At 44.1% G+C, this 61336-nt stretch overlaps 1 protein-coding gene and 1 long non-coding RNA gene across 4 annotated transcripts; both read left to right on the forward strand.

The window, feature by feature from the left end:
- Positions 1–8385: 8385 nt before the first annotated feature.
- On the forward strand, positions 8386–10162 carry LOC141421736 (uncharacterized). The gene is made up of 3 exons (XR_012446430.1): positions 8386–8505; positions 8729–8875; positions 9212–10162. It is a non-coding gene; the product is annotated as an uncharacterized lncRNA (long non-coding RNA).
- A 701-nt stretch (positions 10163–10863) lies between these two features.
- On the forward strand, positions 10864–15877 carry Myc (MYC proto-oncogene, bHLH transcription factor). Of its 3 annotated transcripts, none has more exons than XM_020184876.2 (3): positions 10864–11445; positions 12979–13747; positions 14840–15877. In XM_020184876.2, exons 2-3 carry the CDS (start codon positions 12991–12993, stop codon positions 15400–15402), a joined length of 1320 nt encoding a protein of 439 aa, XP_020040465.1. In that variant the 5' UTR covers positions 10864–11445; positions 12979–12990; the 3' UTR covers positions 15403–15877. The 3 variants fall into 3 exon arrangements, with proteins under 3 accessions (XP_020040465.1, XP_020040464.1, XP_073925313.1); XM_020184875.2 differs by having other exon boundaries at positions 10866–11445; positions 12976–13747; XM_074069212.1 differs by lacking the exon at positions 10864–11445 and adding an exon at positions 12554–12787.
- Positions 15878–61336: the final 45459 nt, after the last annotated feature.

Raw genomic sequence — 61336 nt, forward strand, 5'->3', positions numbered from 1 at the left:
TTAGTAGGATACCTCCATTTTAATACTTTTTTTGTTTATTTGGTTTTTGAGACTGGATCTTGCCACATAGGCTTGCCTGGACTTGAACTCTTGATCCTACTGCATCTGCCTGGGATCCCAGACATACACCACCCCACCCAGCATATTTATAATTTAGTGTATGCCCTAAACATCCCCAGTCTTCCCTGCCACCCCTCTTCACCCCAACCCTCCCTGACACACTCTACACTCAGCTTTGCTCATCACCACCTCCATCAGAATTTATCCAAACTACAAAGAGGGACAGACTTCACACGTAAATAAAGATCCCAACACATTCTTGAATATGCCAAATGTAAGGATGGGGGGTGGGGGAAGGGATGGGGCATACAGTTTGGGGTTCCTAATCTAATTAGGAAATGCTGTAACAGATTCTTTGTTCAAGATCCAAACTTCATTTACAATTTTATATCTCCAGTGAAGCCAGTTTTTATTAATTTCAAGCACAACACTCAGATATACTGGCCAGAACGGCAATATGTTGTTAGTTAGAGTTTAATCCTCTAATGCATTCCAATTAATTCAGTTTTATGGCAAACTATCTTGGGCTAACATCCAAACTGGGTATTCTATGCGCCCCACCCACCCAGACTCTCAGCTCCTCGGTGTCAATATAATTACTTAAGAAGTAGAATGGGAAAGGCCTCACCAGAGAAGCTGATGGCATTCCTTGCATAAACTATTACTTATCCATGGAATTCCCCTCTGCCTATTACCAAATCAACCCTTTTAAAAAATTCTTTGTTGGGCCCGAAGTCCCCTGGCCAGTTTCCAACCTCTCCTCCCTCCCCCACATCCCACCCTGCAGAGCTACAACGAGGGTGAGAATTCCAAGGTGGCCTGCAGACAGCAGGCAAGGGTTTCCAAAGGCACTGCAGTTCCAAGTACATTTGGACAAGGGACACAGAGAGGTGTCCACTTTATTTTGCAGACTGGAGGCAATCAACATGTGATTACACATGCAGAAAAGTGATGGATGATACCCAGTCTCAGCTGCACCCTTAATAAGACCTTCCACAAGAAAATGTCACCAGGATGCCCACCCAGCCTCACTATTCCCACATTCTCTCTTGGACTTCTAAAATGAAGAAACCAGAAGCTCACAATACAATGGTTCACCCCTGTGATCCTAGCTACTCGGGAGGCAGAGATCAGGAGAATCTCAGTTCAAAGCCAGCCCCAGGGTCAATAATTGGAGAGACCCTATCTTGAAAATGCCCAACACACACACTAAAAAAAAAAAAACAGTAGGGGGAGCCAGTGGGGTGGTTCAAGCACGTGAGAGCCTGCCTAGCAAGCGTGTAGACCCCAAGTTCAAACTCCAGACTTCCACCAAAAAAACAAAAAGAAACCAGAAGGCTGGGGAACAAAGAAAACTGCCGAGATCGTAGGGACACATAGATTTCATTTTCGAGGACATGAATTCTCATTCACTCTTGGAGACAACTGAGAGACAGCAAGGATGGCTGCCATTTTCTACAAGTGGGAAAACTGAGGCTCGATTCAGTGAAGCAAATTCTCTAAATCCCCACACCCAGTCAAGGGCAGTGACAGAATTTGAATCCTAGGCCTACAGGGACTCGCAGGACTGCCAAGGCTTATTGGATTGCTAGCCTGTGTTCTTTGCCCTGTGTACCACCATTGTCTCATTCTCTGCCCTCAACTTCTCAGCAAAACAAAAGTTTACTTCACACACACAAATAGTGCTAACTGCCTTATGAAATATTCAAGAGTCGGTGGGGATGTGTGCTATAGCAAACCTTCTGGGAGACAAAGACCTGCCCATGTGTGTGATCCATTGTCTTGACACACATGAAGGCTTTGACCTGTTAATATTGTGCACCAGGAAAGGGATAGGAGGGAGAGGTAAAGGCCTCTCTTTTGACTTCCTCAGTGCTTCCTAGAGAAATCTTGCCTGATTAGCAACAGGGTCTGTGCAAGGCTTTCCTGGGCTCGCTTACAATGGGTCAAAGGAATTTGGGTGCTGAAAGCCATGTCTGTTGCTCTTGTATGAGTCTGAGCAAGTTCCTGCAACACCTCAGTTTCCCCCATCTGGAAAATGGAACAGAAACCTATACCTCCAGGATACCTGGAGATTTAAGGAGATAAGGCCTGGGGGCTTTCAAACATTTTCACCCCACAGTTAGAGGTACATTTCACACCATGAACATGGTGTTCACACAGGGAGACAAACAGAGACAGAGGAGTCATAAAAAACAAAAATAAGGGCTGGCACCTAGCATATGTGAGGCCCCAAGTTCAAACCCCAGGACTGCAAAAAAAAAAAGAAGCTAAAAATGAATAAATAAATAAGTAGCATACAATATGCTTTGGTATTTTTGGTATTTTCTATGTTAGTCCATTGTGTGAAAGTTCTGATAACTTACTAAGTTGATTTCATGATCAACTTAGACAGGCCATCACTTTGTCTTTGAAAACTCTGACCATGTGATCAGTTCCTTGGGCCAGTTCTTTCTACCATATTCCCATTTCTCCCTCCCTTGTTGGCTCCAGTAGGATTTTCCCCTGCATGGGATTCTAAAGCTTTGGGGAAAGCTACCTGCAGGGGGCACCATTTCAAGCAGTTGTTGAGTGTGGGTTTTTAAATTTTCATCGCATTTGCTTTTAGGTGAATGAGTCCAATTCTATCCATCTGTACCTGCTCCCACCTTCATCTCCTTCATATCAACTACCTGGGGTCTAGCTTGTCATGAACAAGACCCCACCTGTTTACAGGACAGAAGCAAGTTGTTCTCAAAGCTTCCCTCTTTGTTTATTGAAACTGGGCCAGTGAGGCTGCCTTGGGCATATAGAAGCCCCATCTCACATCACTTATCCACTGAGCACTCATTTCCTGAGAGCCTGCATGAGTTAGGCACTGTACCGGGTTCTAGACACCAGACACTCTGTAAATGGCACCCTGGAGCTGAGTGACATGGAGCCGCTCTTAGGAGACAAGAATGTGAAGGAGACTTAAGTGATCCCAACCCCAGAAGCCTCTGGTCAAGGGGTCAGACACCAAAACCCACACAGGCAACGAACTCTTGTATTGCCCAACACAGAAGAATTAGGGAATGGTTAAGACCCTGCAGGGAAGGAGAGAGTAATGGGCAGAACAAAGGAATGTACCCAAGCTGGATAACTAAGACTTAAAAGCCAGCGCTCAGGCCAGGAGCCCGAGGGCTTCATCTGTCCTCCAGGCACATTTTGCTTCTTCATATGATTTTTTAAAAATTAGCTGCCAACATTTTAAAACCTTGTTTTCACTTTCCCTGAAAAACCCCAAGTGATGCCACCAATGGGCCCATATTTCAGCCTGCGGCTGAGCAGCAGTTACCGGCTGTGTAGGGCAAATGTTCTGTAGTGTGTCCCAGTCCCACAGTGTCCCTCACTTATGGTCCCTGGCAAGCTTCTGTAAGCATCTGAGTTTGTGACTCTTGATCTACAATGAGTTGGGAAGCATGGTGGATTAGAAGCCAGAGACAGTTTCTAAACTTGAGTGCTGATATAGGCTTTGAAGGAAAAGAGTTTTTCCAACGTGCAGATCAGTTCACCAGGGCAGGAAAGCAGACAGAAGAGAAGCCTTGCCTGCCAGGAATCCAGGAGCTGCCCTATGCTGTAGCTCCCATGATCACATCCTTGAGACCAGCCAGTTCAGCAGGAAATCCTACCTAGTGTCTTGGTTTGTATTAAATAGGAACAATGCTTAATTCTGCCTCCCAGAGCTTCCAGAATGTCACTGTTTCTGAATTAAGTGGTCTATAAAATGGAATAGTAGGTCCTGCAGCAGGTGGAGACAGAAGGAGGACTCATTAGATATGAGTCACCAAGCATTACATAATCTGTGATTCTCTGCCTCAGTTTCTCATCTGTCTGATGCAGGCTTGGATTAGTCCACAATTTTTCATGCTTGATGAAGTGACAAAGGACATAAATTTCATGCAGCTCACTGTGGAACACCATGAAATGTGAATGCATTAAACTTAAAATAGCTCACTACATATTCTGCTAAATCTGGGACCCGTATTAACGACTACTCACATTAATGAGTGCAGGGAAGATGCCAGGCACTGGGTTAAATGCATTATCTCATTGAATTCATACATTACCCTCAGTAAGATTGGAGCTGTATTTATACTATTCCCATTTTATAGGTGAAAAAAGTAAGATTCAAAGAGGTTATGGGACTTACTATACTTAGTGTGTAGTCAAGGCAGGACAGGCTCGCAGTCAAGCTGTTTTAGCAAGCTCTACTCAGATGATTCTCATAAGACCAAAAAGTAATTGAGAAAGTGCACTAGTCTACTTAATTCTCCCAGTGGAGTGTGAGCACAAATTTCTCCTCTCCCAGAGGGTTAACTGAGTATGTACTGTGGGCCAGACTTGATTTCTGGCCTTGTGACACATAGTCTCATGGAAAAGGTGAAAGGGGACCCTTTCTCTGATAGCTAGCAAAGGCCAGTTAGTCCCTTTTAGCCAACAATCTCCTCCATCCTATCCTGAGAACAAACGTTCATGTTTCACAATGGTCTAATTAGATGCCTTCCAAAACTTCTCCAGACTCCATACCTTTGTGATTCTGTAGGATGGCCACAGGGTAGACAATAAGGGAAGGCTCCACAGAGAAAAGATGACTTTAGCTGTGTCTAGTACTTAGATAAATCAGGAGGAGGCAATTGGGCTGCCTGAACAAAAGTGCTGAGGTGGGAACTTGTGTGTAGCATCGCCCAGAGTGACTGTAAATAGACCTGTTTCTCTGAAGTGCAGAGTTAGTGGGAATTAGGGTAAGATAAGCTGAAGACCAGATGCACAAGGGTTTGAATTCCAAGCTCATGAGGTAGAGCCTCTTTTGGGCCATGGGGGCCACTGAAGAATTTTTAAGGAAAGTTGCTCAGTGTGCAAGGGTAAATGGAGTGGGGGAGCCTGGGAGCTAGGAGGAATCTACTGCTAGAAGACTCTAGAAGCTACACAGAGTGCCTAGAGGAAGGCTAGCCAGTAAAGGAAGCAAGAGAGCAAGTTGAGTGCCCACAATAACATCAAGAGGTTGTGGGCTCACCCGGGGCTTCTCAACCCCAGCACTGGTGACATTTTGGACCCAAGAGTTCTCTGTTGTGGGGACTGTCCTGTGCATTGTAGGATATTGGCAGCATCTCTGACCTCTACCCACTAAATTCCAGCAGTAAACCCCAGCCCCCAGACCTTGTCCCCACCCCAGATAGCCCCAGACATTGCCAAGTTTCCCCTGGGAACAAAACTGCCTATGGCGTAGAATCACTGATTGATGGAATCAAATCATAGTCACTTCCAGAAAAGTCAAAACAGAAAACCAGGAATGAGGCCATTGGCTCCTGTGATTGGCAGTCACTAGATCCCTTCAAGAAGTCTCCTTCCATACCCAAGTCCACGATAAGAGGTCAAGGAGGAAACAGACAAATTAAAAATGAGAGCCAGCAAAGTTGAGCTACTCTGAAAAGTCTGCCCTTGACAGTGAAGTCAAAAGCCATGGTCTGGGGTCTCTGCTGACCCATAAAAGACATAGTCTCCCTAGTCCACTGACTTCCTTTTCTTTTGGTATGGGAGTTTAAACTCAGGACTTCATATTTGCTAGGTAGACGCTCTACCACTTGAGCCACTTTGCCAGCCCTCCATTGGTTTCCAAATGAAGGTCAAAGATTCCAAAGCAGAAATGTACACCATGGGTCTCCTTTGCAATCACCTTTACCTCCAACCTACCAAGGGTCCTTCAGGGGACATATGCTACCCAAAAGGACCATAACAGACAGGCCAGTGAACAAAGGTGTGGAAACTTCTGATATTAGCTTAGGTTTGGCACTTATGGAACAATAAACTAAGCCTTTGAAGCAAGGGTAAACAAAGGAACCATTTGTCTATCCTAGTTGCTGCAAAGTAACACAGAATTACAGCGAAGGACTAAGAATTAAAGGAGAATGCCACACTGAGATGCGACTAGGGGTTCCTGGGCCCAGTCTGGGACCCTCTGCCAGGATCTGAGTTCCAGAAGCTAGAAGCTAGTGAGTAAGAAAACAGTCAAAAGTACTTAATGCAACATAGGAAACATAGGCTCTTGGGTATTACGTTAAAAATATCTACTATTTTTTTTTTCCTTCTGAGCTCCCTGAATTTATGCAATATGCGAGAAGCAAGTAGAGAAAGGGATAATCACACACACACACACAAAACACATTATTTTAAATGCACAGATTTTTCTTCATGGTCTTTTCTGTCATCATTCTTCTGAATTAATGATGCTGAGTTTTACTTGTGTTATTTTCTTATCCAGAGGGAAGCTTGCTTGTGCTCCCCTCTCTAGTGGCATGGTTGACATTAACATGCTTGTGAGACCCTCTCTTTCTTTAATATTCTCTGGCTAGCTTGGTTTTTAATCTAGCAGCCCTTCTTTCAAAATGATCTTTCTGCTGGAGACATATATTTATCATTCCCTTCCCTCTCCTCATTCCTTGACAGCATTCCTGAGGGACTTTCTACCTCACCCCCAAGTTGTAGCTAGCTTTTTGATCATTCAGGTGCAGTTTCTTTCCATACTAGTGACTGTTCTTATCTGTGGAAGATCAACTCAGTAGGCAACTTTTGGGGGGTAAAGTAGAGAAATTCAAAAAGAAGCAAAACTGTTATTTTATAAAAGCCACACTTTTGAATCTCCCCTTTTGTATCTCTAGAAAGTAAGAAAAGAGCCCAATTTTGATTGAGCTGTAGAGCATGTGTAAAGCCCTTGGTTCAATCTCCAACGCCAAAAGAAAAAAAACATTGCTTATTCTTTCTGCATCTGCTTTTTTCCTAAGTAGAAAAAAACGGAATGACAAATATTGTGAGGCTATGTGACTGTGAGAATTATGATTCCTAGTTATACCATCCTGAAGGAAAGAACACCCTTCTCTCAACACAGTACTCTCTTCCATAGACCATCCTGTGGGACTGCCCACCTGGATTCCTATCTCTGTGTAGAAGAAGAGAAAGTCTTCTGGAGACCACCCTTTTCTTAGAAACTCAGCCACTCCCAGCAGGATCCTCACAATACTCCAGAGCAACAAACTAGGAAGATGACTTCCACTGTCTTCCAAAAGGAAAATTTAGAGCAGAAAGATCAAGGGCTCCCCTTAAAAGTCTCCTTACAAAGCTGAGCGTGATGGTGTAAGCCTATGGGAGACCCGAGGATGGAATTGTTCAAGACCAGTCGGGGCTATTGTGAGACCTTGGGCTCAAAACAATAGACTCCAACAACTACCCCCAGATGGTCAGGATTAGAAATTTGTAATTTTCTCATCCCTTTCTTTGTCCACTTTACAGTTCATTTAGTTATCGCAAATTATATCATTAGCTGGAATCCCCTCAGTCAATTTTCAACCCAGTAAATGCTATCCATCTGGGGTCAAATGTGGCTTAAAATTTTTTAAGAGAAGCCAGGCACTGGTGGATCACACCTGTAATCCTAGCAACTCACAAGACAGAGATCAGGAGGATCCAGTTTTGAAGCTGGCCCCAAGAAATAGTTCACAAGACCTCAAAAAACCTATCTCAAAAAAACCCTTCTTCACACACACACACACACACACACACGCGCGCGCGCGCGCGCGCGCGCGCGCGCGCAAAGGGCTGGTGGACTGGCTCAAGGTATTGGCCTTGAGTTCAAAGTCCAGTACCACAAAAATTTTTTTTCTTTTTTATAGACAGCTATATTCCTTAGCCCATTGAGGTCAGTTTCCTCATATGTAAAATGGGGGTGGATCCTACCTTGGAGGAACAAAACTCCAAATGGTGACTTGAAAGTAACAAGCCAGGTTGATGTCACAGCCTGGGCAGAACAAGGATGAGTCCACAATCCACAGGCCATACCTTTGTCTAGACTCACACACCTACAACCAGCCTGGCATAATTTGGGAGTCAGACCTTAAAATATGGTGTATCCGCCATCTTCAGTAAATTTCAAAGTCTACCCTCTGACATCAGGTTAGTTTGTGCTGTTGTTTTTTATCTGTTGGTGGTGCAGAGGGAGAGTAATACCAAAGTGCCAGATTCCTAGGAAATCGCCCTAAGAAGACTTTTCTAGTAAGCACCCTCCACAGTCAAACTTTCAGATGATCAGACACCCTCAAGCTTCTTTAGCACCAGAAAAATGCACTTGAAATATTCACACCCATCTCCCTTGCTATGTAAATTCCCTTCACATTTACTTCCACCTTTTATGGTTTAATACTAACTTTTTATAAAATGAACCTTTACACTCCTTTTCTTGCAGTTGCATTTCAAACGTTCCTCCTCACCAGCAAAACATTTAGCTATTATTAAACAGCCCTTTTTTTTTTTTAATTAAAAATAAGCAAAACCACCTACCCCTCACCTTCCTGGCTGCCTGCCCTTGCCCAAAAAACTCAAGAGTCCTGCTTTCCAAACTGGTGGCTAGAAGATGACAGGTTCCTAAGCCGTGAGGTGTAAAGCTTGTTTTTCTGCTTTAGGGTTTTGTTGGAAAGTTTTTGTTTTTCAAGTGCGCGTCTCTGAATTATTTCACGTTTCTCTTAAATAGTATCCGTTCTCCCTCGTGTGACGTTCATTGTCAATGATGGGTTAATTTTTACCACCTCTCATCGGTTGAATAGCCACTTCTGAACCACTTTTTCCTCTACTAATTTCTCTTCTTCTGGACTCTCTGCAGACGGCCAGAAAGAATCTTAAGAAGGTGGCTGGAAACTTGTCTTAAGTAGCCCCGCGTTCTACCCCCGCGTGGAAACCCCAGGTTCCGGACTCCCCGCTCCCACCCGACCTCCGCCCTGCTTGGCATCGGGACGCGGCGATCTCTGAGGCCAGTAGAGGGCACGCTTACTTTACTTTCGCAAACCCTAAAGCGAGTGCAGCTCGGGGAGTGGGGCGGGAAAGACGCTTTGCAGCAAAACCGAGCCTACGGATTGGTGGCTCCTCGCGTTTGCGGCAAAGGCCTTTTTAAAGGCTGTAGTAATTTGCAATGCTTAAAGCTGAATTGTGCTTGAGCTTGATTTGCCAGGAAGCTACTACTCATTTTACAACTGAACGCCGAGCTTGCAAACTCAATGGGTGATAACCTCTCTCGAGCAGTGTGCACGCTATACGTTCGCCTCTCCCTCCAAGATATTTATGTATTTTTTTTTTCTTTTTTTTCAAGGGTGGCAGTGAGAAAAGTTTACTTCAAATGCCTTTGGGTGAAGGACCAGGGATGAGAAGATTGCCTTTGTTTTTAATGATGTCTTGGAATAATGCAAATTAGCCAATCCCGAGCGAATATGCTTTATACATTAAATATAGATCCATTCAGGGAGCGAACAAATGTTTCAGATTGGTCAATAAACTGGGCCGACATACATGAGTTGTGTATACATGGGTACGGTTATGCATAATGCATTTTTCATTATGGTATTTAAAAAATTTAAGTCGGTAAACTAGGAAATTAATGCCTAAATTACAATTTTTAATTAGCTCAAGACGACCCCCCCCCAAAAAAAAAGAAGAGCATGGAAATTAATACTCTTTCCTTTAATCGGATCGCTGCATTTTTTATGCATGATTACGATTCCAATTATAAAGGGGAAAGAGGACTCCGAAAGAAATTAAACGTCTGATCTGTCCGGGAAGGAAAGAGTTAACGGTTTTCTTTACCAGGGTCTCCTTCGACTCCCCAGGCCCAGTTCGCAAGCTCTTCTCTCTGCTTCTGGAAAGTCAGGTCCCGTGGTTCGGGTACCCCGTAGTCCCTCCCAGATTCTCCCGTCTAGCGCTTTTGATTTTCCCCAAACCCAGAAACCCGGGAATGGTGCAAACCGGCGCCACAGGGGCCACAAGGATTTGTCTCTTCTGAAAGCCGGCTGCTGAACTGGGAACTCCGTGTGAAAGGCGCGGAGGTGGAATTGGGGTGCAGACTGGCAGACACCCGGCGGGGAAGGACCCCCCGCGGCGCGCGCCCGCAACCGCGCTTCCTCTCTACTCCAGCTCGGGAACGAGCATAAAGATCTGAGGGATTAGCGCGTCTACGGCAACAGCCGCCTCCCACAAAGGGCCCTATGGAAGTCCGAGCGGGAGGGGCGGCGGGGGCGGGAGGAGCGGTATCTGCAGCTTTGGCAGCAAATTGGGGGATTCATTCTGGGTTGAAGGTGCCCGAAGCAGATAGCTGTGCACATATAATGCAGAATGTACCACACCCCCGCCCCAAGAAATGTAGTGGGTGTTTATTCATAACGCGCCGTCCAAGTATACGTGGCAATGCGTTGTTGAGTTACTTTAATAATTCTGGGCATCATTTTCCTCCCTACACTTCCTCTGTCACTTATCTCTATCCACACTCTGAGCCCGCGCTCATAAATACTTCTTTTCTCCTCTCTTCCCGGGACTTATTTTCCTAACGCTGCTCTTCGCCCGGCCTTAGGGAGAGGACTGACCGCCCGGGACGTGCGTGGCGTGGCCAAGGATACACAGTGTATCCAGTGTGACCAGGGCAGCTGTTCCACCTGCGATGATTGAAGCTCGCAGGGCAAGAATGCAGTTTGTCAGAGCGCTGCGCCAGAGAGGGAGCCCAGAAAGGGAAAGGGTTTGAGCGCGAGCAGAAGAAAATGGTAGAGGCGCGCAGTTAATTCAAGCTGCGCTCTTACTCTGTTTACATCCGATAGCTGGAGTGCCGGGCTGCAGGCTCAGTCTCCTCCCCCTTCCCCAGCTCTCCACCAGCGCCCCTCCCGAGATCCCGAAGCAGAGGGCGGAGGTGAAAGAAAAGAGATTCTCTCGCCAATCCCCGCCCACCAGCCCTTTATAATACAAGGGTCTGCGCGGCCGAGGACCCCCGAGCTGCGCTTCTCGCAGTGGCCGCCACTGCTGCGCCTTGGCCGCCGCCCGGCACCCCCTCGTGCTTCCAGAAGGGCTGGGCTTCTCTGAGGCTTGGCGGGAAAACGAACCAAGGGGAGGGATCGTGCGTAGCAGTATAAAAGCGGCTTTTCGGGGCTTTATCTGACTCGCTGTAGTAATTCCAGCGAGAGGCAGAGGGAGCGAGCGGGCGGGTGCTCCTGGGTGGAAGAGCCTAGCTAGGAGAGCCGCGCTCCGGGCGTCCTGAGAAGGCAGATCCCGAGTGAAAGGGGCTTCGCCTCCGGCCCCGCCGCCCCCACCCCAACCCTCCCGCAGACCTCCCACCAACAGCCCGCAACCCCTCGCCGAATCCTCGAAACTTTGCCCATTGAAGCGGGAGGACGCTTTGCACTGGAACTTACAACCCCCGAGCGAGGACACGACTCTCCGGACGCGGAGAGGGTATCCTGCCTATCTGGGGACCCTTTTCCCCGCCTTTGCCCAGGACTCGCTCCTCTGAAAGGCGATCCTCTCTCTGGCTGAAGGCTGGATTTCCTTCGGATAGTGGAAAACCCGGTAAGCAGCCGGATCTATTTGTCTTTTAATGTATTTTCTCTCCGGCTTTAATGCTGCGGTGAGTTAAAATGCCCAAGTCGGAGTGGTCTGTCTCCTATTCCTGTGCTATTTGACACTTTTCTCAGAGTAGTTAGGGGAGCTCTGGGTGGGGTGTGAGTAGGTCTGGATCGATGTAGAGTGGCTTGTCAAGACGAGAGAGGAAAGGGAAAACCGAGGTGCGTTTTGAAACTGGGTTTTAGAGATCTTTCTACTATGTGCGTGGACGCTGACCGCGGCCGGTTGGACATTCCTGCTTTATTGCATTAATTGCTGTTGAGTTCCTTTTGGGGAGCGGGAGATCTGCTTCGCTGGCCAGAAAGCCTTTTGCATCCTGAGCTCTTTGGAGTATGGGTCACATACTGCGTGTGTGAGCGAGACTGACTTTTCTCAGTCTCCGGGAGGACATTTAAATTTCGGCTTACTGCATTTCTGACAGCCCGAGACAGACACTGCGGCGCGTCCCGCCCGCGGATCCCTGCGGCGATTCCTTATAAGAAGTTGGCATTCGTCTTTTAAAAAATAGTAAAATTAAAAACACGATTACCAGAGGTGTTTAGGACTTGGCGTTAGGGAATCATAGAGGAGGGTAAGGAGAGGCTGGGGCAGGGATGGGTCTTATTCGTTGACTTGGGAGAAGCCAGAGCGAATCCCCGCAGTCAGCTTCGACTCCCGTCGCCACAATCCGCGGGTGTCCCTGCGCCCCCGAGATGCGAGGGGACGGCAAGGAGCCAGGCTCTGGGCCTGGGGAACAGCTGCTACCCTCGACGGGGAGGGGGAAGACGCGGAATCGCTGCGGAGTCTCTGGCGCAGTCGCGTCGCCGTACTGAGTGATAAAGGGAGGTGCCCCTGTTATTATTTAACACCCCCCTTTAATTTGCCGGCTGTGGGAGGGGGTGTTAGACCCCAAGGCTGAGCTCACCCCTCCAGCCGCCAAGGGAAAAGGAAAGCCGGCAGAGGAAGGAAGGAGGGTGTGCTGGGGGTGGGGATGGAGGAGGCGCAGAGGGGCGGCGGCGCCGGCGGGGGTAGGAGCGCGGCGAGGGCGCGAGTGGGGACGGGTGCGGCGGCTTGGAGCCGGCGCGGGAGGGGGCAGCGCGCCGCGGCGCCTCTCGCCTTTCTCCTTCAGGTGGCGCAAAACTTTGCGCCTTGGCTTTTGGCAGATTGTATTCCCCACCGCCGCCTCCCTTAAGGGGGGAGCCAAGGCCGTTGTCGATTGCTGCGAGGCTGCAGGGTTGAGTCCCGGGCTTCGCCCCCTGGTCTCTGATGAGGCAGGGACTCTGCGGCCTCTACGCTGCTGGCTTGCCAAGTGCGTGCCGAGCTAGTAGGGGGTCATCTGAAGGGAGGGAAAGGGTGTCTTCCCCCCCCACACCCGACGCCTGAGAGGGATAGTGCTCTGGAACGGGAGTGGTTCGGGACTGTGCGCGCCGCGCCTAGTTTTGGCACCAACTGGACCCCCTTAACTCAAGTCTGACCCCCTTTGTGTGCCCCCTAAAGCAGGCTGCCGCGACAATGCCCCTCAACGTCAGCTTCGCCAACAGGAACTATGACCTCGACTACGACTCTGTGCAGCCGTATTTCTACTGCGATGAGGAGGAGAACTTCTACCAGCAGCAGCAGCAGAGCGAGCTGCAGCCGCCGGCGCCCAGCGAGGATATCTGGAAGAAATTCGAGCTGCTGCCCACCCCGCCCCTGTCCCCAAGCCGCCGCACCGGGCTTTGCTCGCCCTCCTACGTGGCCTTCGCGTCCTTCTCCCCAAGGGGAGACGATGACGGTGGCGGCGGCAGCTTCTCCACGGCCGACCAGCTGGAGATGGTGACCGAGTTGCTGGGAGGAGATATGGTGAACCAGAGCTTCATCTGCGACCCGGACGACGAGACCTTCATCAAGAACATCATCATCCAAGACTGTATGTGGAGCGGCTTCTCGGCCGCCGCCAAGCTGGTCTCCGAGAAGCTGGCCTCCTACCAGGCTGCGCGCAAAGACAGCGGCAGCCCGAGCCCCGCCCGCGGCCACAGCGGCTGCTCCACCTCCAGCCTCTACCTGCAGGACCTGAGCGCCGCCGCGTCAGAGTGCATCGACCCCTCGGTGGTCTTCCCCTACCCGCTCAATGACAGCAGCTCCCCCAAGCCCTGCGCCTCGCCCGACTCCACCGCCTTCTCTCCGTCCTCGGACTCTCTGCTGTCCTCCACCGAGTCCTCCCCTCGGGCCAGCCCGGAGCCCCTGGTGCTGCACGAGGAGACACCGCCCACCACCAGCAGCGACTCTGGTAAGTTGCATCCCCAGGACCCCCCCCCTCCCAAGTGTGGGCCAAGGTTGGCAAGGATGGCTGGGCATGGTTTCCTTTTCGCTCATTGGCGCTTAATTCAACTGGCCACTTGGTCCATCTTGCTTTCCTCTTGTTTTTGGAAGGAGAAATGGCTGTTCTGGGAACTTGTCTTCTTTGGACCCTGGAGCTTTAGCGTTCCCTTCCACCCCTTCCATCCCTTCCTCTAGACCGCCCTGGTTGCCAGCCCCCTTCCCGCCCCTCAGGAATTTCATTTGGGTTTTTAAATCTTCTGTCTTATCTTACAACTCAATCCACTCCCTCTTACCTCTCTTAAGCATTTTAATTGCCCCGAGGGGGGTGTGAATGAGGATAAGAGAGTTGATCTCTAGGAGGGTGAATGAATTACCTCCCTCTTCCCCTAACTTCCGAAATATGGTTGGAATTTAGTGGGTCAGGCATCTGCCACACTCAAAGAGGCCCTGACAGCGCCAGGAGCTAGTGAAAGTGCCTTTAGAGCAAAGTGCTAAGAAACTGGCCTCTTTTCAGCCTGTTTTGAACACTTCAAAGCAAATCCTGGCCAAATTCACTTCTTTTTTTTCCTTCTCCCATCCCCCAGGACTTTTGGCAAAGGCTCTGGATTTTTTTTTCTTTCTTTTTACACTTCCAGTAAAATAGGGAGTTGCTAAAGTCATACCAGAAGATTTGCAGCTATCACTCACAACACCTGAAGGGTTCTTGGTAAAGTCCCTTAAAAATAGGCGGTGCTTGGGAACGTACATTTCTTTGGGTGTGTCAAAAGCCTCATTAAGTCTTAGGTAAGAATTGGCATGGATGCCCTATCCTGGTGAATGCCAATTTTCTTGCCTGTGCCATAACGCCAACTGCTATGGTCCTGCCTTGCTGCAAGTCTGCCTTTCTGAGGATAGTTGGCTAGATTTGGATCTTTCTGAAGATAATTTTGCATACAAAGTTTCTTTCTAACAGTCTAACATTCTAATACGTTGGTGGTTTCCTAGTGTTAATTTAAGCTTGTCATTAATTGGTGTAAAGGAACATTGCTAACCAAGCGGTATTCCGTTTCCTTCCTTAAAGACGAAGAACAAGAGGATGACGAAGAAATCGACGTTGTCTCTGTGGAAAAGAGGCAGCCCCCTGCCAAAAGGTCGGAGTCAGGGTCATCCCCTACTGGAGGCCACAACAAACCTCCTCACAGCCCGCTGGTCCTGAAGAGGTGTCACGTCTCCACCCATCAGCACAATTACGCAGCACCCCCCTCCACTAGGAAGGACTATCCAGCTGCCAAGAGGGCTAAGTTGGACAGTGGCAGAGTCCTAAAACAGATCAGCAACAACCGAAAATGTGCCAGCCCTAGGTCTTCAGACACGGAGGAGAATGACAAGAGGAGGACACACAATGTCTTGGAACGCCAGAGGAGAAACGAGCTGAAACGGAGCTTTTTTGCCCTACGTGACCAGATCCCAGAGTTGGAAAACAATGAAAAAGCCCCCAAGGTAGTTATCCTTAAAAAAGCCACAGCGTACATCCTGTCCATCCAAGCAGAGGAACAGAAGCTCATTTCAGAGAAAGACTTGTTGAGGAAGAGACGAGAACAGTTGAAACACAGACTCGAACAGCTTCGGAACTCTTGTGCATAAGTTGACCTGTTGGAAGGAGGACCTGGAATCTCCTGAGTTCTCACTCCTTACTAAAGGAAAGAACCGACAGAACTTCCACTCATTACATAAAAACTATTTCAAGTGCATGTTAAAAATGCAACCTCACAACCTTGGCTGGGTCTTGACTGTAAGAGTCAGCCATATTGTCAACTGCCTCAGATGGGACGTTGGGCATAAAAGAACTTATTTTATGCTTACCATCTTTTTTTTTTTCTCACTTTTAAGATTTGTATTTAAGAATTGTTTTTAAAAAAAAATCTTAAAAGTTTTCCTGTATAAATATGACCATCCAATGCAAATAACTTTAATAAAAGGTTTATAACCGTTATACAAAATTTCAAACCATGTATTATAAACCATAATTTTTTTATTTAAGTACATTTTCCTTTTTAAAGTTGATTTTTTTTCTATTGTTTTTAGAAAAAAATAAAATAACTGGCAAATATATAATTGAGCCAAATCTTAAGTTGTGTTTTCTTTCTTTTCGTCCAACACCCCCTCCCCATTATCTTTTCATCAATTACAAATTAACAGAATTTGACCCTTAAGAGAACAGGCTTCCAAAGACAGGAAAAGTTATTCTAAGAAAGGCTAGGGATTTTCTTTGTTAAAATGGGTCTTAGGGGTTTCCAGAGTCTTTAGATCTCAGGGTTCTAAGATGCTTCCTGGAGATGGTGATAAGAGCCAGAGTTGATAGTTTGGGAAAGGGCAAAAGGCTGGTGAGAAGGTTAGAGGTAGAGAAAGGAGAAGGAGGTTAAAGATAACAGTTAAGTATACAGAGGGATAAGGACTGGAGGCTGGGAAGCCACTAAAGAAACCCTTCAGTTAACTCAAGCCATTCCCCTGCTCACTTCAAACTCAGAGGCTGCCCAGTGAAAGCCTTGGTGGGGGAAGGGAAGGAACCACCTTTTGCTCTTTGCCTATAGCTCCCAGGTGGCAGCTCTCTCACCCTGTTATCTCCAAAGAGAGGAGCCCGAGAGGAATGTGACTATTAACCAAACAAGGAAATGTAAAACCCTCTCAGAGGGTTATGTAATTTATCTGAGGCCACACAGAGTAAAATGCAGAATCCAGGTCCTCTGACCAAAACAGCCATCATGCCTCTGCTCAGCTTGAGTCTGAAGTTCTCAGCTCAGGAATGTTGCGGGTGGAATACATGGTTCAAGCCTGTAATCCTAGCTACTCAGAGGGAGAGGTCAGGAGAATCAAGGTTCAAAGCCAGCCCTGGCGAATAGCCAGTGCTATTTTGAGATCCTCTCTCAAAAATACCCAACACAATAAAGAGCTGGCAGAGGAGTTCAAGTCATAGAGCCCTTGCCGAATAAGCATGAGGCCCTGAGTTCAAATCCCAGTGCCATCCAAGGAAAAAAAGAAACCTGTTGGTTTAGGGTCTGAATGACTCAGGTAAGATAGGACTAAATTCTATGCATACTACAGGTACACTTAGAAGTTTTTACTTAAAATCTACAGCAACTTCATTGAGGAGGTACTGTTGATTTCCCTATATTTCAAAAGGAGAAACTGAGGCACAGAGAGACTCACCTATGTACCAAAGGGACTCAAACCCAGGCTGTCTGCACTTAACTATCTGGTAGGAATAACCAGGCCATTCATGAGAACAGGAGTCACAGCCCAGTGAATTATGTAATTAAAATTTTAATATTCAGACCTCATCAGACATCAGTTCCTCTTTTTTGGTTATTGGTGATTTTGCTTATTTTGCCATTATTTAATTTTTCCTGTCACTTTAAGAAGCCCACAACTCATTCATTCCCACCTTCGCCCTTAGTTACATTAGATTCCCTGCTTTGCTACTGGGAAGAAGCCAGTTTGGAAACGCTACTGTTCAGTTCATAAAATAAAGCATACTTAGCCTTTGTCATGTGAGTCACTATTTTAGAAACTGCAAACTCTCCTTCCTCCTAACCACTTTCACACACTCATGACACATGCTCATCTTTAGTCTATGAGAAAGCATTTTTGAATAGATGTTTTATTAATTATAAGCCTTTGAAAACCAATGGCCAAACCAAAAACTGAAACATTGCAAAGGTGAGTGGAAGTTACCTTTGCGATTGCTACCTCATTGTCTCCATCTCAGAGAAAGATCTTGGGCTCCCTGGACTATCTTTGGGAGTTTAATCCACTATCACTCATAAACCAAAAATAATAATTACAGTCTTTGACCCCTAGAATAATCTATTCAACCCCTTAATGTCTCCTTGATCTTTCTTTTTGGTCCTTTGTCCCACCCTCAGCTTCAAACTGGCATGCCCTATATCCTAAATTCAAAGGAAAACGAAATTCCCAGACGTTGGGGAGTTCAAAGGGTTACAAAAGCGGGGGCGCTCTTAAACTGTTCTCTCTTTGCCCCTTTGTGGCCCAGGGCTGGAGTGCAGCCCTGGAGTGACTCACTTGAGAACTGGGAAGGTGTTAGTTTGAATCACTACGTCCAGGCAAGCCCAAGGAAGAGGAGAGAGTGTTCCTTGCTAGGAAAACAACTCCCCTTTCCAAATGATCAGGAACAACTTTGAGGATGTGGGGTGTTTGGCTGTGGGAATAGAAGGGAACTGTTCCAACCACCTATTAGGCTACCCCTCAGCTTTACCCAGCCAGAGAACAGTGTAAAAACAGGACAGATGCCAACATCCTTCCAGAAAATCAGGCTGATCCTGATCACAAAGTACATTGTCCCTGACAGCCAATGCAGAGTCCCAGGGGTCTGTGCCATTGTGCAATCTGATTTGTAGATAATAATCAAGATTTGGGGTGGAGGGCAGGAGCTTGCCACTTGGTGGGGAATATACAAGAAGGAAGAAGCTAATACCATCTCTGTCATTTACCCATGACACTGGAATTAAGGACTGCCCCAGGGGATTCCTGGAATGGTTTTATTCAGGGTGGAATGTATACAGAGGAAGGAAGTGTTATTTATGCTGCCACTTGGAAGCAACAAAGGAGATCAATGTTATAAAAGTAATCAATCAAGCTTGAAAATGAACAAAGTTTTCACAATCCCCAGCTAATACTCAAAGCTTGTACATAGAAGTAGAGCACTCCACCGGTCTTCATGACAAACTCTGGCACAGAGCTTGGGAAAAGAGACAAAATATATATATCGAATGAGGGGGTTTTCTGTGGTTTGTTTATAATAACCTATGATTAGCTCAGTCAATAATTATTTTTTGGCATACACGCTAAAGGACCCTGAAAATTTCTTCCCAACAATAAACAATTCTTATATTAGAAAATGCTGAAGGATATCCCTCAAGCCTATGTACAAATATGCCATTAGATACCTTTACAAAAAACTCCTCATTTAAGATTCTAGCCATTCTAGGCCTATTTCAAAGGCGAAAGGGTAGAAACAAAGTTAACAAGGAAGAACAGAGTTACATTAAAAAAAATTTAAAAGGGCTGGAGGTGTGGTTCAGTGATCGAACCCTTGCCTAGCATGTGTGAGGCTCTGGGCTTGATCCCCAGCACCACAATAAAATAGAAATTTAAAAAAGCACTCACCACCAAAACGTTAGCATCATTTCCTTTTTTGTTCTGGCTCCTTTGAAGGAATTTAGACAAACTGGAAATTTCGAGGAAACACCCAATAATGAGGGCTGTGCCAAATTGGTGTGAGGTATTCTAAATGACCCTGAGGTGGATTTCGTATTGTAGTTTTATTTCACTCAGTATTAGTCTATACTAAGCTCTTTAGGAAGACACAGTTGAAAGCAAGAAGTGTTAAAAGGATGAAGATCTTCTGAGGCTGAAAGGAATGTCCTTTGTCTTGAAACAATGCTTAGGAGCTCACCACAATCCCCAACACTTTCTTCCCATTGTCACCTCCTCATCCCATGAAGGGATAAACCCTCCAGTGTAGTCAGAGGTCTACAGGGGTGGGGAAGGGGCGTGTCTGGGGAAAAGAGTTAAATCTTGGGGACACACCCACTCTGCCAGACCCTCCCTGCCCTGGACCCCCAGGACAGCCCAGCTGAAGAACAATTGTTGAATGTGACAATACTGAAGTTAAAGTCCTAAAAGTACCAATGGTTAATGTTTACCATAGCAAACACTTTACGGCAGTTATTTTATCCCCAAAGCAATTCTTAGTAGGCAAACTTTATTTTACAAATGAGGAGATGGAAACTTTGAGAGATTAATTTGCCTGTGTTTATTAAGTTGGCAAATGGTGAAAGCAGGAATGATTCATTCATTCGTAATTATTTATTGAGCACCTACTGTATACTCACACTGTGCTGGGGCTGGGAAGAGATATTGAAATAAACAAGACAGATTCTACCAGGAGCTGCTTGTGGACCGGTAGCAAACAAAGAAAACGAGCAGTTAGACTCTTAACTTATTTTGCTGTTTTAAAATGTTGTTTTTTTTCTTTGTGAGGCTTCATGCATGCTGCCACTGAAATACTTGCCCAGCCCAAGAGCTATATGTGCAACATGAGACTTCAAGTTATTTTACTGACACTGTCTGAGTAGCAGGTGGGCACAGTTTCCTCTACAGCAGGTGGGAGTTGGAGGACGGGGAGTTGCTTCTCCCTTATTCCCAACAAGGAATCAAAGAATGAAGTCCTGAAAGTATTGAAAGAGGACCCAATAGAGGGCAGGAGGAATGGCTCAAGTGGTAAGAGGAAGCCCTGAGTTCAAACCCTAGTACAGGCACAAAATAAAAAGGAGGAGCCAAAGGACAAGGTATCAACAGAAGATGGATGGAAGCAAGGCGTGCAGGGAGGGGCCGATGGAGGAAGCCTATCTAATTATTAGAAGTGTGCTAAAGACAGCAAGAAGAGCAGCAAGATGGTTCCACTGGACTTTACAGTGGGGAGGCTCTTCTAGGTCACACCTCCTTCCTTCCCCACCCACCCAGGATGCGCCCTCTCTTTCGCACTGTCGTTTGAGCTATCACCTGAGGAAGCTACCTAGATTCTCCAAGCAGACTACCTTCATGCAATACCCTTTCCGTTCTTTTCCCTTCCCCTTCCCTTTCCACTTCTTTTCCTTTTCTTTCTCCCGTTCTCCTTTCTTGACAACGTCTCCCTATGTAGTCCAGGCATGCCTCAAACGAGATCCTTCCGCTGTTTTTGTGTCTTGAGTGCTGGAATCACAGACATGTACCACTACCCTGGCTTTCCTTCAATACTTTCTCCAGGAGTTCCCCAAGTGTGACTCTGGGGCCAGCAACATCGATGTCACCTGGGAATTTGACACAGATGCAAACATGGGCTGGCTGTGTGGTAGAGTGTCTGCACGGTCAGCTCAAGGTCTTGAGTTCAAATCCATGTACTACCAAAAAAAAAAAAACAACAAAGAACAAAAAAGAAAAGTAGACACATAATCTGGACTAGAATCTCAACAGATGCAAACTGAGTTTTAACAAGCCCTGGAAAGTTTGAAGAAGTTTTAGAGCCTCTGCTTCCTCTATCATTATAACCCCAACCTTCTTTCCAGGTCACAGATAGGATTAACGCCCTTCCCCTATTTAAATCCAATCAGAGACTCCCTACTACCTTCTGGATTGAATCCAAAGCCATCCTCCAGTCACCTGAGGTCAAAAGTCTGTTCACCCACCACCTACCCATCCACCAACCTTGCAGCCCACCAGCCTGGCACACTCTTGTTCAGCCTTCATGACTCAATTTCCACTGTTCTCTGACAGCCAAAGTTGCAAGAGGTCATCACTGCTCATGCTTGCACTCCTCCATCTTCATCACTTGTCCTGCATTAGATCAACTCCTTGAGGGATGGAACCTCATGGGACTTGCTCAACAGTGGCTCCTCAGCGCCCAGTATCTAAGAGAGATTCAATAATTCTCTGAATGGCTGAGTAAAGAGCCATTCTGGTGATATAATGGCACTGGATGGGTAGCAGGGGAAGTGGAGGCAAAGCTTGCAACCTTTTCAATCAGCCTAGCTGGGAAGGTAAGGAAAGAGATGGATGGGTGCATGGAGTGGAGGCAAGGATTTTGATTTGGTTTGATTTGCTGGATTAGATTTTGATTTGGTAAGTCAGAAGAGATCATTAGTTTTCATGCTGATGGGACAGAACTGAGAGAGGGGGAAAGGAAGTGAAGCCGCCAGCTGTAGACATGGAGAGCAGCTTGTGTTGTCAGTTCAGTGCCTGGAGCTCTCAGCTGTGTGAAGAATGTGAATGACCAAGGTGAGAAGGAACAAATTCCTCCCTTCCAGGTAAGGATTCTTCCAGGTGGTGACTTCACAGCCAGGCTGGTCTCCTCCCCTAGGCTCCTCCCTAAGCTCTCTAACTTGATCACCTGACATGTCCATCAATGCAGAAATAACCTGTTTAATTCTCTTACTTGCTAGAGTCCTTAGGACAAGAATGTGTCTATCTAGTTCATCCTGAAGACCAGGCACAATGTCCAATATATACAATTTTATTGGATAAATGAGTGAGTGTATAATCAAATGAATGAATGAGCATTTCTTCGATGTATTTTAAGATTTCGCTTCCTGAGGTTGTCAAACTTTTTTTTACCTCACTCAGTCCTTTGCTCTGTATTTAGTTCATGCCAAATCTTTTGCCCCTCTGGCATCCACCTAATTCATTCCAGACAGCAGCAGCTTTCTCTGAGTCTTAGTCAGGGTGACAGAAACTCTGCTCAAACTGGAAAAAGAAAGAAAGGGAAAAAGGGAGGGACGGAGGAGAGAGAGAGAGAGAGAGAGAGAGAGAGAGAGAGAGAGAGAAAAGAAAAGGGAGGGAAGGAAGGAAGGAAAGAAAATGAATATTAAATTGTGTAACTGCAAAAGCAATCTCCAGGTTTAAACCAGAACTTCAGGCTTCTCTCTCTACAGCTTCATCTCAGGTAGGGTTTTCCCACCTTGGACAAAGGTAGCTGCCAGCAGCTATAAGCTGACAATTGCTCTTCAAGAATGAAAGTCCCTCCCTCCCCCAAAGCCAAAAGCCTCAGAAAGGATTCTGACTGCCTACCTTGAGGTCAGCTGTTCTGCTTGGTTCATAGCCTCCCTCTGATAGAATTATAATTGACAGCAGATAGGGCAGGAAAAGAGCAGATGTGCCCTAGTTAGATTCTGGGTAATTGTGGTGCTTGTTCCTAAGAGCTATATGGAAGAGCCCAGACATTTTAAAAATCTGTTTCTGGGGGGTGGTATTGCATACCTGTAATCCATCACTTGGGAGGCTGAGGATCAAGAGTTCAAAGCCAGCCCGGGCAACATCACAAGTTTGTGGACAATCTGGGCGACAGAGCAAGACCCTATCTAAAAACAACAGTAACAACAAAAACTCTGATTCTTCACAATCACGTTGGACATTTTTGTAAAATAGAGATTCTCAGAATCCAGTCCAGAGCTACTAAAATCAGAATTTCCAAAGGGTGAGGCTTAGGATCCTGTATTTTTCTGAAGTTTCATAACTGAGTAGAGAACAATTGGGTTTAGGACATAATGTCATAGGTACATGGGTTGGTCATAAGTCTCAACCTGGCTATGCCCCCAACTAGTTTATGACCTAGGATGAACTCTGCTGCGAGTCAACCTGACTTAATTGATTTGCAGGAGGAAAGAAACACAAGGGATGGTTAGAAAAACGCAGGAGCCATGCCTCTCTGCCAGGGCTTTTGAGAAAATTTAAAGAAGAAAGACATGAAAATTCATTGAACAGTTATTAAAAGGGCAAAAAGAAGTATAGGAGTGAATAGAGTAATCTTAAACCGGCTGAGGCCACTATGGAAAGGGGACCAGGAAGTTGTGAGAGGGTCTGGCAGAGATGAACCAGTTTGAGTTGTACACACATGTGCATGGAAACAACACAAGGAGTCTCCCTGTATAACTATCTTTACCTCAAACTAGCAAAAGTGCCATGTTTTTCTTACTATCTTTTATGTTTTTCCTTCTACAAAATCAGAAAACAAGAGGGCAGAACCTGGTGGGGGGGTGGGAGGGCAGGTGGCCCAAATAATGTATACACGTGTAAGTAAATGCAAAAAAGATTAAAAATAAAATAAAATAAGAAGAATGTTTTTTATTCCAAATTCCATTTGGATTATGAAAAAGAGATTATTAATGGGATATGAATATATATAGGGACTATCTGAGGATATCATGGGGGGGGAGCAAGAAAAGAGAAGATACTGAGTGATATAATGGAGGGGATGAACTTTTTCAAGGTACACGATACACATGTAGGGAATAACAAAATAAAAATTTTTTTAAATTAAAGAAAAAAAAAAGGTGAAAAGAAGTTGGGCACCGTGGCTCACACCCGTAATCAGCTACTTGAGAGGCTGAGATTAGAAGGATTAAGGTTCAAAGCCAGCCCAGGCAAATAGTTCGTGAGACCCAGACCCCCATCTTGAAAAAATATTCATAGCCAAATGGACTGGAGGTGTGGCTAAACAGGTAGAGTGCCTGCTTTGCAAGTTTGAAGCCTTGATTCAAATTCTGGTTCCACCAAAAAAAAAAAAAAGTGAAAAGAAAGATGAGAACCTTTCCAGTTACACTAGAAAGGTTCAGCTCATGGGAATTTCGTTCCCTCTTCCCTCATTTCTGCATTTTTAGTGTGCTACCAAGTCCTGTAGATCCTGCTACAACCTTACTGAAGCAATTTCTAATTTCTCTGACATGCCAGGCACCCTGGGCTCTCTGCCCTCACTCTTCCCTCTGCCTAATGATGCTCTCTCCTCATCTCATTTTGAGTATCATTTCTTCACAGAAGCACTCCCTGATGCCTGCTTGCCTGGTTCCCCCTTTCCACTTGCATCTTGTTCACAGTAACTGGACAACTCTTACTCCTGTGGCACCCTTACTCAATGTTTTACAGGTAAGAAAAGACTCCGAGGACTGGGAGTGGAGACTTAACGGCTATAATCCTGGCTATACAGGAGACAGATTGGAAGCATAGAGGTTTGAGACCAGACTGGGCAAAAAATTTCTTGTGATCCATCCTAACCAATAAAAGCTGATGTGCTGGCTTCTGCCTGTCATTCCAGCTACACAGGGAAAGCTTAAATAGGAGGACCGAAGTACAAGTCTCAAGACACCATTTGAGAAAGAGCTGCAGGCATAGCTCAGGTAGTAGAGCGCCTGCCCACCAAGTGCTAGATCCCGAGTTCAAATACCAACACTGCTAAGAAGAAGAAGGAGGAGGAGGAGGAGGAGAAGGAGAAAGGAAAGAGGGAGGGGGAGCAGAAAGAGGAGGGAGGGAGGAAGGAGGGAAAGAGAGGGAAAAAAATGAAAGAAAGAAAGAGAGGAAGGGAGGGAGGGAAAGAAGGGAAGAAGAGAGGGAGGGATGGAGGGGGAGAGAGAGAGAGAGAGAGAAAGAGAGAGAGAGAAAGAACTCAGAGTAATAAAGTACATTGCCAAAGGTCTCCCAGCAAAGAAAGAAAAAGCTGGAATTCAGGTCCAGGTCAGCTTATCCCCAGCCTGCCCCCAAACCTGCCATCTCACCCTGCTGAGACACTTGAGAAAGTTTCACAGCCTGAAAAGTCATGGTGGCATGGACCAGCCTATCATTTAGAAGACTGAATCAGCCACTTCAAACTTCACAGAACGTCCTGTGTGACACTGGAAGACTACCAGGGTGGCCCTGCAGAAGGCTTCTGTGAGATGTGGACCCCAAGAAGGCTGGATGGCACCCTGTGTGAGGCACACAGAGCTGGACATAAACTACATCTTTGGGCCTCACCCCTTGAACCACCACCAGAGTTATACTGGCCACACAGGGAGCCTGAGGTGGTTTTTCCAGGAGCCTGGCAGGCCACTTTCACTACTCTTAACAAACCAGGCTGTCATTTTCCTCACCTCACAAATCTCTGTCCCAAGCACTGGGACTGCTAGCTTTTCCACTGTAAATTTGAAGGCTGAGGGAATGCCTCCTCTGACACTGGCCTATGGGAGTTTGCTGGTGGGCCTCCACCAGCCTCAACACTTCAGAAAACTGGTCTCCGATTTTTTTTTTGTGACCACAGAGTGGGAAGTCTGGGAGGCTAAACACAAGGAAATGGGAGGTCACAGCAGTGGGAGCTGCCCTGCACTGGAGAACATTCTGGTTTGGAAAGGTAGTGGACTCATTTTACAGATGAAAAACTTGAGGTCTGATGGGTCAGGCTACTCACAGTGCACACAGATCTCCAGAGCAGGCTGGGAGAGAGCCCTTGGGTCTGCCAGTGTTCTTTTATCTTCTTTGACTATGGCCCCCATCTCCTTTTGGTCTTTCCTCTTACCTACTGTGGGTAGGCCCAGCAGACCTCCTGAGCATTTTGCCCTCCTCTAGCCAAGGAGCTGACTTTGACTTGTAACTGGAGTGGTCCAAGCACACACATCCTTTCTGGTGGTGTCCCTGGACACTGCAACTTGTCTGGCTCCCTCCACACTTGGTTTGCCTGTGTCAAGCCTGTCTCTTACTCCCCTGTCTCCATCATTTCTGGAGCTTGCGGTTGCCCTTGTAGGAAATTCCTTTCAGAACTAAATGAGCCAGTAGGACTTTCTGTTCCTTGCAACTGAAAGCCCTGAAGGATAGAACATTCTTCACATTTCCCCCACAATATTATGCAGACTTGCTCTGGGTCAAGACAACAACCTTCAAAAAAAAAAGTAGCAAAGAGACAGGAACACTGAAAGTCATAACAAGGTACCGTACACAACTCCTGGTCCATGACATCCTTTGAGTGTGTCTTACCATCTCCTCAGCTGCATATTTTGTTCTTCCCTTATCTACAGTAAGGGAGAGTGTGTCCTGAAGGTCACCCCACCAACACAGCAGATAGTGGGTGGCCTGTGCACTGTAGTGTCTTCACTCCCACTGTCTAGAAGTGTTTTGTCCTATCACATCCAAATAAACTCTACACAGTCAAGCACAATTCTGAGATCTTTTTAAACTACCATTTAAGAGATCATTATTTTGTGACAGGTGTTGTGCAAAGGGTTTTACCTGTATCATCCAAACATCTCAACAGTTTTGTGGATTGTGCAATACGATTAGCTAAATTGCATTAATGAGAATACTGGCCCTCAGAAATGGAGAGCGGGTCGGTAATTGAATGCCAAGGTCATGTAGCTAATAGGAGGTGGACCTTGGCTATAATCCCAGCTTGGTCTGAGACCAAAGACTTTGTTCTAAAACCCTAGGCTGCATTGCCTGAGAATAACTCAATGCCACCCCGTTCAAGTGATTCTCAAATCAGGGAAATCCCCCTGGGATAGGAAAGCTGAATGAGAATATCAAGGGAAATTTTCCTTTAAAATACATATTTAATATAATGTCAAATTTGAAAAATCAAAGATAAAACCAATCCCAGTGGGGGGTTTTTTGTCTGTTTTGTTTGGCAGTACTGGAGTTTGAAATCAGGACCTCACACTTGCTAACAGGAGTTCTACCATTTGAGCCATGCCACCAGCCTTTTTCTTGTATTGAGTATTTTTGAGATAGGGTCATGCTTTTGGCCCAGACTGGTCTCGAACCTTGATCCCCTTGATCTCAGCCTCCCAAGTAGCTAAGATAACAGGAGTGAGCCACCTGCTTCTCCACCCTCACCACCCCCCCCCCCACAATTCTTTTTAATACAAACCAGGACACCCTTGAGAGTAAGAGGGGCTATTGTGAACAATTAGATCTGCATCTCCTTGAGGGGTGTATAATCACCTTTTTTTTTTTTTTTTGGAGTGGGGAGAGGGGGAGTTACTGGGAACCGAATCCAGGACCTTATGTTTACTTGAGCCACAATGCTGACAGGTGTGAGCGTCCATGAGTACAGCACCTTTCGAAGTGCAGAGAACCTGAATTCTGTTTTTCTCTCATGGTGGTCTATCAGTTTACCAGGATTGCTGTAACAAATTACTACCAGTTGGGTGGCTTACAGCAACAGAAATTTATTCTTACAACGCTACAGACCAGAAGTCTGATATCAAGGTGTCAACAGGGTTGTGCTCCCCTGAAGGTTCCGATCTCCAAAGGTGCCAGCAATCCTTGGCTTCCTTATCTTGTAACTGTACCACTTAACTCTCTGCCTCTGCTTTCGTGTGGCCCTCTTACTGGTATGTTATGTGAAATTGGAGTTTTGGACCCCAGTCCCAAACTCCTGGGCTTCCACATGTCAGGTCTGGCCACCTATCTCTACATGCTACATAGAGAAAGGAGATTTATTACACAGCCCAGGACACGCTGTGGAAAGAGGCAAAGGAAGCACTTAGCTCATCTTCAGTCAGCTTTAGGGAACAGACATGAGCTTTAACCTTAAATAGACAAAGAATTAGGGCAGGGGAAAAAACGTATGTAGAGTTATAGAGTCCCAGTCACAAGCGTGGCCTGGGTGGACATTAATCATTTCTGGTTCTCTGAGGGTCTTGGAGAAGTTGTCATTGCTGTCATCACTTGGGAGCAATCTGGTCCCATGAAATGATTACTCCTGTTCCAGTGGGCAGCCTTCGTCATTATAGGTAATCGTCCTCATTTGGGGGCTGGTCTGTCCTGCAAGACTCCACTTTTGCTAAGAGTAGTTATGATTCCTTGTCCTAAAGAGGTTTTCCATCATTCCTGTCCTTCCTTGATTCCACTGTGACCGCAGGAGAGAATGGCTCAGAGCAAAAGACAACAGGTACAAAATGGAGACAGCAATGTTTTTAGTTAATTCTTCTGCCCAAGTAAGGAGTCTGTGCTTTTCAGCAAGAGCAGTTTAAGTACCTCTTACATATGTATCTGTGTGTGTCTCCTCCTCTTATCACAAGGACACCAGTCATTGGATTTAAGATCTATCCTAATTCAGTGTGACCTCATTTTAACTAACTACAAAGACTGTATTTCCAAACAAGGTTGCGTCTCCCCCAACCTTGCCTCATGCAAGGTACTGGGGATTGAACCCAGGGCCTTGTGCTTGCTGGACAAAACCTCTACCACTTGAGCTATGCCCCAGCCATTTTCTTTTGTATTTTGTTTTGAATCCGGGTCTCACTGTCTTCACTGGAGCTAGCCTTGAGCTCACAATCCTCCCTCCATCTCCCAAGGAGCTGAGATTACACGTGTACATTACCTCATCCAACAATAAGGTGACAGTCTAAGATTCCTGATGGGTATAAATTTTGAGAGGACGCTATTCAGGCCTGGGAATGTGTATAACCACCGGTAGGGCTCAACTTGGAGCACATATCAACTGCGCTCAGGCTAGCTAGGGAACACATAATTTGGATTGGACCCACTAACAAGGGTAGACCTAGAAGAAGGCAGAATTGAGATCAGCTCATGGGAAACCCATTTTCTTCCTGTTTGCAGCTCACTGCACAGCATCTTCCTTCCCTTTTGGACTTGGTTTTCTCTTCCCACCCATCACCCTCGCCTCCTCTTCTCCTTCCTCCCTCCTTGTAGTCATGAATGGCTGAGCTGACAGGCAGTTCAGAGGAGCTGTGCATGTGTGATCCAGACTGCTTTCACACTTAAGGATCTGCCTCCTCCCTTCAAGCTTCCTCCATCATCCAATTGCTTCTTTATGCTGAGTTTTCAGGGTTCCAGGCCATTAGGGTCCCCCAGAAGTTTTATGAAATTCTCAGCTCTTAGTCATACAGCTTAGCCACACACCCTTCAGAAGTCCCAAGTGAAAAGTTCCTTCCTCATCGATACTCCCACTTGGGACTTCTTCTTTTTTTAATCTCTGGATGCCGGTCTACTTCTTTTGATGAAAAATTAATAATATGTTGTCATTTAATGGGCTTCTCCTTGCACTCAAGCATCTTTCCAAACACCGATTAAACCCTATATCACTTATTCCTTCTGTGATTCTCCTTATACAGCAACTCCATGGTTTGTCCAAAGTCATGAAGAATTTGAACCTAGTTCAAGGTCAGAATTTGAACCTAGGTCCATCAGATTCCGGAGTATTTTTCTTCACTATGCCATAGTGTTATGAAAATGACCCTTGGGGACTGGAGGTGTAGCTCAAGTGGTAGAGCACCTACCTAGCAAGTGGGAAGTCCTGAGTTCCAATCCCAGTACTGCCAAAAAGAAAGGAAGGATGGAAGGGAAGGAGGGAGGGAAGGAAGGAGAGAGGGAGGGAGAGAAAGAGAGAGAGACAGAGAGACAGAGAGAGAGACAGAGAGAGAGAGAGTGAGAGGAGAGAGAAAGAAAGAAAGAAAGAAAGAAGGAAAAATTTTTTGGCATGGGGATGGGGGCTGCTGCTAAAAGGGAACCCACTGAAGGCCTGGAGTTCCCTACAAAGATCTTCTTAGAATCGATTATTCTCATGGCAGCTGCTTTGGACTTCTGGATGCAGCAACTTCGGCTGTAAAATGCAAACTACTCAAAATTGCAAAACGTTCCTTGTTGGCAGGTTTCCACCAAGCTTGATTCAGCATGTTTGGGGTGCTGGGTAGAAGCTACAATATATTCTCCCATCACAGAAAAAGAACAGCTTCACGTACTGGACCCCTAATCATGGTAAACTTCTTGCAGTTTCATGAACAAACCTGTTCTCTCCCGCCTCTTTGCACCTGTTGCTTCCTCTGCCTAACACCTTCCCCCCAGCCCCCAAATGCAAGAATTGGCCTGTTAGCTTGTTCTTCCTGTACCACAGCATCTAGAAGGGCATTATGAGGCATTCCCTCTACCTCAGAGGAGTCTGAGTCCTGGAGCAGCCCTGGATGGCTCAGTCTCACAGGGAAAGGGGGAGGGGAGGTTGTGAAACTCTGGACCTTGCCCCAAATATTCGAGGTCAGCTTCTCTAGGGTGGAGCCTGAAAAAAGTGCCCAGTAACAAGTTCTCCAGGTGCTTAGGAAGATCCTGCACTGACCTTCCCAGAAATGAGTCACTACTTCGTCTTCATTACTTTCTCCTATTCTCAAAACAAAGTGAACACATACTTCAGTGGTGCTCACTGTGTCCTTGGCATTGTGTGTGTGACACTTGATCACCTGTCACCTCCTGCCACCATCATAGCAACTCAACTGTGGTACATGCTGTTATTTTGCTGGTGAGAAAACTGAGGCACACAGAGGTTAGGAAACTGGCCCATGGTCACTTACCAAGTAAGAGGCAGAGCTGGCTCCAGATTGCCCCTCCATCCTCCTAACTCTTTCATTAGAAAACATTTCTATTAGTATACATTAGTACGAAGGGGTGGCGGGTTCATCGTGACATCTTCACGTATGCTTACATGTGCCTTGGTTACATTCACCCCCACCATAATTCTCCCTTATGTCCCCTTCCTACCGTCTTAAAACAATTTAAATGGTTTTTATTGTTTTCTTTTCATATAAGTGCATAAAGTATTTTGACCATATTCGCCTTCCTTCACCCTCTCTTCCCCTCCCATTAGCGTCTATCCTGAATGCGACCTGTCTTATATTCCTGTCATTCATTTTTTAAAAGTGTACATTCATTGTTCGAGGGGATCTCAGTGTGGTGTTTGATCCACGAATATATTGTACTTCAATCAGATTAGTCCCCTCTACTACTCTTTCTCCATCCCCCCACCCCATCATTCAACAGCTTTCAGTGCATTTGTTATGTCATCTTTATGCACAGATACAAGTATTGTGATATTATTTCTCTTTTCTCTTTTTTGATGTTATTTACTCTCTACTTCTGTTTTCCTCCCCCACCTCTCCCTAGTCCCCTTAAATCAGTCCCACTATTACAAGCATGTTCTCAAAATATGTAGATATGATTATGTATATATTTGCATTTATGCTTTAGGTCTTTCTTCCACATTTGAGAGAAAACATGCTACCTTTCTCTTTCAGAACCTGGCTTACTTCATTTAACACAATCATCTCCAGTTCCATACACTTATAGCTCTATTTTTAGTTTAGTTTAGTTTGTTTGTTTGTTTGTTTTGGTGGTAATGAGGTTTGAACTCAGGGCTTCACACTTGCAGAGCAAGAACTCTCCTTCTTGAGCCACACCTCCAGTCATTTTGCTCTGGTTATTTTAGAGATGGGGTCTTGCTAACCATTTGCCCAGGGTAGCCTCAAACTTCATCCTCTTGATCTCAGCCTCCCAAGTAGCTAGGATTACAGGTGTGAGCCACCAGCATCTAGATATTTTTAGTTTTTTGAGGAGCCTCCATACTGCTTTTCATAGTGGCTGCACTAATTTACATTCCCACCAACAGTGGCTAAGAGTTCCTTTTGTCCACCCCCATCCCTGCCCCAATCTTCACCAACACTTGTTTGTGTTCTTGATGACTGCTATTCTGACTGGAGTGAGATGGAGTCTCAGTATCATTTTGATTGCATTTCATTTATGCACAGGGATGATGAGCATTTCTTCATTATTTTATTGGCCATTTGTACTTCTTCCTTTGAAAATTGTCTTTTCAGTTCATGTGCCCATTTATTAATTGGGTTGTTGATTCTTTGAGAGTTTAACTTTGGGAGCTCCCTGTAAATTCTGTTTATTAGTCCCTTTTCAGATATATAGCTAGCAAAGATTTTCCTCCATTCCCATGGACTACCTCTTAAATCTGGTGACTGTTTCCTTTGCTGTGCAGAAGTTTTTGATTTCTTTTAGTCCCATTTGTCAATTCTTTCTTTTAATTGAGGAGCTATTGGAGTTCCATTTAGAAAGTCATTGTCTATGCCCATATGCTCCAGTGGTTTCCCTATTCTTTCCTGCAGTAGTTTCACAGTTTCAGGTCTTATATTAAGACCTTTGATCCACTTTGAATTGATAATAATATAGGGTGAGAGACAGGGATCTAGTTTCAATCTATAAATGGATATCTGGTTTTCCTAACACCATTTGTTGAAGAAGCTGTCTTTTCTCCATGTATATTTTGGGCTCCTTTGTCAAAAATCAGAAGTCTGTAGCTGCATGGAGTCTGTGTCTGTGCCCTCTATTCTGTTCTACTGGTCTTCATGTCTGTTTTTATGCTATTCTGTTTTTCTGCTATGGCTTTATAGTATAGTTTGAAGTCAAGTATTGTATAACTCCAGCATTGCTCTTTTGCTCAGGATCAATTTACCTATTCAAGCTCTTTTGTGCTTTCGTGTGAACTTTAAGGTTTATTTTTTCTGTTTCTGGAAGAATTTTGATAGGGATTACAAAGAATACAGAGGTTGCTTTTGGTAGTATAGCCATTTTCACAATATTGATTCTGCTGATCCTTGAGCATGGGAACATTTCCATCTTCTGATGTCTTCATTAAATTTGTTCTTTAGTGATTTATAGTTTTTGTTGTTAGAGGTCTTTCACTACCTTTGTTAAATTTTCTCCTAGGTATTTTACCACTTGAGCCACACCTCCAGACCATTTTGCTCTGATTATTTTGGAAATAGGGGGTCTCACAATCTCTCTGCCTGGGCTAGCCTCAAACCACAATCCTTCTGATCTCAGCCTCCCAAGTAGCCAAGACTACAGGTGTGAGCCACTGGCTCCTGGTAAGGCTATAGGTTTCATGGATGGCAAAAATTAATGAGGTTAGGAAGAGCCTACAAAAAGAAATATTTCCAGATTTTGACTGTGGATATCAAGAACTCTTGAAATCTCCTGACTGATGCTTCGTGTCTTCACCAGTCTTTTGGCTGGTGGCCTTTCTCAAGGTGTAAACTCCTTGCAGAGAAAGGTGTGTCCTTCTCATTGTTACCAATACATCTTCAGCACTTCATTCGTGTCAGGCATGTAGGAAGTGCTCAATTTTTTTTTTTTTTTAAAGAAGTTTACTGGGCATGATAGCCTAGCTGGAACCTACAGCCCCAGCTACTCCTGAGGCTAAAGCAAGACTATCACTTGAACCCAGAGTTCAAGACTAGCCTGAGCAACGTAGCAAAACCCATTCTGGAAAAAATATTTTATTGTTGTTTTGAATTGAGGTCTTGCTATGTAGCACAGGCTAGCCTTGAACTCACAATCCTCTTACCCTCAGCCTCCTGACTAGGTGGGATTATAGGCACACCCTGCTCAAAAAAATTTTAAATGTAGGTTGAATGAATAAAGGGGACATTGTTAAATATATTCTAATGAGAAAAGTATAGGATGCCTTCTCCTTTGTTGTTCTTTGTCTCCACAGTCTATTTATTTATTTTTTTTCTTCTTTTTTGGTTTTGGGAATTGAACATGAGGCCTCGCTAGGCAAGTGCTCTAATGCTTGAGCTTGAGCTATGCCCCCAGTCCTTTTGTTTTGTTTTTTAAAAGAGTATCTCACTACCTTTGCCTAGGTTGCCCTTTGAACTTGAGATCCTCCTGCTTCCATCTGCTAAGTAACTAGGATTACAAAGCAAGCACCACCAGCCCTGATTTAGAATACTTCCATGTAATGTCACTGCATTCCTAGCACGTGCAAGGCCCTAGGTTCAATCCCCAGCACAGCAAAAAATTAAAACTTAAAAAAGTAATAGTAGAGTCAGATATAGTGCTGCATGCTTAAAATCTCAGCAATCAGAAGAAGCAGGAGGATCACAAGTTTGAGGTCAGCCTTGAACATAGAGTGATCTTGTATCAATAGAAATAATAATAACAACAGTAATAATCATCATAATAAATTAAATTAAATGGCATATAATATACATCCGTGGGAGGTAGTTTGATTTGAGGTTATATGAGAAGAGCATTTTACCCAGCTGGAAAAATAGTAATTAGCTACATAAAAGAAGAGGGACAATGGCAGTTACCAAGGGGAAGATTTCATGACCAGCCCAGGCCCTCAGAAGCCCTGCTAGATATTTGACATGGGGCTCCTGTGCCCTCTCTGGGACTGGTGCAGTGCCTCTCCAGCAGACCTGAGCTCCAGCTCATTTGTTCAGAGTATTGGTTCAGCTTCAGAGGAGACTCCAATGGGAGTTTCACAAGCTAGCATTAGGGAGGCAGGAAGGAAGTCAGGGGTAATTAAACTGTGTTTCCTGGCTACACAGCAGCCAGCCCCAAAGCACACAGGAAAGATACAGGTAGAAGTTTGCCAGTTGCTGGGCAGTAGGAGAACATCAGGAACAGAAACCAAAGAAAACCAAGGGTCCTGGAATTCCTGCTGTCAGAGAATGTCCTCATTCCTTGGTAAGAGAGCCAGGCTCTAGGGAAAAGGAAAAAGAAGGCTGAGAGCCACACATCAGATCAGTGGATGGACTGGATGACATGTTATCTCTCACCCTAAGAGTCAATAAAGTGGTGAGTTTTTCCAATAACATTTATCCAGATAGCTTTGTCATTGTTTTTACATTAAAAAAGAGAGTAACCGGGGTGAAGGCATGGCTTAAGGGGTGTAGTGCTTGCCTACCAAGCATGAAATCCTGAGTTCAAACCCTAGTACTACACACACACACACACACACACACACAAAAGAGTCATAGCTGGGCACCAGTGGCTCCTGCCTGTCATCATAGTTACTTGGGAAGCTGAGGGAGGGAGACTTGCAGTTGCAGGTGAACCCAAGCAGAGTTCACAAAACCCAATCCCAACCAAAAGCTGGGTGCAAAGGCCCTCATTTGTCATCCCAAGCTACATGGGAGACTGAAATAGGAAACATTACAGTTTCAGATCAACCTAGGCAAAAAAAAAAAAACCTTGCAAGATCCCATCTCAACAACAACAAAAACTGCCTGTCATCCCAGTGACAGCAGGAAGCTTAAAATACGAGAATCACAGTCCAGGCAAGCCTGGGCAAAAAGCAAGACCCTATCTCCAAAGTAACCAGAAGAAAAAAGTTGGGAGGCATGGCTCAAGCAGTAGAGCACCTGCCTTACAAAGAGTAAAGCCCTGAGTTCAAAGCTCAGTACTGAAAAATTTTTTAAAAGTCACTATTTTCTCCTTTATCTACTATCGAATATAAAAGGGTTTCAGAGCTAAGAGAGAGAAAAGAAGAGGAGAGAGACAACAAACAGAAATTGGTGGTGGTGCACACCTGTAATCCTGACACTTGGGAGATGGAGGCAGAAGGATCTCTAGTGTATGGGCAACCTGGATTACGTGGTGCAACTGTTGACTACCAGCCAAACCAGACATTTTCAGATGTATCACTTAATACTAAAGTACATCCACTCAGTGGGTTAGACTTTATCAGCTGCTGTTATTGGATGCTATTATATGTGAGAATACCTGGCAGGTCACATTCCCTGCCCAATGTCACCTAACAAACAGGTGGTTGAAGTGAGATTTGACCCTCCCCCAGTCTGACACCACCTGGTGTTCTCTTTGTGTGTCCCCGACCATTGATGTGGACCAAACCTAAGTGTTCACTTATAACAAATACAACATGGCAAAATGACAGGTCTGAGGTTAGAATATACAGACTGTGGCTGCCATCTTGGGCACTTTCTTTTATGTCACACATCCCCAGGAGCAAACTGTCATGGCATGTGGTTGGAGAATGGAGTGACTCACATGGCAAGGAAATAATGTCTCCAACAGCTGTCAGCTGGGACCTGAGCTCTATCAACCACCATGAGGGTGACTTTGAGAAGGGATCCTCTATGTCAGCCTGGAGACAGATGCAGCTCTGACCTGCATGGTGACTGCTGTCACCAGAAAGAACATCAGCAAGAGGACCAGCTAAACTGAGCCCACCTCCTGCCCCTCAGGAACTGTGAGGCGATAATCATCTTCACTCACTACATTTTGGGGGAATTTGTTACACAGCAATAGCTAATGAATATACTCACATAAAAGCGTTACCCCATACATGCTGGGGGTATCTGAGTGGTACAGGACTTGCCTAGCATACTTGAAGCCCTGGGTTTTTGAACCCCAGAAATGCAGTCAATCAATCAGTAATTCCATAGGGAGAATCATTAATTCTGTTCACCAAAATATTTCCAACTCTAACTTGTCTGTCCTCTTAGTTTGTTGGGGCCCTCTGGTCAAAGAATAAAAGTGAGATTTCTTTTTTTTTTGCAATACTGGGCTTAAACTTAGGGCCTCACACCTAACAATTCATCAGAGTCATCTTTATAAGAATTAATGAGAGAAATTTCTCTTCTGTCTCAGAGCTCTGTGATTTTGGACTCAGAAATTACAGCCTTCCTTTTTTCTTTTTTGGCGGCACTGGGGTTTGAACTCAGGGCCTCATGCTTGCTCGGCAGGCACTTTTACTGCTTGAGCCACTTCCCAGCCCTTTTTTTGTGATGGGTTTGTTTCAAGATAGGGTAGTGAGAACTATTTGCCCATGGCTGACTTCGAACTGTGATTCTCCTGATCGATGCTTGAATAGCTAGGATTACAGGTGTGAACCACTGGCGCCTGTCTCAGTTTTACTTTTAATAAATTTCTTTTATTTTAAACTCTGGGAGTATTAGGGACGAATAACTAAAAATACTTCTTTCTTTGCCCTGGCTGCTAGGAAGCTCTGAATCAAATTCTAGTTCATCTACAGCAAGCATACAATACTTAATGGCACTTTTTTCAGTGCTAACTTTTTCTTTGCTTCATTTTATTTTTTCCTTTTATCTTTCCCTTCCCTATTTTCCTTACCCTAACTTCATTTATTCTTTCTTTTATAATATAAAAAAAAAAAAGAACCTCACATCCATTTTGAAGTGAGGGAAAGAAATTTAAAAAGCAGCATCACTTGTGACAGAACAAAGGGAAGCATTAGTGCGAGACTCTGTAGGTTTAGGACTCTGTAGGTCTGTCAAGCAACTGCCTAGCAATCTTGATAAGGCCCTGAGTTCAAACCCTAGTACCATATCAAAAAGCAAAACAAAACCTATGTGTTTCAATCCCACTTTGACCACTTCATAGCAGTGTATCATGCAATAATTATGGGGGCTCAGTTTCTTCCTTTTTAGAAGCACTGGGGTTCAGGGCTAATAATACCTCTCTTGAAAGTTTGCTGAGGATTATGGAAAAGTCCTTGATGCTTAATAAGAGTTCTTACCAAATTTTAGTTCCTTCCTTCCTTCCTCAACCCTAAATCTCTTGAACAGCTATTTGAACTTGAACTTGCTCAGTCATGTTCCTGGGTATCAGTCAATGCACCCTGGTGCACTTACAAATATCTCGTGTGAGGAAGTGGGTTTCAGCTGCAACAGGATAAATGGAGGCAGAAGGAAGCAAGGGGAAAGGGCGAGAGGGAGTCACCACTGCCCAGTGCTTACTGTGGTACTTCACATGCCTGCACTGGGGCAGTCACCCTGAGAAAGAGAGGGGCTGGGGACACTACAATATGTCCCCAGAGCCTGTGGGGCTGCCCCTAAGAGGCTTCCAGGAGAAGGATCTCTTTAGTGCTGTCCTACTGGGAAGCAGGCGTGGTTTACATCAAGTCCCTAACAGATGCTGTTTTGAAATGTCACCCCCCTTGTAATGTGATGTGGGGCCTGAGGCAGGGATCTGAGCTGTAGGCCTGGATTGCTCACCACTGCAGGGCAGCTTTGGGTATATTAGGGTGTTTCACACTTTCTCTGGTCTCTGTCTACTAGATGCCAGAAGGACACCCCCCTCCCATCATGGCCATCAAAAACGCCTCCAGAGGGAGTGAATTCGAGTATGATATATTTGATATATCATGATATATCAAGTGTGATATATTGTAAGAACTTTTGTAAATGCCACAATGTGCCCCCACTCAGCACAATAAAATAATAATAATAATAATAATAATAAAACCCACCTCCAGGCATTGCTAAATGTCCTGGGGAGGCAAGACCATTCCCAGCATGCCCTGTGAGAGCCACCGGTGACTAGCAACTGGGTATCCTGCCATTGTTCAGTTTGTATTCAGCACACACAGGAATGTGGAGAGACCAGTAATGGAGACATGGTCTCCCTCCTCCAGCAAGCGACTGTCTGCACATCATTACAGAAAGTGTGGCCAGCATAAGGGAGAGATGAGCAAGGAGCAAAGTACCAACAGGTTTCCGAACCTTGAGGAGGTGGCCAACTTCTTTAAAAGTAAAGAGTAGAGGATGCTTAGGTGGATCCTGGATCCCGACCCACTGCCCGCCCTCCCTAAATCGGCCCCCATCTCTCTCCCACCGTGGCTGTCATTCTTCCTGCAGCACTCTGTATGTTTATGTCATATAATGCCTATAATTCATAACTGATCATTTTGTTTCATTATGATTTTGTTTGTCTACCTCCTCCAGACAGTAAGCTCTCTCAAGACAAGGGCTACTTCTGTCTTATCAGCTCTAGAATCCCTGGCTCTGCAAGAAGGTAGAGGTCCAATCACAAACTCAGTAACTATTTGGAGAAGGAAAGAAATTAGAAAGGAGGAGAGGAGGGAGGGACGGAGGGAGGCAGGAAAGAAGGAAGCAAGGAAAGAAGAAAGGAGAGAAAAGCTAGAACTCCCCAGGTAGGTCTGGTAAGAAGAGTACTCTCAGCAAGGAACCGAATGTGCAAACTCAGAGCAGTCAATGGGATTGGCCATATCATTTGTGGGACCCAGTGCAGAATGAAAGTTCAAGGTCCCTTGTTCATATATTAAGAATTTCAAGACAGCTACCTTAGAGCATAAACCAAACGTAGGCCCTCTGAGTGGGGGTGCGGTGGGAGAGGAGGAGGTGCTGCAGGTCACCTGCCCCTGAAGCTCTCCCTGGAGACAAACACCATGAGCTATCTTAGTACCGTGTTGCTCAGTCCCTCTCAGCCCATGTGTTGAGTCAATGTGGCCGCTAGCCACCACACCATACTTTCTAACAGCTGAAGTGTTCTATACACAGAACCCATTTAGATGTGTTCTTCCATATTTAATGTTGGTATTAATAATAAATATTTCAGGCCAAGGTTGTTGGGCCCAGCTTTCATGAAACAGGCTTGGTGAACGCTAAAACTTCGAGAAATCCCAAACAAAGCTGCAGTGTGTGGAGCTCTGAAGCAAAGCCTACTTGCTGAAGGCAGATGTGGACGGAGTTTCTCCTAAGGAGGCTCATTCAGAGTCTGGTCAAGTCCTCCTCCACTGTGTGCCCAGCGAACATGGCAATTTGTTATCAGCCCACAGCATCAGCTGCAGATAAATGCTGTCTGACATGTCTCTAAGAAAACCTTCAATTTCAAGGCTATCTTGGGGGATAACCTTAATTAGGGCTTCCATGTTATTTCATTTGCATTGTGTTGACTGACCTAAGTCATTTGCTTAGCTGCAGCTTAAAGGCACCTGCACGTGGATTAAGGGAAAGCTGGCTGTAATTTTGCATATGATGGCAGTGTGTGAGTGTGAGCATGGGTTCCTGCACATGTCCCTGCCTCCTCAGGGGATTTGCTCGTGTATGAGGAAGAAAAGGATAACCGCTTTGTTTACTTTCTCTCTTGTAAGCCTAGAAAAATCTGGTAAACCAAGAACCCTTGCAAGTTACTTTTTTCCGTGGAATATTCTGATTCCTCTGGAATGGAAAGAAAGACTCCTTGACTGGGCATTTCCCTATCACCTGTCAGGCTCTCCCATGTACTTGCTGTTGTGAACTCCTTGGGAGAACCTGAGAGATGGGATCGGTGATAGTGAGTTTCATGAGTCAACCTGCGAAGGCCACAGGATGCCCAGGTATCTGATTAAACAGTATTTCTGGGTGTGTCTGAGGTATTTCTGGAGGAGATTAATATTTGAATTGGTGGACTGAGTGAAGCGCTCTGCCCTCCCTGATGTGAGTAGATATCGCCCAGTTTGTTGAGAGTCTGAATGAAGGCAGAGGGAGGCTGTGCTGTTATGATTTAACAAGGTTTAATTAGATACCTTTATAAACCGTGTGTGATTTAACAAGATATCTTTCACCACTTCCTGATGTTGAGAATGACTTACCAAGTCATTCCTATCACTTTTTGCAAACTATTGATTCCACATTACCCTCAAAATTTTATTTTATTTTTATTTTGGGGGCTAGTTATTGAACCTAGGGCCTCACTCATGCTAAGCAAGTACTATCCCAGTGAGCTATACCCCCAGCCCAGCTATCCTGTAATTCTTGAGACCTTAAAGCTCTATCCCTTCTATTCTTTCAAATGACAGGAGGAAATGCCAGATCACTTCCCTCTCTGAAAGTGGGCAGCAAAGACCCAGATATATGGCTTGAGAGCATGGGGAGTCCTTTGTTTTTCTTTGATGCCCTTCTTCTTGTGGATGTCCTACACCCTGCCCTGAGACTTTTGCTACAGCTAAGTGAGACTGAAGTTCCACAATGTGGGGAGAGTGCCTACCAGCTGTGTGACTTGGAGAAGACACTTGGTCCCCAAGTCTTACTTTCCTGATTTGTAAAAAGAAAACAAGATCCCAAATCCTTCTCATGATGTTGACGAAGGATTTTTAAGACTTTAATTTTTTTATTGTACATAATAGTGGATTTCATTATGACATTTTCATACATGGATAGTTTGATCATATCCATTCTCCATTACCCTCTCTTGTTCCTCCTCCCTGCTCCGGTTGGTCACTTTCATTTAAAAAAAAATTTTTATTGACTGTACTGGGGTTTGAATTCAAGGCCTTGTGCCTACTCAGCAGGTGCTCTACCACCTAAGACCCACCTCCAGCCCTTTAGGCTTTGGTTATTTTTGAGATATGATCTCACATTATGCCTGGGCAGGCCTAGACCCCTATCCTATCTGGGCATCCCCACATATCAGGGATGACAGGCATGCACCAAGGCTATTGGCTGAGATGGCGTGGCTGGCCTCCAACCGCAATCCTCCCAATCTCTACATCCTGGATAGCCAAGATTATAGGTGTGCACCATCAAGCACCTCCCTCTTGATGAAGGAATTTCTCCTCTCTCTCTCTCTCTCTCTCACTCGCTCTCTCTCTGTCTCTGCCACTTGAGCCATGCTTCTTGCCTTAATGATGAATTTTTAAATACATATAATTAGTCCCAGCAATTAATAGAAATTTATCTAAAAGAAATGGGTTCACAAATACACAGAACGATATGCATTCAAGGTTGTTCCCTGATGCGTTATTTATAATATGGAAAACTTTGAAACAATCTGATGTCATCCGTCCTGTCCATATGGAATTTGTTACATGATTGCCACTCTCCCGGTGTTGTAATACATGGCAGTATTTTAATATGATGTAGATGTCTCTGCTTGTTGAGTTAGCAGTTTGTTTCGTTGATGACCTGTTACACATGCAAGGACCACCACCAGTGAACTATCCGAGGCCTTGGTATAGTTGGGCACTGAGTAACTCAGGCTGGCTTTGAACTCAACAATCCTTCTGCTTTAGCCTTCTGAGTGCTGAGATTACAGGCATGCAAAACTATGTCCTGCTATAGTAACTGATTATAAGAAACAGAATTGGTAATCTTTGAGAAAATAGAATTTCACTGAATAGCTTTTGAAGTTTCTACCTTGCACATGTTCTGCCTGAGAATGTATTAATTAAAATAAATAAAAATGTACAATGTGTGTTTTTGTGTGTATGACATGCATGAAACCATCACTGTAGGTTATAGAAGTTATTTTCCTGGCTTTTCTAAATTAGCTGTTGCAAGCAGATGTAATTTGTAATAATAAAACGAAAAAAAAAACCAATATAACAAAATACTTTGTTTTAGAAAAGCCGACCTACTAGCTCTAAACTCTTGCTTTTGAAATGCTCAAAATAGTTGAGAGACTATTGCATTCATTGTTTGGTGCTATATATCAAATTATAGACAAAGTTACTGGCTTAAAATAACCATAACATATAATAACATTTATTCCCTCAAAAATTGGAATGGAGGCATGGCTCAAATGGTACAGTGCCTGCCTGGCAAGCTCAAGGCCCTGAGTTCAAGCCCCAGTACCACAAAAAGCAAATGAAAAAACAAAAACAGTTACCCAAGGGTCATGATTTTAGGGAAAGCTTTTTGCTGAGCCCCTTTGGCTCAGGATTTATTTATTTATTTATTTATTTATTTATTGGCAGTGCTGGGGCCTTGGACACCCGAAGCAAGGGCTCTACCCCTGAGCTATATCCCCACCAGCCTCAGGATCTTTGAAGAAGCTGCAAGTGTGACCTAAGGCTCAACTGTGGCTAACCCATTGCAATAGATTCTGTCCATATTGCCTGAATCTTCAAGGGCTACCTGATAGTTTTCCTAACATGGAGTCTGACTTCTCCCACAGCAAGCAATCCAAGAGGCAGCAAGGCAGATGCTCCTGAAGTCACTCATTGTTCCTGCAATATCCAGTTGATTACATAAGCCATCCCTACTCACCATGGGAGGGGAACCCACAACAGGATGAATACAAGACAGCAACCATCACTGGGGCCATTTTGGCTGTTGTAACTTTACACATGAAGAGTCTTCCAAAAACTGTTGAGTGCTGTCCAAATGAGAGCGAAACTAGTATTTTGTCCTTTCTCTCTCTTCCCCAAGGAGCATCCAGGAACAGTGTTTCTGTCTTTGATTACCTGACCACTCATGCTTCAACCTTGCGTCTTCAAGGAGCCCTTTTTTTGAGACGTTCTAAATAACATGCAGGACAATGGAAGGACAAAGGCCTAAGCTCTCACTGTCCACCTCTTTGCCCTTAGACTATACATTTTGTATATGGTGCTTACTGTCACTGGCCTTTTTTTACTCACCTGTCCTTAGATGTCCTGGAGTGTCCCCAGAAATAAAGAGCAGAGGCAGTACCAGGCTCAGCTAGCCAGGAGTTCCATTAGGCCAGAACCTGTACTATATTCATCTCTTACCTCAAGGGCTTGGCAAAATGCTTGCTTAGCAGCTGCTAAGTTGCTGCTTGCCAGCTTCAATGTACATAAAGAAGCCATTTAGCTTCTGCTAAAAGAAGTGAAAGCAACCAAATGATAAAAGCAATCATTTGACCTCATCAAAGCGCCTATGTCCTATCCTACCTGGTCTCATCTTCTTTTTCTTATCTTCCTTCCTGCTACTTCTGCTGCCTGCCTCTTTTTACTTCCACAGCCTCACCTCCTGTCTTAGCCACTTATTTGCTATTTGATTCGGGGCAAGTTATCTAATATTTCTGACCCTCGGGAGTGGGGGCTTGGCTCAAGTTGTAGAGTGTCTGCCTACCAAGCATGACACCCAGAGTTTAAACCCCAGTACCACCAAAATAAATAAATAAACATATGCAGACATGCAGACTAAGAACTAAGAAGAAGTTAAATAAATATGACATCCCTGCCTTCTCTTTATGTTATCCTGAGCTTAGTCCACTTTTGTCATTTCATATAGTTTTATAATCATTTTTACAACTGGTCACCTGGTTGTCCTAGCTATATTTTTAAATGTCAGCACAGTATTTTTTTTTTTTTGGCACTTTCCAAAGGAATATTTAAGATCTTTTAAAATGTTTTATTGTAAGCCAGGTGCCAGTGACTCACGCCTGTAATCCTAGCTACTGGTACGTTGAGATAGGAAAGATCACGGTTCAATGACAGCCCAGTAAAAAATTTAAGAGACCCCATCTCCAAAAATAACCAGAGCAAAATGGACTGGAGGTGTGACTTAACTGGTAGGGCACCACTTTGCAAATGCAAAGCCCTAAGTTCAAACACCAGTGCCACCAAAAGAAAAAAAAAGGTTTTTTGATTGTACAGATCACAAATCTTCTTGGATTTTTCTTATGTTATCTGCCTACGGATAATATGAGTCTAAAATATTTTTTTTTCATAAGGTTTGGGTCTCTTCTCCTCCCCTGGAGTTTACTGTCCTTACTATCGGGAATCATATGTTGTTCTCTATAGGCAGTAGTGTGTCCAGTAAAGGGCACACGTTTTGGAATCAGGTAGACTGGAGTGTGAATTCTGACTTTCCACTCTGAAATTCTGCATTCCTGATTTTAAAATAATATATCTACACACTAACACTAGTTACAGTTATATATTGCTGCATTGCAGATCATCCTAAAACTATATGCCTTAAAACAGAAGCAGTCATTTATTTGGCTCATGTACCTGCAAATTGAGCAGCACTCTACAGGGACAGCTCATCTTGGCTCCATGCAGTCTGACTTGAAGCAGCTTGGGGGATCCACTTTCAAGATGGCGCAGACACATGGCTGGCAGGTAGGTTGATGCCACTCGCCAGTTGCAAGTTCAGATGGGACTGTGTGCAGGAGCCTTGGTTCTCCTGTGCACAGGTTTTTGCCATAGATTTCTTGGGTTTCCTCAGGGCATAGTGGCTTGGTTCTAAGAGTAAGTATCCCAAGAGCTCCAGCTAGAAGCTATACTGCCTTTCACTATCTGGCCTTAAAAGTCACCTAGTGTCACCTCCATTATAGTTATAAACCCATCTAGACTCAAGAAGGGCCTACTTCTTTCTTCTTTTTTGAGACAGGATCTAACTATGTGGCCCAGGCTGGATTCAAACTTGTGATTCTTCTGCCTCCACTTCCTGAGTACTGGAAGTACAGATGTGCACCACCATGCCTGACTTGAGAACTGATTTCTTAATGAAGGAAAGTGAAATCAACTATGAAAAGGGTTAATTGGATGGAAGGCCATTTTTGGAGAGTACAATTTGGCACAGCATTGGAAGAATTTAAAAAGTAAATGAATAGTAAGTGTTTTGAGTGGCTGCTTGCAATAGATACTCAGTTCATAGGTTGCTTTACACAGGGACATGGGACTATGGTTGGTCAGAATCTCAGGGGAAGTCTTCAACAGGTGTCCAGGGACTGAGTGATTTTCTGATGACCCATTTTGCATCATCTGAACCACCCTTAGGCTCACTTCACAAGAATAATGAGGAGTGTATCTGTCCTGACATTTTGCTTTCCCAATCGCTCTGCTCTTTCACCAGGTTGTAACCCACGTTCTTGGTCAATCATGAAAATTATCAGACAGGCAATACTGTGTGGCATTGTTAAGCCACATGCCATTTGTCTCATGGCTGAGACAAACTATCCTGTGTGGTTTGGCCTTAACATAGTTTATCTATAGTATGTGAAAGAGGATGTTAGCAATAAAACAGGATGTAAACTTGACCTATTGTCAGTCAAACCGGAGATTTTGGCATGGAAGTTCCTGAACTACACAGGTCCAATTGCAGAGATGCCAAGTGTGGAACAGAACTTGCCTCTGCCCTACTTGGTTGAAGCTGGAAAGAATTCTCCAAAGGGGCCTAGAAACAGGACGGCACTTGCCCAAGGTCATTGGGAAACTTGGATATCAGTCATGGATTAGAGCAGGATTTCTCAATCTTAGCACTATTGCTGTTTTGGTCAAACAATTCTGTATCATGTGGAGATATCCTGCACATTATAGAAGCATCCCTGGCCTCTACCCATTGAATTCCAGTAGCCTTACCCTCTCCATTTATGACACAAAAATGCCTCCAGATATGTCAAATGGCCCCTGGAGAACAAAATTGCCCCCAATAGAGAACCCTGGGACTAGAATTTAGGTCTGCTAGTTGCCTCTGAATCTAACCAGCTAAAATATCATTTAGATTGCTGCTAAGCTGATATATAAAGACTAAATTTAAGGGCTGAACTAGTAGGGCTTTTACTACTAAAGAAGCCAACCCCTCCCAAAAAAGGCAAATCTACAATGCATAATGTTCTACAAGATAACAAGCCTGCGGGCTGGCAGCACGGTTCAAGGGATAGAGCACTTGCCTACCAAGTGTGAGGGCTTGGATTCAATCCCCAGGACTTGAAAAAAAAAGGAAGTGTAGAAAAATAGCTACAAAAGAAAGCTGTAGGACGGTTGGGAAAATGTGAGTATGCCATGATTATTTAATTTTTTTAGCGTGAATACAATGTTGCAATTAGAGAATGTTCATTTGAGGAGAGATATGTGGTGAAACATTTAGTGGTAAAAGGGAATTGTGTATGTAACTTATTCTGGAATGCTCATCCATAAAAATAAGCAAATATGGGAAAACGTTAATACTTAATGAATCTATATGATAAATTTGTACTATTCTTTCTTCTGCATGCTTGAAAATGTTATAATTAAAATGATATGAAAACTAAAATAAAGGAATAAGTTGAAGTTTCCAGAAGTGCACAAAGATGATCATTGTAGCATCACAAGCAACCTTGAACTCTCCCTACACAAAAGTTAAATACACTGTGATGACCAAGATGATATAGAACACCATGCAATAGTTACGATGATGAAGGCATAACCTGCTTGCATCCTCGAATATGCCTGCAGAAATAGAAATATCCTGAATCAGTAAGAAATAGCAAGCAGGGAATGGTGGCATACACCTGTAATCCCAGTCTTTGGGAGGCAGAGGCTGGAGGATCACGAGTTCCTGGCTAACCCGGGCAACATGGAAAGACCCTGCTTCACAAAAACACAATATAACAATAATAATAATGACTGTTAAGTGTCACCTACATCCTGGGACATCCACTTTCATGAAGTAAGCATATGACCCAGTGACTCTAAATCTCAGATTGGCAGTCACACCCGTGGTGCAGCAACCCAGAATGAGACCAGGAATGATGCAGATGTAAATCTCAGTCCAGGAGTGCTCCATCCCACCAGAAATACAACTTTCTCCATTTTCGTTAACCTGACTTCACACTTTGAGCTTCCACTGAGATTGTAAGTATTCCACCTTGAGTAGTTTGGCATTTCCCTTCTCTCAGGAATGTGGCCATCTTCTCAAGGAGATTTGGGGTTAAAACATGTGAAATGGCTAATACATTTGCACCTTCAAAAATGTCCATTTTCTAGAGTTCAACCCACACATTGGACCATTCATTTGAATGGGGTGGGGGAAGGGAGGAGGAGAAGGAAGAGTGTCCTAATACCAATGGCTTTCCACATCTTGGCAAGTGTGTATATTTGTGTATATATTTGTACATATATGTCACTAAAAACACATAGCTACAGATCATTGCGTAAAAAGAACACTAAAATAATATGAGATATCAACACATACGGAATGAGTCTCTTTATTTTCCTGAATATGTGTGTGTACTCTTTTTTTAAAAGCTGGCAGAGAGACACAACGTAAATAGGTACCTACTGGTTGCTTTGGAAAGCCAGAGATTAGTAGTGGATGCTGTCGTGTGCAGCACAAATTAGCTTTTATGATCAGGACACTCAGCGGCCCAGCTGCCAGGAGTTTGCTGCCTTACTCTCTGAGCTGCCGCCTCAAGTTTCTATGCCTCCCCTCCCCAGGCATAGCCCATCTAATATTGCCAAGGCAAGGGCCTCTTGCCTCATCTCTAAACTTCCCTAATGACCGTCTCAGTTACAGAGCTTCCCATGGGGTCAGCTAAGGCCTCTGCTGCCCATTATTTGCATGGGCATGCCTAATAACCCCTTCCATGCAATCCTGCATCTCGGTTGAAGTCGTTTCCCAGGAACCTGGAATGCAACAAGATCGCTCTAGGGGAGGAAGTCAGTACAACTACAGCCTGAACTGCAAAGGGTCCTTAAAAAAAAAAACCACAATGTTTTCATGAATCATGTGTGATAATTGAAATTGTCCATGTGTATATTAATACCTAGACCTGAATGTGTGTTTATGTATATGTATAAATGTATACGAATGTATTCTTTACAACCAGCCCACATTTTTTTTTTTGCATCACTGGGATTTGAACTCAGATCTTGCTCTTGCTAGGCAGATGCTCTTGAGCCATTGTCCTGCCTTACCTCTACTGCCACCCTTTTTGGAACAAACAAAGCCAAGTGCATTACTGCTTTCCCCCTTGACTTCTTGCAGCCTATTCCTACAGCAGCCAGAGGTAGCCAGAGGTACCCTTTTAGAAATTAAGCCATACCATATCACAGCCATTTAATGGCATGCATCTTACAGAATAGTCTCACACCTTTTCTTTGATTTTTCTCTCCTTCCTTCCTTTCTTTTTTTTTAGACAGGGTTTTGCTATGTAGCCTAGGCTGACCTTCACTTCTCCATTCTCCTGCCTCAGTCTTCTGAGTGCTGGGGTTGCAAGTATGTGCCACCACACCAAGCTTTGTCTCATTTCTTACTTAATGCTGTCTGCCAGGCCCTACCTAGTCCACTGATCCATTACCTGCCTCACTCCTTTTACACTGGCATCTCTGCTGTTTGTCAAGCATGTAAAGCAAGCCCCAGTTCTGGGTTGTAGCAAGCACTCTTCTTTCTCTCTGAAACATTCTTACTCCAGATATTCACATGACTTTAAGATTTTAACTATTCCCTTCTTTGTGAGGTCTTCCTAAGATCCCTGTATTAGTTTTCCAAGACTGCTGTATCAATGTGCCACAAACTGGATGGCTTAGAAAGTATAAATCTGCTGTTGCATAGTTTTGAAGGCTAGAAGTCCAAGATCAAGGGGTTAGCAAGGTCATTCTCAGTCTCTAGAGGGGATTCTGTCCCTTTCCTTTCTCTTAGCTTCTGTGTCCTTGACGTCCTTGACTTGCAGATGCATCACCCTAAACTCTGTCTTCATGTCTGCATGGTGTTCTCCCTGTGTGTGGGACTGTGGCCAATTTTCTTTTTTACAAGAACACCAGTCATATTGGAGTAGGGCCCACCCTATGCAGTATGACCTCATCTCAACTAATTACATCTGCAATGATACTATTCCTAATAAAGCCACATTCTGAGGTACTGGGGACGTCAACATATGGATCTTGGGGGACACAATTCAATTTATAAAAACCCTTTGATCAGCCAGACATGATGGTACATGTTTACAATCCCAGGACTCAGGAGCCTGAAGCAAGAGCATCGGAGTTTGAGAACAACCTGAGATACACAGCAAGACCTTGCCTTAAAACAAACAAACAAAACCCCTCAGTTCTGCTTTATTTTCTCTGTAATTCACCACCTTCTAGCACATGGTGCAACTTTCCTACTTATCCTGTGTGCTGGTCACCTCCCTGCATGGAAGGTAAGCTTCATGAAGGCAGGAATTTTTTCTCTGTTGTTTATGGGTTTATTGTCAGTGCCCAGAACCAAGTGGTTGATCAGTACATATTTGCTGAGTGAATACAAACAAAGGTCAATTCCTTGCCTCTTTCTTTACAGCTTTGATATGTTGCCGGCTCTCTTCTAAATACACCCACACTTTGAGGCTATTAGGGCTTTACAAAGATGAGGGCTCACCTACTACAGTTCTCCCATTTCACTATTGAGAAACTGAGACCTAAAATGACAAGTGTCTAGTTCAATAACATAGGAGAAGAAACCAAAAGTCCTCTTTCTTGGCACTTCTAACCACAACTGCTCTCTTTAGTATATGTAATTTTCCCAGGAGCCAGAAAATTCTGTGATGACAATTTAAAAGCCATTGGCTGCTTTGTGTTTGACCAGTGACAGCTGGGCACATGGTTCTGTTTGCTCAAGATAAACTGAGTTGATGGAGACATCAAAGACTTCATACCTGATAGGCAAGTCAAACCAGCTTAAGATATGCAGGGTTGATGTCAATGCATTAAAAAAAGGTGATAAACCAACCCTACTAATCTTAGTTATTTATAAGGAAATGCTCCTGTTTGGGAAACCTGTGCTTCTGGTTCAGCACCAAGAATTGCCCAATCTGGACCTCATGATGGGGTGAGAGCCCAGAATGTCTTCCATTTGCCTTGGATTATTCACAAGGCTGGGAGAAAGGAGGCGTCATTCTCTGATTATAGCTGAAAACACCTGGCCCAGTGCCTTGTACCTGGTAGTTCTCAGAGTCGGCAACTGAATCTGAATAAAAAAGCAAAGAAACCTTTCTAAACTACTTTGCTTCATTTTCCTTCTACAGTAGTGATTATAATTATAGACTCTAAAACTAACTGAGCAACCTGAGCAAACCACTGAAGCTTTGGTGCCTCGATTTCCTCATCTATAAAGTGGGGTTAATAATAGAGTTTACCTCATCTTTTTTGTGAGAACTCAATGTGGTTGCCCACAAAAAGCACTTTAAAAAATGCCTGGCGCGTAGTAAGTCCCACAAAAGTTTTGCTATAGTGTCTGCCTTAGTTTGCATATAGTAAGGCCTACCTTCTAAGCCCTATGCCAGCTGTTGAAGATACAAAGTGTGAAACCACGGTTCCTGGACCATGTATGCAACAGCCCTCGACAGATATTGACAATCAGGAACCCACAGGCCATTGAAATTGTGGACACATGTTGGTATGGATTTTTCCAAAGTGGAAATGCTTAAGGGAATGCATGACCACTCTCCAAACGGATTTTTTAAAAAACTGATTAAGGACTACCACTGTTACAACTAGAAGCAGAATATTCACTAGATGAACCTACTACACTGTGGTAGTTGCTCTATGGGAGGTCTGTACAGGCACAAGGAGGTCAATACCTGGCCAAATCCTGCCCACGGGTATCTGATCTGGCCTCATGAAGAAGGTGGTCATCTGAATGACAGCATCTTGTTTATTCATTAAGGGACTGAGAAAATAGGTTTCAGAGAGGTTAAAACATGTCCTCCAAGTTCTCAACAGGTAAATAGTGGCAGAGCTAAGATCAATCCCAGCTCTATTTTATCATAAAAATGTAAAATTGGGATTTGTAGCCAGGCATGGGAGTACATGCCTATAATACCAGAACCCTGGATTCTGCTGAGGTAGGATGTAGCCTGGGTTGCATGGTGAGACTCAGTCTAAAATGCTAATAAAAAATTGGGTTTGATGAAATGATATTTGTTATGTTGTTGACATAGTACCAACAAGAAGAGACTGGTAAATTACATTGTTTTCTCTTCCTTTTTGCCTGGCTCCTTTAAAGGTAGAATATATTTCTGTGCCCATTGATTTGAACTTAGACATGATCATTAGTTTGACCAATGAACTGAATGGACATGCCAAGTCTGAGCAGCGTCTTTTAATACATGTGCGGGGTTTGGGAACATCTTCCCTGTTCTTTTACTCTGCTCTGAGAACATGTCCCCTACACGGGCTCTGATCTGACAATGAGCAGACACAATGAATAAAGTTCAGCACAGCTACAGTTTAACTGTACATCTGCTAGCAGGAAGACAATTTGCCAATCACTTTAATTCTGGGGCTATTTGTTTCTGTAGCAAAAGTTGACTAGTACATTGACATATAATTTGTGCTCAGAAACTGGTTTCTTCATTCTCACTCACCAAGAATGAAACAGAGAACTAGCAGTGAACTACTTAAAGATATTAAGGCTATACCATTTACCCTGCTAGAAAAAACTTCAACTCTAAAGACAGAGTAAGAAAGCTAGGTTGGATAGGAATTGGTTAAGATATAAGTCAGAGACCACCGAGTCCCTTTCCTCTCTATGGGCCCAAGTATGCAGTGAGTTCTGGCAAAAGGCATATGGATGAATGTAATGGAGCTACTTCTAGATCTGGCCAGTAGCCTCCCCACCCATGCTCACTCCTCTGTGCTGTTTCCCCCTTTAGCTCATCAGAATAATGACCTCAAGGGCAACTTGGAAGTTTCATGTTGAAGACACAGAGGTGCCATAAGCCTACAGCCCTGAATGATTGCATGGAAGTGTTGCCTCCACACATTATCATCTGCTTTGGACTGTCATTGTCAAAGGCAAGCACAGCTGGACACTAGTTAGAGCAGTGAAAACAGATTTTATTTAATAACTACTGACCGTAAAGAAAAGAGCTGGGCTCCATTCTCATTTGTGCAGAGGTGACTGGGCATGTTAAGGGGAGAATGAAAGAGTAGAGGGACAAATGGCAGGGAAGAGAAACTTACAGAAAGCAAGCATTGGAGAGAAGTTGGCACATATGACTGAAGTTGGGACACAGAAGCCCTGTCTTCAGGTGGTAGTTGGAACAAAAACAAATTCTCTTCACTGCCTTGAGTTTTCATAGGCAGACACTAAATGGGGTTCAAGGTCATCTTGGGGATGTGTCCTTGTGCTGCTAGAAACCAGGTGAGTGTTTGTTCAAGTCCTACACTGGGGTTGAGGTCTAGCAAGAGGACTGGGAGGAACCCAGCTAGAGTTTGGTCAGAGAGACTCTTTGACATTACCTCTTTGAGTTGTTCCATTAGTTTACAAATAAAACTCAGGAAATACTGATGCACATGGGTAAAAGCCAAGGGGTTAAGTACTGACAGTTTTTAACAAATGTTTATTAAGGGTTTACTGTGTACCAAATACTGCACACACTCCTACAACCACAAAGGCTTATTCAACCCTCTGTAAGTCTCTCTGCAATAGGTGACATTATTCCCATTTTTGAAATGTACAAATATAAACAAACTGAGGATCTGTGTGGTCAATAACTTATTTATGATTATATGCCTGGGGAGAAGCAGAAACAGATTGGAACCAGATTATTTTGGCTCCAAATGTGTTGTGACCACACAGCATTGATTTCTTGTGTTCAGCAAATTTGGAAAGACATGTAAGTGCCAGGTAACCTGGTTTGACCTAAGACCTAATTACAAAGACTCAGAACATTAAGGAAAAAATTCTATTTCTTCTGGGACTCTTGGGACTGAGAAATCACTGAGTCTAGATATAGGGGTGGATAAAGTATAGAGGGGCCAAGAATGACAGGAAGATGGTGATCTCAAGGATCAGGGCAAGACAAACAGCCAGGGAAGGTTGGTAGGAACTGGCAACATGTGCCTAGAAGGTCCTGGGTAATATTTAATCATGAATAAGCCATGAGATTCACGCAGATTGTTCGCCCAACTTTCCTTCATTGGGTTCATCCAAGTACCTCTAGTTTCACCCAAAACAGAGAAAGGATACCTGTGCACTCACTGGCTGAGACCCAGTAGACAGATAAAAAGCATGTGTACATCCAGAAAAGAGAGGAGGTCCCCTGCAGACATACACAGTAGAGGAAAGAGATATTAGCTCGTAAGAAACCTAGTTCTAGTCCTGATTGTGCCTGTAACTAGCTGGATGGCCTTGGCAGGTCAGTTTCACCTCCTAAAGCCCATATGCTAAGAGAGGGCTGGGCAGGGAATTTTGAGGACTTGTAACTCTCCAGGTCTGGTCACTAGTGGTAATCTAGGCAGTTTAGACCCAGATCTGTCTATTTGGTTCCCTTTCCTGTGGCAGTGAAATCAAATATAATGTGTGGTCCTCCTTATGTAGAGATCTGCAATTCATTCAGAATCCCAGAGCTACTGACTGTGAAAGAAATGGTCATCTCATGGGGATGGTCTTGTTGTACAGATAAGGAGCAGAATAGAGGCAGAAGGGGAGGTCATTCTACTGAAGACACACGCTGTGCAGTAGCACGCTGGATTGATGAGAACCCTGGAATTTTTTTCTGGGGGCAGAGGGTGTTTTTGTTCAGTTGATTGTTTTTGAGATAATGGTTTCACTAATAACAGGCCCATCTGGAATTCAGGAGCCTTTTGCCTCTGTCTCCCAAGTGCTGAGATTTCAGGCACACACCACTATGACAGCATGAGAATGCTGTTTTTTAATGTTCAGTATGAATCTTATTCTACACTGGCCTCTATTAGAGGAAGAATAGGAGGGAATGAACACTTAGTAAGCACTTAGCAGGTGTCAGACCCCTCCTCAGGTTCTGTGTTCAGTTTACAAATATTTAACAAGCCCTAAGGAATATGTACTGTGGGCTAAGCCCTGGGGATACTGACATGAACAGGATAGACAAGGTCTCTCTTTCCTTGGAGGGTCATTTTCTAATGAGGAGGATGGGGATAGCCACTAAGCTGTATATAAAAAAGTAGGAAAGGACTCAGTAATACTAGTCCAGAAAATATCAAGATTTGCTAAACAGGAATCCCCAAGTGCTGCATATAAACAAGGTCGCTGCGTTATTACTGAAGGTAGAAGAGTCAAACTCTCAAAGCTTATCTCATCCCACACCCACAAACAGGGAAGGAAGTGGGAATTTTTATTTTCTTTGTGCAGAAGAGGAAACTGAGACTCAGAGTCCTGACTCATGTCAGAGAATCCACGACTGGTCCCAGCAGATCCAGCTGGGTGCTCTTTGGTACAGAGCCCATGCTTGCTTAACTGTATTCTCCATCAAGGTTTTTTAAATGAAAAAATATACATAATAGGGCATAGCTGTCCATGCTTATAATCCCAGCACATGGGAGGTAGAAGCAGGAGGATCAAAAGTTCCAGGTTATGGCTGGGTGCAGTGGGTCACATTTGTAATCCTACTTATGTGGGAAGCAGAGATCAGGAGGATCACAGATGTGGCTAGCCCTGGCAAAAAGTTCATGAAACTACATCTCACCCAATTAAAGCTGGGTGTGGCGAGGTGCACCTGTCGTCCTCGCTACACAGGAAAACATGAATAGACGGATCAATGTCTAGTCCAGCCTGACCATAAACAAGAGACTCTATTGGAAAAAGAACTAAAACAAGAAGAGTTCAGGTTGTGGCTCAAGTGGTAGAGTATCTAAATAGCAAGCATAAGGCACTGAGTTCAAACTCTAGTACTGCCAAAAAAAAAAAAAAAAAGATCCAGGCCAGTCTGAGCCAGATCCTATCTCATAAAGAACAAAACAAAGATAGAGTCCATGCATATATGTCCACTCTGTAGCTAATGCTGATTGAGTATGCAATCAGTGGTAGCTAGGTTTTTTCCCTTGCAGTCATCTGTGTTTTGGAGTCATCTTCAGTAGTTGAAATCTCGTATCTGCTTTGAAGAGCCTCACTCCTACGGAAGGTATCTGACTACCAGCAAATGCTGCAACAATAAAACAGAAACCTTTCAGTGTTAGGTGCTTGCTAAGGCAGGTGTTAGGGGATGGAGTGTTCAATTTAGGATCCAGGAGCGCTACACTCAGAAGCGGGGCATGAAATCGCTCATGAAATTTAGCCATGGGGCTCTCAGTTCTCTTCACTTTTGGAAAGACAAGGGATATGCTGTTCACACAGACTTCTGCACCTTGACATTCTGTCTTGTAGGACTTGCTGTATAAATGGGCATTGTCATATTCCAAGGGACGAGGAAGGTTTCCTGCTTTCTTCTAGGAGGAAAGTTCCAGCATTTTATAACATTCTATAGTCTAGTAAAGCTAAACTTCAGGTGAATTAAAATTTTCATGAGTTAAAAAAGGGGAACTATTAAAGCATTTGGAAGGAAAAAAAAATCAGATATTGAATTTAAGACGTTCTTCAGGCAACAGGAACTACAACTCCAACTGACCAAGACAGACACTGATCACTGGTTAGCACAACCTCATCTCTGAATCCTCTTCTTCCTTAGCTGCCTTTTTCTTCAAACGTGACATCCAAATGTTTGGCACCCCAGTTTTACTTGCATCTAGTGAGGCCACAGGATCGGCTAGTCAGTGAGCCTGGATGTGTATCAGGGTGGTGAGAAGACTTTTGCTTTTTCTGGTCAAAGGGTCAAACCTGACCAATACTGTTCCCTTTACTTATTCTTGTTTTAACAATGGACGTGATGCCCAAGGCCACATAAGCCACCTTCTAGCTGCAAAGGAAAGGCCAAGAATATGCTGCTCTGACAATACTGAGTCATTGAACAAACATCCCCAGCAGCTCCACACTGCTGGTTAGTGAGATATGCAAACCCCTATTTATTTGAACTCCTTAGAAGGATTTTCTGTTACCTACACACAGACACATTCCTTAGGGTAGCCACTCTCTCAAACAACAACAACAAAAATTGTTCTTAGCATAAGAAGAGGAGAAATGATTTCTTCTTTTGTCTTTTGCTCTGGATTGTTTTAAGTTTTTCCAGCAGCTGTTCAATAGCTTCCTCCACATACTGGTCAAAACTGGGTGATCAGACCTTTGCCAAACTGATCACGATGGGGGGACATACAGTTATATTCCAGGCTTGGTCTGGTTCCTGCGTGGAGCAGATACTGAGTGATCACAAGATGAATAATGACCTTCTGAATATAAAAACAACAGGAATAAATCACAAATTAATGGGCTGGTAGATATGAGTGTATTAAAATTAAAGCATATTTATAAGACCACCTATTACAAATAAAAGGAAAAGGCAAAAAAGGCACCAGGGAGAAACATTTGCAATTTATATGTGGTTTATATGGCAAATGAAGTGTTAATATTTCATAAATCACTTCTGAGAATTTACCCGGAGGAAATCACTAAGGACAGAAAGATGTAGTCACAAAGATGTTGGCAGCAGTATTGTGTTTAATAATGAAAATTTGCAAACAAAATGAATTTTCAACAGTAAGGTCCTGCTGAGGTGAAATATGAAACAAAGTTACAGTGCAATGCTACAGGCCTATTAAAAACAAATGTTGCAATGTATGTGCTGTCCTGGGAAAATGACTGTGAAATATTATTCAGTGACAAAAGTAGAGTATAAATCATTTACATGGGTTGCTTCTATTTTCCTGAAGGAAAATGTGTGTGTGGGGGGGGGTGCTTATAGTGTACGTAGGTAACTAGAAGAGTATATACCCCAGAGTAAATAACGCCTATTTCTGATGGGTGATACATTTGGTGAATTTTTAAAATATCAGACATGCATTGCTTTTATAATTAAAAAATAATAATTAAAAGGAAAGAATGCCTCATCAGAAAACTAGCAATAGGCCCAAGCGAAATATATTCATTAAAAATGTGTAATGAGAGCCAGGTGCCTATGGCTCACTCCTGTAATCCTAGCTACTCAGGAGACAGAGATCAGGAGGAGTGCGGTTTGAAGCCAGCCTGGGCAAATGGTTCTTGAGACCCCATCTCGAAAAACTCTTCACAAAAATAGGGCTGGTAGAGGGTTCAAGTGTGTGCCCTGAGTTCAAGTCCCAGTCCTGCAAAAAAAAAAAAAGTATGTAATGAGCCTATAAGCAAACGTATGAGTATTCATTTTTGTTCATAAACCAACATGCAATTAAAACACACGAGATGCCTCACTTCTTTCTTCTGCCTCCCATCCCGTGCCTCATGAAGAGACTGCATGTCAACTGGGAGTGCAGAGAAATAAGCCAGCTCACAGGTCAAACCCTTGTGAAGAACAAGTTGTCAATAGGCAGAAATTTTAAAATGTTCATTTTCTTTGATCTGGGCAATGACTTCTTGGATATGATCCAAAAAACACAGGCAACAAAAGCAAAACTCAACAAATAGGATTTCATCAAATTAACAAGCTTCAGCCCAGCAAAAGACAGAATCAGAAAGGGCTGGGGGTGTGGCGCTCATGGTAGAACACTTGCAGCTCCAGGCCCTGAGTTCAAACCCCAGTACTTACCCCCACCAAAAAAGAGTGAAGAGACCACCTATGAAATGAGAGGAAATAGTACAACATTTGCAAGCCATACCTCTAATAAGGGATCAATGTCCAAAATATATAAGGAACTCAAAATAATAAGAAAGCAAATAACCTAATTAAAAATAGGTAAAGGACCTATAAATTGAAAGTTCTCAAAGAAGATATATTACAAGCCAGTGTGACATGACAAAGGTGCTCACCATCATTAACCATCTCATACATGTGAATTAAAACCAGTGAGATGTAGCCTCACACCTATTAGAAGGACAGTTACCAAAAAGACAAAAGATACAAATCTTGCCAAGAATGCAGAGAAAAAGGGAACCTTGCTACACTGCTGGACTGTAAATTAGTAGAGCTTTTATGGCAAACAGTATTGAGGTTTCTCTAAAAATTAAAAAATAGAGCAAAGTGGACCTGCAAGTCCACTTTGGGTTACTTATTTAAGAAATGGAATCAGTAGGTTGAAGAAATATCTGCACCATGTTACTTTTGCAGCATTTTCACCACAGCAAATGTATGAAATCAAACTAAGTGATGACTGATGGATGAACGGGTACAGAAAGTGTGGTAGGTACATATACACAGCAGAATACTATGTGGCCTTAAAAAGAAAAAGGGAATCCTGCCTTTGGCAAGAATGTGGTTGAATCTGTAGAACATTGTGCTAAGTGAAATAAGCCATGCACAGAAAGAAACACAAATACTGTGTGATCTCACCTATGCGTGGAGTTTAAAATAGTCACACAGAAGCAGAGAGAATGGTGATTATCAGGAATTAGAGATAGAGTGGTGGAAATAGGAACCACTGTTCAAAATGTACAAAGTTTAAAGAGAATCTCCTCCTTAGTGACACCATGGCCCATTTCCAGACATAAAATCTGAGGAAGGGAGATTCCCACCAAAGCTCATGGCCTACGACTTTCTTCTGGGTCTCTTACAAAAGGAAGAACTGATTGGAAACAGCTCACATATTCAGAGATGGAGAGAAGGGTTTTTCCTATGAAGCTGGCATGGCACATGATACACTGTTGAGCCGATGTTTAAAAGCATATTTAATCAAAAGTATTCAATGCCCTAAAGAAATGTCCACGATATAAAAATGGGGAAAAGAAAATCAGGCCCCAAGAATTGTGTATGATGTACTGGTGCAGTGGTTCAAGTGGTTCAAATGGTACAGTGCCTGCATAGCGAGAAGGAGGCCTTGAGTTCAAACCCCAATACAATCCAGTAATTGCAGTTCTCCCAGAAGATGCAAAGACTTGTGTTCCTAACAGCGTTATTAATAAGAGCTGAAAGGTGGAAGTGTCCACGGATAAATGAAAGGTTAAAGTGTGTTCTATGCTTACATTCAAACTCAAAAAGGAAGGGAATGCTGATATACACAATGACATGGATGAACTTAGGGGACTGGGAAATTAGTCACAAAAAGACAAACATGGATTATGTCACTTATGTGAGGTACCCAGAGTAGTCAGATTCATAGAGGCAGAAATTAGAATGGTGACTGCCAAGGGGCGGGGAGAAGAATAAGGTGTCTTTTTTTTTTTTCTTTTTATGGTACTGGGATTTGAACTCAGAGCCTCATGCTTACGAGACAGACTCTACCACTTGAACCCCACCTTGCCTGGGAGTTGCTGTTTGCTGAATGCTGCGTTTCGGTGTTATAACATGAAAGAAGTTTTGGAGACAGATGGTAGAGATGATTGCACAGCAATATGGATGTACTTAATGACACTGAAATTAAATGGCACTTCAAATGGTTAAAATGGCAAATTTTATGTTATATGTATTTGACCACAATTAAACAAATAAATGAAAAAGTCTGAGACTTTGAGTAAGTAACTCACTCAGGTCACATGGTAGCAAGTGGATTTACATTAGGGTCTGTCTGACATCAAACCTGACCTTTCTGGAGCCTACACTGGGAGACCGGAACTGATCAGTGGTTCCAGGAAATGGTCCATCAGGGAGAGTATCTGTCTTGCCTCCCTGCCTGACATGCAACTAGGCCTGGCTTCACTCCACCTTTGGGTAACTGTGTTATGAGAAGACACGGGCGACTGTTTAGCAAGTCCTTGTTCTGCCATTTGCTGGTTGTTTGGTCTTAGTACAATGAGTTCTCTGGGCCTCCGTGTGCCTGACTGACGCGATGACTGACGTGATGGCTAAAGGCTACGGCAAAGCCAGCCTGAGGGCTGTTCAGAGGCTGAAGAGGAAGCTGAATCTTTCTCAGTAAGGACTAGGCAGTTGCCAGGTAGGGCCTGTGTGAGCATGGATGAGTCCTAGGAGAAGATGCAGCCTGGAGCATTCTGGGATGTGCTCATGGAGGAAGACAGACTGCGGCTGGGCCACAAAATTCAGAGCCCTGAGGTAGAAAGAAAAAGCTAATGTCATGAGACAGTTAGATTCTGTGTGCTTAGGGTGGGAAGAGAAAACCTGTGTCTTTATAGGGTAAAGCTAGAGAGACCATTTAGAGGCCATCAATGGGAAAAGAATTGAATTCAGAGGGATCAGCTAGGCTACCACAGAATCTAGATGGAAGTCTATTCTAGAATAATGATGATGATTAAGCAGAGGGATAAGAGGGTGAATCTATAGGACCCAATCACTGGATAGACATTGAGCAGAGGTGGGCATTTAAGGTCAAGTAGAAAGTAGGGGACTAAATTTCATAGATTTACCCAGAATGTTCTGAGCACAAGCAGCCTCTGCCTCTTTCTGCCCTATCAATGAGAATCCTCATTTCTCAGAGTTGGGTTCTTGGCCTTCTCAAAAAAAAAAAAAAAAAATCTATATCTATATCTATATCTTTATCTATCTATCTATCTCTCCCACTTGGCATGCTTATTACTGCCAAGGCACCAAACGCTATTCTGTATATTGATGACTGCTAAATTTATATCTCCAACTAAGACTCTTCCATGAACAGAGGATACCTGTAGCATACCTGCCTGCTGTTGTATGAATCTCAACTGGTCCGTAGTTAACAGCACCCCACTTCCTACCTACATCTGCTTCTTTTTCTTTTGTTTTCCATTCAAATAATCAGTGGCTGAATTTCCAAATCTAGCAATCATTCTGACTCCTCCTGCTGTTTCCCTCAAATGTTTTTTTATCTGGATGGCTTGTTCTTCTGAATGTTCTCAGTGTCCACTTTTTCTGCATTACCAAGGTGACCACCAGTTCAAGCTCTTATTGTTTCTCTCCAGGGCTTCTGCCACCACTTCCTAATTGGATTATTTGCTTTTTGTCAGGTGCTGTTGAAATTCATTCTCTGCATGATGACTGACTAGTATGATCTTTCTAATAAGCAAGATGCCTTAAGTCCCTGCAGGTCTTCAGTGACAGCCTCCGTTCTTCAAGTCAAAGTTGAAATGGCTTAGCATGGAGGTGGGTGTGTTGACTCCCACCTGGGATGGCTCCCAGCATTGGGAGGCTCAGGTAGGAGGATCTTGTGTTCCAGGCCAGCCTGAACCACATAGTGAGTTCAAGGCCTGCCTGGAATACATAGCAGACCACCTCTTAAAAACAAAGCAAAATAAACAACAAAAAAGAAATGACTTAGCATGGACTTCAAGGTTCTCAGAATCTGGTTCTACCTTCTCTGCCTGAATCTTCCATCCCCTTTCCAATAGTGATTTTATACTCAGTCTTCCCAAACTGCTTTGTCAAACTCTACACATATATGTGCTGTTCCCTTTGCTTAAATGCTGCAATTCTCCTCCTTGACAAACTGGCAAACTTCAACCTATTTTTCTGTTTCAGTTTAGGCCCCACCTCCCCTGGGGAACTTTTGCAGCCTTTGCCAAGCAAATGTCTCTGTGTGCTTCCATATCAGGTCCCTAAGCCCTCCCAAGACCCAGAATGCCCATCCATTCACTCATGCCTGTGTTCTACTCATATTTCTAGAGATGATGGTGGAAATTCAATGGGCGGCTTGAGACTCATGGTTCTTGACCCAACAGAAAATTAGGCCTGCAGCTGTTGGCCTTTTTGACTCAGTAAATGATCA

Source organism: Castor canadensis, chromosome 3, assembly GCF_047511655.1.
Source record: "Castor canadensis chromosome 3, mCasCan1.hap1v2, whole genome shotgun sequence".
NCBI classification, from domain to species: Eukaryota; Metazoa; Chordata; class Mammalia; order Rodentia; family Castoridae; genus Castor; species Castor canadensis.

What these genes read in the sequence shown, in the direction of transcription:
- Myc (XM_020184876.2), top strand. Translation starts at nt 12,991, where the DNA reads ATGCCCCTCAACGTCAGCTTCGCCAACAGGAACTATGACCTCGACTAC. An exon ending in CACCACCAGCAGCGACTCTG is followed by an intron (nt 13,748 to 14,839) that starts GTAAGTTGCATC and finishes CCTTCCTTAAAG; the next exon opens with ACGAAGAACAAGAGGATGAC.